Source organism: Eretmochelys imbricata, chromosome 4 (assembly GCF_965152235.1).
Source record: "Eretmochelys imbricata isolate rEreImb1 chromosome 4, rEreImb1.hap1, whole genome shotgun sequence".
In the NCBI taxonomy this organism is placed as follows: Eukaryota; Metazoa; Chordata; order Testudines; family Cheloniidae; genus Eretmochelys; species Eretmochelys imbricata.
In genome coordinates, this window is record NC_135575.1 from 109,750,969 (window position 1) to 109,823,057 (window position 72,089).

The following is a 72,089-nucleotide window of genomic DNA, read 5'->3' on the forward strand; positions in this document are numbered from 1 at the left end:
CCCTAAATCACCCCCAGCCCCATTTTTTAAAAATGGAAATAAATCAGAAATTCTGACCAAAGTGTGTCTTTAGGCTGGGTATGTGGCTAGAAGGAGCTTCTGAACAGGTCAGTAAAGATGGACTAAATAAAAGCACACCAAACCGATAAACATAGAAACTATGGCTTTGCCAGGATGGCGAGATTCTTTTCTTCCACCATGCCCAATGGACAAAACATAACACACACTTTCATTTCCTTTGCAGGAACTTCCAGCTCAGTGGGAATGAGGCACCAGGACTCTTGAGGCACGTTCATCCAACAAAGTGGAAAAAGGAAGAGGCTCACAGATGACATTGGGCGCAGGTCAGACAAACACCTGGAGTGCCCGAGGAAAGGAGGAGCAAAACAGGAAGCAGGAGGGAGAGCATGGCTGCTCGTGTTCCGCCTAAGCATGAGTAAGGGATCAGGACAGAGTGCAGCACAGGGAGCTGTTTGAGCGGCTGCTCACCCTGTTGGCCACCACTTCCCAGCCCGCAGCTCCAACCCCTTAAGCAGTGCCCATGGGCTCTCCTCCATGCTACTACATCCACCTTGCAGTCAGTACAGCCACTTGAGAGCCCTGTGGCTTGGGGTGGGCTATGAACAACTCCGTGAACTGGAATGGGCAGAGGTACCCTATTCCCTCCACCCTGTCCAACCCATTCAGCGGGGGGAAGAAGAAGACATACTCTTTTGACATCCAGTTCCACTGCCAGGGAGACTGCACAGTTTGCACTATAGCTAATGGCACAGTTTTGCACTCTGTTGCACTTTCTTACATCATTATTACCGTTTACATCACTTACCGTTTACATCATTATTTGTGGACAGGCAGCTGGGATGCCTGCAATGGTCATCAGAATACTTTGGGTTATTTTAATACTTTTGTTTATAAATTGGTTTGGCTGTACAATACATTTGTGTCTGAATGCTTGGAAAAGAAGGAAGTTGTAGCCAAAGCTTTTAATAGAGGATCAAACTCTCCGACAATCACATAAAACCAATACCAAATAAACAATAGCAAATCAGGAAAATAACAAATACATTGATAGGCATAAGACAAAAATACATAGCTTTGCATCCCCCACCACAGCATCACATTTCCTTACCAATGTCACCCCAAAGTTAAAGGTACAGGTGCTCAGTGTGTCCCTAGGTTCACTTGCTGACCTGGACCGAGACCCAGAGATGATAGGTGCACTTTCTGGTTGCCTGTACCAGGCCTGCAAAATGACAGTGTCCTGAGTCCACACCAGGCAAAAATGTTTGCCCTTATTCATGCATATGCTGAGCAAAGCACAATAATACATAGGGCACTAGCTGCATTGGCATCCAAACAGTTCTGTATGCAGTGCCAGCCTGCATTCGGCCTGCCAAATGGACACCCAGCACCATCCTGCAATTGCTCGATATGTAACTGACCTTTCTTTTGTCATGTTCCTGAGGTCAGGGTATATTTTGGAGGGAATTAGGTCCCTTCTTGTCCAAATGAGTAAATGTCAGATCTTCTCAGCACCCTGGTTTCAGGCCCCTTTCCAGTACATCCTATGTTTGTGGTCATGAACCTGTCTCTATGGCTGACGAAGGCCTGCAGAATGATCGAGTAGCATCCTTTGAATCTGACATATTCATGTGCTCCTTGTCACAGTTGAACTATGGATATGTGAGTGCCATTGAAGGCTCCAGCACAGGGTGGGAAACCCATTCTCTCAAAGCCAGATATTTTTCCAGACGCATTAACAATGTCCACCACAGTATTAATTGCCTCACAAATCTCAGTCACCACAACCCCAAGAGTTGACTTGCCAACCCAACTCCAAACTGGTTGGATATGGAACTGTAGCAGTCTGGGAGCCAGAATACAGATGGCAATAGCAACCTGCTTCTGGTCCAGTATAAGGGCCTGCCTCAATTGTGTGTCCTGGTGCTGGATGGTTTGGCAAGCTTCTCACACAGCTCCATGAAGGTCTGCTTCCTCTTGTGGAAGTTCTGGAGCCACTGCTGGTCACCCCAAGTTCACATGATGATCTGATCCCACCATGCTGTGTCAGTGGCCCTGCATCAGAAGTGCTGGTCTACATATGGGAAGTTCACAGTGATTGCAATATGCAATGGGTGTCTCCAATCTGCCATGAATGAACTCCCCTCTGAGACCTGCCGCCACCTTCCAAGGGGCAAAACTGCTACTGTAATGTCATCAACCACCTCACAGAACCTCTAGCTGCACCCTGCTCCAATAAAAGTTCAGCCACAAGCAGTTCTGGGTCCACGGCATGGCACTGGCTGGAATAGAGAGAAGCGAGGAGTGTACAGAGCCACAAGTGCCCCAGCTAGATGTGCTGGTGGACTAAGAAGACTTCCACAGAGAGGCCCAGCAGGGACAGACAAATCCTCCACAATACACCGCTAACCAATGGCGAGAGCAGCTCAAGCTAGTGAAGTGCTAAGAGCCCTGGGATACACATACCTGGATCGAACCCATGTAACTGCAGCACTAGTGTGACTGCAGCTACATCTGTGGCTCTGCAGCATGGCTGCTCAGACGCATGCTTGGCAAGCACTGATCTACCTGCACAAGAGCCGAGACCAGGGTACATTCTGCTGTGCTGACATTCCCTCAGAGGGAAATTTTGCCGTTAGTACATCGCAGCTCAGCAAGTGGCCTTAAAAGCTTTGATTTTATGAGGGTTCCTTCTGTCTACTGAACAGAAAGATTATTTTAGTTCATGGTCACATTTACGGTAGTACTCACCACTTTTATTTGTTGATGGCACTAAAATGTGATTATTATGCAATTCACCTTTCACTGGCAATGGAACAAAGGCCACACTGGATCTTTTACAACCATTTAATTGCGATGATTTTTATTCTTCCTAGTAGAGGAATTTGAATTGCAGGCAGTTTATCCACTCATGACTTAATTCAGTCTTCTGATATGCACGTACACCACCTCCCACTGATTTTAATGGGAGCTGCAGTAGCAGAATTGAGAGGAGATTTGGGCTTTTAGAGTTTCACATATGACAATAACTTTTTGAGGAAAGATCTGCTGGGACTTCACCTGGTGTGCATGCCTCTTTTTCCAGTAAGGATGATCTAAATCCTGTGAGGGAACATGCCATAATTTACATACAATAACCTAATGCTGTGCCAATGTCAAAGAAACCCAATGTCAAAGAAACCTTTATAAGCGATATATTTTGTGCGGGTGTGGACTTTCACAGTAGGTCCACTGTGGAAATTCTATCTTGGTTAAAACTATGAATAACAGATGGTTGGATAAAATGACCTATAACAAAGGATGGTGATGCCCAAAGGTACAAGTGGCCCCTGTTAAAAACCCAGCATTCTCTGTTAATCACCACATCAGGGAATCTGAGATACTTGATTATGTGCTATTCTCAGCACGGGGAGATCTTGCTGAGTGATAACTATTGGAAAAATGACTGTTTAAATAGCAATTAATTGTGACAGTTCGCGTAGATGCTTCCATTCATTTTTGCCCCTCATTACCATTTCAGAGGGCAGGCCTCAGACTATGTGGTCACATCTCTAGGATGTTTGGTACAGCACTGCCAACAGTGAACCTGAAAATGGAGTTAGCACCTGCAGTATGTGTGATTTACAGATCTCAACCTTCCTGTAAAACAAGTAAAAACAGCCATGCACTTCATCAAGATAGAGAGCACAATGACTCACCCGCTAACATTCTACATCTGAGATGACACAAAATGTCATCTCCTCACAGCTGCCCCTGAAGAAGACAGGAAGACCGTTCTACATTTAAAGGAGCAATACACAGAAAAGAGAATGACAACATTTTATTTCAGGTACCATAGCTAGATACGCCACACAGACAAGCATTACCCAGAAACTCAGAAGTGCAGTTAGCTTTGGAAAGCAGCATGCCCCTAATAGGTTTTACTGAAGTGAAGAGAGATGGGGTGGGAAAGGAAAAAGGGAGAGGACTCAAATGAAAGGGAGATGATTTACTAATAAGGTAAAGGGAGCTAGGATTTGCTAATTCCACATGGGCTAAGAAATTCTCAAAACACAGTTAAAGTTAATGGGAGGGGATTTTCAAAGGCACAAATTACAGTTAGGCACTTAAGTCCCACTTATCTGAAATAAGAGTTGAGTTCCAGAAACCATTTGTGCCTTTGTAAATCTCCCCCAACCTGTCCCTCTCCATCCCAAACTTTCTAGAGCCTCTGAACTCAAGGAAGCCAAATTAGGCCAAATTTTGTCTTTATTTTTATTTATTACCATACTGGAATCTCAGCGTGCTAGATGCTGTGCAAACAGAATGAAAAGACAGTCCCTGGCCCAAGCTTAAAGTCTAATTCGAACATTTAACTAACTTTTCCTTGTGGTTCCTTTTCATAGCAATCACAGCTGTTTGTGATTGCTTTTTAAAAACATGGCCTTATGTGCAGCTGTTAAATGTCACTGATGAGGGTGTCACTTCTCTTCCAGTTCTGCTTGGTTTAATAAATGATCATCATCGTATGGTGGGGGTTTCATCCATACCATACTGAGGAAAAAAATGTTACTAATATAGATTTTTTTTCATCTTAAAAGTGATTGTAGTATGTATGTAAGGTGACTGTGAAGATATGCATATATTTTTTAAACTGTAGCAGGAAGCCAGGCAGGAGGGAGCTGGGGAAGGTTCTAGGCCAGGGGTCGGCAATCTTTGGCACGCTGCCCATCAGGGTAATCCGCTGGTGTGCCGTGAGACATTTTGTTTACATTGTGTCAAGTATCAGGGGTTAGATTGAGTGAGATGGGTACCCAGAAGTCACCTACTACAGGACAGGCCCAGCAAGGAAAATACCAGAACACCATTGGCCATCATGTACAGCCCCCAGCTAAAACCTCTCCAGCACATTATCAACAATCTACAACCTATCCTGGAAAACGATCCCTCACTCTCACAGACCTTGGGAGACAGGCCAGTCCTCACTTACAGACAGCCCCACAACCTGAAGCAAATACTCATCAGCAACTACACACCACACCACAGAAACACTAACTCAGGAACCAATCCGTGCAGCAAGCCTTGTTGCCTACTCTGTCCCCATATCTACTCTAGCGACACCATCTGAGGACCCAACCACATCAGCCACACCATCAGGGGCTCATTCACTTTCACGTCTACTAATGCCCCTCTGCCATGTACATTGTCCAAATAGGACAGTCCCTATGTAAAAGAATAAATGGACACAAGTCGGACATCAGGAATGGTAATATACAAAAGCCAGTAGGAGAATACTTCAATCTTGCTGGACATTCTATAACAGATTAAAAAGTAGCTATACTTGAACAAAAAAAACTTCAGAAACAGACTTCAAAGAGAAACTGCAGAACTAAAATTCATTTGCAGATTTAACACCATTAATTTGAGCTTGAATAGGGACTGGGAGTGGCTGGCTCACTACAAAAGCAGCTTTGCCTCTCCTGGAATTGACACCTCCTCATCTATTGTTGGGAGTGGACTACATCCACCCTGATCAAATTGGCCCTGTCAACACTGGTTCTCCACTTGTGAGGTGTCTCTTCATGTGTCAGTATATAATGCCTCCATTTGTAATTTTCACTTCATGCATCTGAAGAAGTGTTTATTTTATCCACGAAAGCCTATGCCCAAATAAATCTGTTAGTCTTTAAAGTGCCACCGGACTCCTCTTTGTTTCTGTTTACGTTGACTGTAACGGCCCTCCGCAGCTTCCATTGGCTGGGAACGTTGCTCCTGAGGCAAGGGTGGCCCTGCTGCTGCTCCTAAGAGGAAGAAGATGCCCCATGCTGCCTCTCTGGAAGGGGATCCCCATGCCACCACAATTCCAAGTGCAGGAGGGGCAAGACCAAGGTCCCAGATTGCTTTAATCTGGCCTTGCCTTCCCTACAAACCTCAGTAGCTTTACTGAACAAGCTAGACCTGATTTTTTTTGGACTGCTCCCTCTGTGAGCATGGTGGTTAGTAATGCTTTTATATTGTCTTTTGGTTCATGTTCTATAAATTGTGCTGAGGAACAACCACCGCTGAGGCAAAGGGTGAGGGAGGGAATCGCTTATGATTATATAAATCACCTACTCTTCCATCTGGGATCATACAATATTCCTGTGGCAACTACAGCAACTTCTTCCATGGAAAAGTACTGGGAAAATACTTCATGCATTTTTAGCCTCTTTTCATGCAAAGTAGCAACCAGCAACAAGAAGGAGCCAGCACCAGGGACTAGATACACAAAGGCAGTTAGACGTTACAACACCCCACCAAGGAGTAGAATTCTCAGCTCTGAGTTAAGTTCCCAGGCTCCCTGCACAATGCATGGAGAAAATTAGGCCTGTGAGGAAGGAATCCTTAGAAACCCGCAATCCAACAGGGAAGCCGCCAAAGCTAGCCAGGAATGAAATGCAAAGGAAAGGGGAGTGGCTTATAGCCCAAACTCAAATGGTATTTAGGCTTCTAACTTCCATTGATCAGGGCCTCAAGGTGACTAAATTGACAGGCTGAGGAAGGTGCTTCCCTCTGCTCAAGATAGTTGGGGTTGGTCCTGCTTTGAGCAGGGTCTAGGACTAGATGACCTCCTGAGGTCTCTTCCAACCCTAATCTTCTATGATTCTATGAGATCCTCAGCCATGAACCATCTCCTGGTGTTAAACACATATGCCAGGTCAGCTGCTTAAGTAACCCATGCCCTAGCAACTGAAAATCAGCAAGAGACACCTACTCTGTTATAGCCAGCAGGCCAGTAGTTAGGCCACTCACTCAGGATGTGAGAAACCCGGCTTCAAGCCTGATTTGGAACATGGACTTGACCATGCATCTGAGGTGAGTGCCCTACCGAGCAGGCTATTGGCTATTCTGGGGTAGGTCTCCCAGCTATTCACTGGGGCAGAGACTTGAACCTGGGTCTCTGTGAACAGGTTTCCCCTTCAGCTCCTAGAAACACTGGCTAGTAAGCCCTCTTTGTGAATTAAGCAGCAGATAGAGTCTTGATTATTGTTTATGCGCCAGGCACAGCCCAGCATAGCAGCAGTTATGTAGAACCTCCCTCGCCTGCTCCCAGGCTCTGCCTTTTACACTGCTTGCTTTTTTCTCAGAGCTATCCAGCAAGTGAGCTAATTACTTCATTAGCTCCCCAGGCCCCCTACAGGTGCAAGTGATCCCTTCTGCCTTTCCAGACCCAAGCTACCTAAGTCCCTCATACACTAACTACACCTAGTACCCTGGCTGTTCTAAGTGACCAGGGTGCTTCCAAAGGGCTCAGTTTATAGCTGATAACAGCACCCTGTCACAGTCTCTCACGTACTAGCTGAGTGTTCTAACTACTGGGCTATAAAGCTGTGTCTGGTCATTTGATTATTTATACAAAGCGAAGTAACTTTAACAGGAGAGATTGAGCACCTTTGTGGCGCTAGCCCCTTACGACCAACTAGCTCTCCGTGGACAACAGCTTGAGAACTGATGCTCTGGGTCATAGTCAAATAGTAGAGGACTGAATTCTATCCTCAGTTACATGTGCACAGCTCCTGCTAAAGCCTATAGGAGTTGCACATTGCATAACCAAGGGCAGAATCTGGCCCATAAATTGTCCAGCTTGTAATTTATGCTTCTTGCATAGTGTAAACTAGCAGTAGTTACATGCTACTGTCATCTACTTTCAAAATATTATCTACTGCTGTAATTAAGTTGCTTGTTTATATACAGTGCAGGGCACTAATATATTAACTAGTGTATAGTGATTGGTGCCTGCAAGAAGTGTAAAAGATAATTATGAAAGTTTCACAAGGGCATGAGTAAAATGGAATGGTTTCAATATTGTCCTCCCTTCTGGTGTTCTGCTGTGTTGTAATACTGGGGTCTGAGCTGCATTGTAAATCTACTTAGTCACTGCTCTAGTGAAAATCAGCATAATTACTATCCATGTGAGAAAAACACACCTTAGCTTCCCTGGTTATGGAGCATGTATTCCCCTTCAGAGTAAAGTGATGAAGGGAAGGCTACAATTCACAGAATATTCCCTATAAAAATACATTGCATGAGTTGATATGTACAGTAAAATGCCAGCCAGTCACATGGACAAAAATATTTATAGCAGTTGGCATTTGGTATGTCTAGAAATGCCCGCTGATAGAAACAAATCCCTATCAATGACATATTGAGGATGATATGGAGCACAGCATTGCTGCTTACTTACAGTACCTATATGGAAATGTGGACGGAGATTTTCTTCTGGTCTCCTTATGCTCTTAAATGTTGGCCGGGCCATCTGCAATATTCATATTTAGCACCCTTTGCTTACACACCTACCAAATCATGTGGATTTGTTCTCAGTATTATTCATTAACCATTCATTTTTTGTAGTAAAGTAGAGTCAAATTTTCTGCTTTATAAATTGTCCCAGCTGTATTGACTTCAGTGATCCTATGTATTGTGCACATTTATTTTTACAAATATTCATTTCTTGCATGGTGCTTCACACATTTTTAATGTGAGTGTTTTGGGAGTTTTAAAATCGTATTCTAGCTGCACCTCCTACAGAAAACAATGACCTTGACCTTGGGTCACTTCTTTGGCCTTGCCTTCTCTAATATAACGTTAGAGCTGACTGAAAAACAGAAGTTCCATTTCTCAGGAAATTTCAACTTATCAAAACCTGTTTTGGTTCTGAATTGGCATAAGTCAACATTTCAAAATTTTCTGTGGTACAGAAATTCTGAAAAAAGTCAATTCAGAAATGGCAAAACACACAGTTTCAATAATGGCAAAACAACATAAAATAGTAAATTATACATTTAAATTCATGTTTAATAATAAAAATATAAACTAATCAAACTGAGATGGCTGAAGTGAATCATTTCAACACTTCCCCATCAAAAATGTTGTCAAATGCTAATCCTGCCCATGAATGTTTTGATTTCAACACAACTGCATTTTCCAGAAAACTCTCCAGTCAAAATTTTTTTTGACCAGCTCTAATAAACACATAGAAAGCATGTATATTTAAAAACAAAAAAAGTCTTCCAAAACAAAACACTGCACTGCAAGCACTATTTCCCCCAGGGAAAGGATGAGAAAGAGAATGAATGAGAATGCGACAGATAGTCACGTTGCTTAATGCACTTCTGGAAAGTGCTCTGATACTACTGTGATGAGTGCAGTATAAGAACAGATCTAGATTAGACTAAAAACAGTCATTTAACTATTTCCTTCCATGGTTGCCAATATGGAAATCAAGGAGAGAAATTAAGTAGTGGAGTGTTTAACCCGCAGTAGTGATAGTAGTGCGTTTAATTTCCCCTGGATTTTAAAATGTACTCAGTTTAATGCTCTGTTCTAGATATGAATACATTGTCAGGACACACTGGAAACTGAAGAAAGGGAAGGTAAACCTCCCAAATAATCCTGGTGAGAAGAAGGGTCCACTTGAAAGTGACAGCAAAGGAGCCAAAAGCTTAGAGATGAATGATGAACACTGTGGTCCAGATGCGGAGACAGATGAAAGAGGAGTACAGCAATGTGCAGAGATAAGAGCAGCAATGAGGAGTCCCTTGATGAACTTCATTCTAGGAGTCTTTAGATCCCTCTGCAGCAACTGCCTGAAGTTAAGTGTTTGCTTAAATGCTTTGCCAAAGTGAGGCTTCAGTGAACTTCCAGAATGGATTTGAAAATTGTTCACATAAGGTGGACAGCACAGGGATGGGCTTTACAAACCCCACGCTAAAGCAGAGACAAAGGAAGGGATGGAGCAATACTGGCCCAGGGAGGCCTTTCCCCCTCAGGCACTGTTGAGCATGCTCCAGGGAGAATACCAGGATAAAGAGCGTCAGCAGCCCCAGGTGGGGGGCCATTTCCTGGAGGAGCACTGCCCTGCAGCAACAGGAGAGGAAAGTTCTCCTAGGTGAACCTGACTGTGAATCTCCCCCCACCTCCCCAGCTGCTCTCCAGGAGGGAGGAGGAACCGTGGGCTAGGATTTGAGCAGGCGACAGGCATCAGCCCTAGACTGTGTGGGTTTGGAAATAAAGACTAATGCCACTGTGCCCATGCCCCAGACTGAGATGCAGTGGTAGTAGGAAGTGGCCCAGGGGAAAGCAAGCAAACAGGCTGGCCAAACTTAGGCCAGTGCATGCTGTTTAACTTTCAGGGCCCAGGGCATGGATCTGCTGCAGGGGAGGACTCAGGTCCCCTTTCCCACCCCAGAGCTATGCCTATAGCCTCGAGGACAGGACGAGGGGTTACCATAAAAGGTCATTCCAGCTAACACCTCATCCAATGGCCAGGGATACCTGGAACAGGCAGAAAGGCTTAGGGTTGCCAACTTTCTAAAATTGAACAAAACCGAACACCCTTGCCCCACCCCTCCTCCTCCTCTTCCCCGAGGCCCCGCCCCTACCCCACCCCTTCTGAGGCCCTGTTCCCCACTCACTACATCCCCCCTCCCTCTGTCGCTCATTCTCCCCCACCCTCACTCACTCACTTTCACTGGGCAGGGGCAGGGGATTGGGGTGCAGGAGGGGGTGAGGGCTCCAGCTGGGGTGCAGGCTCTGGGGTGGGGTTGGCGATGAGAGATCTGGGTGCAAGAGGGGGCTCATGGCTGGGGCAGGGATTGGGGTGCGGACTCTGGGGTGGGGTCAGGGATGAGGGGCTTGGGGTGCAGGGGGGGCTCAGGGCTGGGACAAGGGGCTAGGGTGCAGGATGTGGGCTCCAGCCAGGCAGTGCTTACCTCAGGCAGCTCCCAGTCAGCGGCACAATGGGGCTAAGGCAGGCTCCCTGACTGCCCTGGCTCTGTGCACTCATGGAACTGGTGGCATGTCCTCTGGCCCTTTCACCTGGGGGCCACAGGGGCTCTGCACGCTGCCTGCGTCCACAGGCTCCGCCCCCACAGCTCCCATTGGCCGCAGTTCCAGGCCAGTGGGAGCTGCAGCGCTGGCTCACTGGGTGGGGACCGCGCGCAAAGCCCCCTGGCTGCCCCTGCACCTAGAGAGCACAGAGACATGCTGGCCGCTTCTGGGAGCTGTGCAGAGCCAGGGCAGGCAGGGAGCCTTCCCTAGCCATGCTGTGTTGCCTACTGGACTTTTAGCTGCCTAGTCAGCGGTGCTGATCAGAGCTGCCAGGGTCCCTTTTCGACCGGGTGTTCTGGTCGAAAACTTGACACCTGGCAACCCTAGAAAGGCTGGAGTTGGAGGCCCAGACTGCTAGGCCTGCTGACCAAACAAACCACCCCGTTACAGGCACTATCCATGTTTTCACTGATGTGCTTTAATTCATGAGGGACGGGGAGTCAGGCATAAGGCATGACGACAGCAAACTGAATTTCAATATTTCTAGTTTACTAGAGGAAGTTAAAAATTATAAGCCAAGTGTCTAAGCCGTCCGCTGTTTTAATTTCTGAAAGAATGCTGTTCATGTAGTGTTGCTGTCAAGGTTCCTCCCCCACTCTGAACTCTAGGGTAGAGATGTGGGGACCTGCATGAAAAACCTCCTAAGCTTATCTTTACCAGCTTAGGTCAAAACTTCCCCAAGGTACAAAATATTCCACCCTTTGTCCTTGGATTGGCCGCTACCACCACCAAACTAATACTGGTTACTGGGGAAGAGCTGTTTGGACGCGTCTTTCCCCCCAAAATACTTCCCAAAACCTTGCACCCCACTTCCTGGACAAGGTTTGGTAAAAAGCCTCACCAATTTGCCTAGGTGACTACAGACCCAGACCCTTGGATCTTAAGAACAATGAACAATCCTCCCAACACTTGCACCCCCCCTTTCCTGGGAAATGTTGGATAAAAAGCCTCACCAATTTGCATAGGTGACCACAGACCCAAACCCTTGGATCTGAGAACAATGAAAAAGCATTCAGTTTTCTTACAAGAAGACTTTTAATAAAAATAGAAGTAAACAGAAATAAAGAAATCCCCCCTGTAAAATCAGGATGGTAGATATCTTACAGGGTAATTAGATTCAAAAACATAGAGAACCCCTCTAGGCAAAACCTTAAGTTACAAAAAAGATACACAGACAGAAATAGTTATTCTATTCAGCACAGTTCTTTTCTCAGCCATTTAAAGAAATCATAATCTAACACGTACCTAGCTAGATTACTTACTAAAAGTTCTAAGACTCCATTCCTGGTCTATCCCCGGCCAAGACAGAATATAGACAGACACACAGACCCTTTGTTTCTCTCCCTCCTCCCAGCTTTTGAAAGTATCTTGTCTCCTCATTGGTCATTTTGGTCAGGTGCCAGCGAGGTTACCTTTAGCTTCTTAACCCTTTACAGGTGAGAGGAGCTTTCCCCTGGCCAGGAGGGATTTCAAAGGGGTTTACCCTTTCCTTTATATTTATGACAGTTGCACATTTATCCATTTTCAAATAAGGAATGTTTCTGTGCTGGTATTTTAATTTGATAGAACGCTGTAATTTTGTAATTTACCAATTTTTAATTCTTAAATAGGTCTGGGTTCTTTTCACATTTTAAATTCCTTACACCATGTTCAATCTGAAAGAGCAAAACAGATATGCTCTTTAAATGCCCAATTAAAAAGCCCAATCACTTAGGTCCTTAGCTGGGGAAAAAGAGAAGCCAGTGTTTCTTGAATACATTCTGTTCTGCATGTATCCCCCTTCACACAGTGCAGGGGAAAGGACAGCAGAGGCCCAACGCTCCATCAAGCGTGTTATGACAATCTTCCCTTTACTCTTCCATACCTACTTTTCACTATGGCTAGCCCATAGGAACTTGCCAGAAAATCCCCATGCCCACATAATCCAACTGCAAAGTACTTTACTTAGGAAAGAAAAATCAAATGCACGACTACAAACCAGGGAATAACTGGCTAGTGATAGTACTGATGAAAAAGGATCCGGGGCTTACCATAGTAGGATCATAAATTGAATGAGAGTCAACAGTGTTGCAGTTGCAAAAAAAAAAAAAAAAAGGCTAATATAGTTCTGGGATGTATTAACAGGAGTGTCTTATGTAAGACAGAGGAGATAATTGTCCCACTCTACTTGGCACTGGAGAGGCCTCAGTTGGAGTAGTGTGTCCAATTCTGGGCACCAAACTTTAAGAAAGAAGTGGACAAATTGGAGAGAATCCAGAGGAGAGCAACAAAAATGATAAAAGGTTTAGAAAACCTGACCTGTGGGGGAAGGTTAAAAAGAACTGGGCCTATTTAGTCTTGAGAATAGAGGACTGAGAGGGGTACTGGTTAACAGTATTCAAATACATTGAGGCCTGTTATAAAGGGGATGGTGATCAATTGTTCTCCAGGTCCACTGAAAGTAGAACAAGAAGTACTAGGCTCAATCTGTAGCAAGAGAGCTCTAGGTTAGCTATTCAGGAAAACTTTCGAACTGTAAGGGTAGTTAAGCTCTGGAACAGGCTTCCAAGGGAGGTTGTGGAATCCCCACATTAGATGTTTTTAAGAACAGGTTGCACAAACACCTGTCAGGGATATTCTAGATTTAACTTGGCCCTGCCTCAGCACTGAGGGCTGGACTAGATGACCTCTCATGGTCCCTTCCAGCATGCCTCATACGCAGCACATTCACTTCTATCAAAATCTGTGTCAGTGCACATTCCTGCTAAGATTTCCTTTGTTGTACCTATGCTGATGCACAACCCCATATCCTTTACACGTTGCTGTTTCAAAGTAGAGCTCTTTGACTCAGAACTATTTTTCCATTGGCAACCACTGCATATAAGTAAATGTATATATTTTAAACATCTCTTTATTTTTTTATTCAATGCACTGCACTCTACTAGAGCAAGATGAACACTCATGCCCAGGTTACAAAGCCAATGGTACAGAATCCCAAAAGGTTGTATAATTTCCTCTAATTTAAAAAAATGATTTTTAGAAACCTTGTGGCTCAACAGTTACTCTTCACAGAAAATTCATAACTGGTTAGAAAAATAGATTTCAACATCCTTCTGTATTATAGACATAATATGAAGATATTTAGCTACACTGTAATCTTTATTTTAAGAACTCACCTCCTGCATTAGCAGCAAATCACAATGTAACTTAGACAATGGAGCCACTAACATGACTCCACAATATGTAGTATACATAGTTACAAATACAATTTTTAAAAGCTATGTTATAAAATACACAGCGTGTCCTTTTTACATTATAGATAAACATTGCATAGTTTTCAAATATGGCATGTAAACAACTCAATCACATAAAGACATTTACGATATAACTTATGAAAATGCTGTACACCAGAACAATTATAAATTAAGTGTAAATAGCAATTATTAGAGTCTGGGAATGAATATGCTGGGACACGTGCTATCAGTTTTTAAGTAAATGTCTCCACTGAAATCCATGAGTTCTGCTTAAAAATAAAGGCATGTGACACAACGTATATGAAGAGTGAAGAAGGATAAACAAGAACTGAATGTAGGACAGGAGAATAGTTACAACAAAGGAGCCTAGAGCGCTCATATGCCTAAACAGAATTCCTCCAGTTCCTTTGTAGCAACTGCTTTCCCTAACCTACCCCTGGTGTTTTGATAGAGGGCTTGTTTATTTAAAACAAAGAGCCACTCTGTTAACTGACTAAGGAAAAGCAAGAAACTTCTTCTATTTTAAAGTTAGTCAATCAAAAATCTGACAGAATTTCACAAGAACATCTAGATATTATTCTAATGAGTCAAAAAGCTGAGAGTAGGAAATGCACATAAGCCGATAAAGACATGTGAGAGCACATCAGAAATATCAGCGGCAGAATAGAGATCTTGTTCATCTGAGAAGAGTGGTTCAAAGACAACAAAGTTCAACAAACTTTAACATCAAGAAAACAGAAAAAGGAATAGGGGTGGCTGGTCCTAACTCTGAGCTCTCTATTGAGATCCAGAGAAGCAGAGTTAGGCCTACATTGAGTCCTTTTGAAAATCCTATCTGGGCTAATAGATACAAATCGCAACTATGCTTAGCATCTTGTCATTGGCTCACAGTTACAGAAAAAATCAAAAGCTCAGCCTGAATAAAATTTAATATAGTATGAAAAAGCAGACTTTACACAACTTGTAAACATGTTAATTTAAAAATGTGAAGAACTTATTTTCACCCTCAAAATGTACATATTTACATAATAACTGAGTTCTGCCTATTAAATTACATAACATTAAGAAAATAGGAAACTTGTTTCAGAAGTAAATCTATTTTAGCAGCACTGAGTAGCTATGCTACAATGAAAGGGTCTTGTCAGCATTTCCATTATAAGTCTCATTTATAACTCAGCTATAAAAACTAAAAATTAGCATAGAGCCAGGGTTGTAATTTTTCCATCCCTCATAACTGTCAACCTTCACACATTCCAACCCTCACCCACTGCATCTCCCATGATTTGGTCATTTTTAAATTACATAAAGCCAACAAAAGCGTACTGATTTTTGAAGGCTTTGCAGTACTCAGAATGGTTCATTCTGAAATGTTGCAGTTTGTCAGTCCATGATGTGGACTAGTCTTCACAGGCATTTACTAAAACATTAATACCCACAGAGAGTGAGGACAAGGGACTTCCCAGAATGTGCTGTATGATTACTTTACCTATGGATTTTTATTAGAGATTTGGATTCCTAATATGCACATGCATAATACCGATAGTACAAATTCACATCAGGCACTATGTTGATTCCAGCTAAGTTGACACAGGCCATGCTGTAAATGGTTACAGTTAACACACATTTTCTCTACAGTAGATGTTAAAAGATTTCTTTAAGAACGTGCGATCTTAGCATAAACCCCACAGTAGGCATAATGCTGAAGTCCAAATTTCCTTGGACTTTTATTGCTCTAAATCCAATCTTTACCGCTATTTTAAAAGGCTGTTTTATGGTTTAGTAAAGAGGTTCCATCAAGCCCTTCAGTAGGCACCCAATCCTTAACCGATTTATACTTTCAAAAGGCAAGTGCACCAGCAATTTAAAATTGTTACATGTTAGCCTTTAGCTGGAAGTCACAAAATACAGCATCTCAGCTCTCTAACATTACAGGAAATGAATATATGAAAATATTTTCATTCTTCTGATTTTTTGCCTCTTCCAGAAACTTTGTGGGATCATCGGGTGAGTGTGGTTTAATATCCCTGTAATTTGGAGAAAATGTTCTGCACATTCCAGAGTGGTTTTTTTAAGTTCATATCTCTCAACTCATTGGAGCCATTCTGCTAATGGGACTGCATAGCAATGTTTATTTGTTTAGTACTGCTGACCTTGAATTAATGTATCATATAGTAGATCCTCCAGATAAAAATCCAGCCTTAGCTTTTTACCTGATCTTAGACTTTCTGGGAACCCTGTAGAATTTGTTCTACTGCATTCCTTGATGAGTAGTATACCACTGGATACAAGAACCTAACAGAGTTTTCATTCATTCCTCAGTATACTGCCCAAGCTGATTTTCAAGAGATTGATTGTCTTATACTGTATCTTTTCTATTACAGATTGATCCCCTCCTAGAAGGCTGTGTTGTCTGAGTAGGTTTTCTCATCACCAGCTGCTGGTTCTGTCTTTGTAACACAATTTTCTTCATCAGCCAATTCAACTGCATTATCATAAACTGCCATAGCCTTTCCCTGCTTGTCTCTGGCCAGCTCATCTTCCGTCTTGTCTTTGCAGCATTTGCAGCACTTGTTGCAGAAGCAGTATCTCCCACAGAAGGAGAGTGCAGAAGTTATCACATTATCCCATGGCTTCAAGGAGTGTAACCACCTGGGAAGGAAATCCCAGTTTTGGAGCTTTGTAGGCAGTATATTTGGCCGTTTGGACTGCAGAACATTAATCACAATCACCACAATCAAAGCGAGTAGGATGGGACCACAAACACCCAGAAGGACCTGCCAGCCAGCTACCGACAAACCAAACACAGCCAACGGGATCAGGAAGAAGCAGAGGATTAGATAAAAAACAGCAAACCATCTGTACTTGGCTGTTATGTTCCCCAAGCTCTTTGCGAGGCGGATTGGTACCCGGGTGAAAGGTATTGGGTACCACAGAATAATCCCGGAAATATTGAAAAAAAAGTGACACAAAGCAATCTGAAAGCAAGCATATTTTGAACAGTTAGTTAGAGTGCCTTTAAATACTGTGTCCCAAATATCAACAAACCTATGATCTTCCTCAGAGTCTGTGTTCTGTCTTCCCTTGCTCCCCTCTTACTCTATTATCACACTTAGAGTTATGATTAGATTTAGGTTATAAGGTCTTGTCTATGCTCTGGGAAGCACTATGCACACTGTGGGTACTACATAATTAATAATAATGATTAAAAATCAAGATAATGTTTGGAAAATATCCAGACTTCTGTGTGTTTTTGATGAGTCAACAACATAAGACAGCTAAGTTACATCTGACTTGGCCTAAGGGTCTAATTCCTTACTCTCACACTAGCAAAATTCCCAGTGAAATCAGGGCACCTACAACAAGAGTATGGGGTCAGGTCATTACAAGTGTACAATGGACAGTACATCCACATGCACAATGAGACATAGAGCTGGTCAGAGAAGCTCTGAGAGAACCAGATTCTGTTGGAATATGTGGTTCCATCAGCATCAAAATGCTTAATGAAACTGGGTCCATTTTGCCAGAATATCATTGCGGGGAGGGGGAGAAAGGTTTCAACAAATGTCCCATTTTGACATTTTTGGAACAAAACATTTTGATTTTTTGCTTTCAAACCACTTTTCATATCTAATTTTTTTTTACTTTAATAAAAAATGCAAAAAGTTAAAATCAAAAAGAAACATTTCAAATGACCCAATATATTATTTTTCATTTCCCATTGTGGAGAATTTGGAAATTTTGGGTGTTTGCTCCGATTTGGAACAAAGCCAAAACTCAATATCTCGAAATCCTTCACAAAACAGAACTCTCATCCTCCACGCAGCTCTGCTGAGTAGTTCTACCATGCAGCCCTTCACCCCAGTGCTGCATGCTGGGGACAAAGCCAGCCAATTCAAACAACAAGCAATTTCTTTTTCAACTAAAAAAGATACAAGTACAAATCAATGAGAAGGGCACACAAGCCTAATTTTTTAATGTGAAAAATGTGTGGCTTATAAGGAAATAAGGTGCTGCCTTTAGACTCCGGCAGTCTAATAAGTCAATTAAGACAAATGCAGAGTCCTCCACTTAGGAAGGAACAATCAGTTGCACACATACAAAATGGGAAATGACTGCCTCGGAAGGAGTACTGCAGAAAGGGATCTGGGGGTCATCGTGGATCACAAGTTAAATATGAGTCAACAGTGTAACGCTGTTGCAAAAAAAGCAAACATCCTTCTGGGATGTATTAGCAGGAGTATTGTAAGCAAGACCCAAGAAGTAATTATTCCGCTCTACTCCGCGCTGATTAGGCCTCAGCTGGAGTATTGTGTCCAGTTCTGGGCACCACATTTCAGCAAAGATGTGGACAAATTGGAGAAAGTCCCGAGAAGAGCGACAAAAATGATTCAAGGTCTAGAAAACATGACCTACGAGGGAAGATTGAAAAAACTGGGTTTGTTTAGTCTGGAGAAGAGAAGACTGAGAGGGGACATGATAACAGTTTTCAAGTACCTAAAAGGTTGCTATAAGGAGGAGGGAGAAAAATTGTTCCTCTTAACCTCTGAGGGTAAGACAAGAAGCAATGGGCTTAAATTGCAGCAAGGGCGGTTTAAGTTGGACATTAGGAAAAACTTCCTAAAATACAAAGGTTAAAGAAATTCTTGAGTGAACAGTTAGCAGCAGGTTTTGTGGGAGTGTGGCCTGAGAGGAGGCAATTTTGTGGTCTGGAGATGTAGTCTTGATTTTTGAATGTTTTGTTCCAGGCTTGTGGCGTGAGCCAGTGCTCATTCATATCCCTTAACAAAGGGATGGTGATGATCTAGTGGGCAAGGTTTAAAAGTCAGTCACTAGCTAACATTGGTAGAGCCCTGTGCAGATACAAAATTTATATCCCCAGATGTGGATATCCACGGATATAAAGCGGATATCCGCAGAGCTGCAGAGCTCTACCAGGAACTGCAGCGGCAAAAGCAGTAGCATGTCAGGCCGCCGCTCACAGGAGCCAGTGCCCAGCCCCGGCAACTCCTCCAGCATGGCTGTACCACCCCCAACCCTGCCCATTGGGGTGGGCACCAGGCTCCCTAGCAGCTGTTCCTGATCATGCTAGTGTGTGCTAGCGGCTCACACACTTCCAAACAGGAGTCCCTTCCACACAGCAGTCTGCGTCTCTATAGATATCCATCCCCAGACATAAATTTTATATGGAATGGATCAAGGACAATTATGCTCAGCTCAGTAAGACACTTAATGAAGTGGAAACTCAGGTGATCTTCAGTGGAATACTTCCAGTCCCTAGAGAAGGCGAGTGAAGGCATGAAAAATAATGAAGATCAGCGGATGGCTCAAGGATTGGTATTATGAGGAAATTTGGGGATCACTGACCAGTAAGAGGCATTCACAGAAAGAAGACTCTTCTTGACTGATGAAATCCCCTTGAGTCCTGGGATATTAACATTCTGAGATCAAAACTGGCATGACTGATAAGAAGGGTTTTCAACTAGGAGAGAAGGTTGGAAGATACTCATTCAATCTCCACGCCTGGTTTCAATACACAGGACGAGGAAAATCAGCTAAATGAAGATATAGTCAGGGTTAAAGGAACACTAGAAAGTAAGAGTAGGAACAGCGAGGAGAAAGAAAGTACAAATGTTGATTGGAGTAGTAGTCAGGTAGGGGATACAGTTAGTTAAAGGACTATACCTAATCCAGCCAGAAAACTGGGTAAGGTCTGAAGAAAACAACTGAGATGCATCTACACAAATGCAATGAGTCTGGGTAATAAAATGGGAGGAACTGGCACGAGTGGTGCAAGAGGTCAAACTGAATATTATAGGGATTACAAAAACATGGTGGAATAGCACTCATCCCTGGAATACAGATATTGAAAGGTATGTGCTGTTTAGGAGAGAGAGAAATAAAGGTAAATGGAGAGGGGGGTAATGTACATAAATGATGCAGAAAACTGTAAAGGAATAAGTGACAATATGGATAAAACAAACTGGGTCAAAATCACTTGGGGGAAGGATTATAAAAGAGGTTCTATTGGGATAGTTTTATGGGTCTGCAATAGACCCCTTGTTTCAGACTTGGTTATGGACAGCAATATATTGAATAATGTAAGAGATAAATATTACTAGGAATTGTGTCATAAAGGGAGACTTTCAGTTCCCAGGTATAGATTGGAGAATAAATGCTATTAATATTGGTAGGGCCCACTTATTGCTGGATGTGATAGACGACAGTTTTCTTCAATAAATAGTTACTGAAATAACATGAGGTGATGCAATTTTAGACTTGGTTTTGGTAAGCAGTGAGGACATCTTGGTCATAGTGTTGGTCATAGAAAATAACCTTGGATGGAGTGATCATGAGTTGATTCGGTTTAAACTAAAAGAAAGGACAATCAAAACCAGGTAATTAGCTATGGTTTATGATTTCAAAAAGACAGTAAAGTAAGAAAATCCATTTATTCATGTCTGAATATCGGTGACATCATAGCAGAACTTTTAGAAGCCTTCATCATCCACTGCTGTCTTTGCACATTCAGAAACTGACCTTCCAGTGATCTGTCACATACCATGTATTCATCTCCTCACTGGTAGTTCCCTACTACGATGACCCTCCACTATTTCTTCCGCAACAACTTTTTCAAGGTTATTTCCATCTGCACGCCTAATGTGACCAAAGCACATAATTGTGCATCTGCTGATTTCCGACGTCTCCAATAAACATTTCCAACATAGACATTTGTCAAAGGACAGACTTTGGGAAATTAAGGGAATTAGTTAGAGAAGTCAACTGGACTGAAGAGCTCAAGGACTTAAATGTGGAGGAAGTTTTTGTATTCTTTAAATCAAGTAGACAAAAACTATCTGCAATTTGCATCGCAAGCAAGGGTGAAAAAGCAAGGGAAAGGCTCCAGACACAACTGGATAAAAAACCACCTCAAAAAGCTTATAAGGAGTAAGCAGAGAGCCTACAGGGAATGGAAAAAAGGATTTATCAGCAAAGAAAACTATATTTTTGAGGTTAGAAAAATGTACGGTAAAGTGTCAGTTGCTAAAAATCAAGTTGAATTAGCTCATCAAGAAAATTAAAATAAATAGTAAAAGGGTTTTTTAGTTATGAAAATAAAAGGAAGGATGAGGCTGGGCCACTATGCGGTGTGGAGGGGGCGGGGAGATTAAAAATCTAGGCATGGCCCAAAAACTAAATGAATATGTTGCCTCAGTTTTCAATAAGGATAATAATACAGAACAGGGACATGAAGGCAGTACGACTGATGGAAATGAGCATATGGAATGGAGACTGTCACATTGCAGGTGAAAGAAAAACTTTAAGAGTTTAATGATCTAAAATTAGGGAGACAAGATAATTTCTATCCCAGAATACTGAAAAAACTGGCACATGAAATTGCTAGTCCAGTAGCAAAGATTTTAAATAAATCTATCTATTTGGCAGTAGTACCGTATGATTGGAGAATAGCTAGCATTGTTCTGATATTTAAGAAAGGGAAAATAAGTGATCCAGGAAATTACAGAGCTATTAGTCTGACCTATATGGTATGCAAGGTTTTAGAACAAACTGTGAAGGAAAGAATAATTAAATTCATGGAGGTAAATGGAAAAGGGGATGTAATGCAACATGGGTTTACCAAAAATAAAGTGTGCCAGACTAACCTGATTTATTTCTTTGAGAAGAGAACTGATTTTTTAGGTAAGGGAAATGCAACAGATCTAATACACTTGGACATCAGTAAAGCATCTGACATGGTACCACATGGAAAATTATTAGTTAAATTAGAGGTTTCAGAGTAACAGCCGTGTTAGTCTGTCTTTGCAAAAAGAAAAGGAGTACTTGTGGCACCTTAGAGACTAACCAATTTATTTGAACATGAGCTTTCGTGAGCTACAGCTCACTTCATCAGATGCATCCGATGAAGTGAGCTGTAGCTCACGAAAGCTCATGCTCAAATAAATTGGCTAGTCTCTAAGGTGCCACAAGTACTCCTTTTCTTTTAGTTAAATTAGAGAAGATGAAGATTAGTACAAGGAACTGGCTAAAGGGGAGAAGCCAATAGGTTGTGCTGAAAGGTGAAATATCAGACTGCAGAGAGGTTACTAGTGGAGTTCCTCAAGGATTGGTGTTCAGGCCAATATTATTTAATATTTTTATTAATGACTTTGGCACAAAAAGTAGGAGTATGCTAATAAAATTTGCTGTTGATACAAAGGTGGGAGGTATTGGCAATACAGAGGAGGATCTGAATATTATGCAGGAAAACCTTGAAGACTGGAGTGATAGAAGTGGGATGGAATTCAATAGTACAAAGTGCAAAGTAGGGTCCAATAATAAGAATTTCTGTTATAAATTCAGAGCTTATCAGTTAGAAGCAACAGAGACTAAGTGTATTGGTTGATCACAGGATAACTATGAGCCACCACCATGTATGTGGCTGCGAAAAAGGCAGATGCAATCCTAGGATGTATTAGGCAAGACTTTTCCAGTAGAGATAGAGAAGTATTAATGTCATTGTACAAAGTACTGGTAAAAACTCATCTGGAATACTGTGTAAAACTCTGGTCACCCATGTTCAAGAAAAATTAATTCAAACTGGAACAGGTGCAGAGAAGAGCTACTAGGATGACTGGAATATGGAGGGTCTATTTTATGAGAGGAGAATGGAAGAGCTTGTCTTGAGTGGCCTAGCAAAATGAAGTCTGAGAGGACATAAACACCAGGGAGGGTGAAGAGCTATTAAGTTTAAAGGACAGTGCTGGCACAAGAACATACGGGTATAAGCTGGCCATGAACAAATTAAGGCCAGAAATTTAAAGAAGGTTTCTAACTATCAAAGAGGTGAAATTCTGAAACAGCCTCGCAATAGGAGTTATGGAGCAAATAAGTTAATTAGTTTTGAGAGATGGATAAATTTATGAGTAGGATTGTATGATGGGGTTGCTCATGATGGCGGGGGGCCAAACTCAACAGCCCTGGGGGTCCCTTCCAGTTTATGTCTTCCGTCGGTCACCTGAAGGGGTGACCCCGACGTATTCAGGGTTTTGTTTCTCCTTCCTCTGAAGCATCAGAGATGGGACACTGGACAGACGGTGCTTTAAGGTGGCATTGAGCATTCTCTCACTCGGGTGCTTGCTCATGTGCTCAGCCTCTAGCTGATTGCCATACGTGGGGTTGGGAAGGAATTTTCTCCAAGGTTAGAGTGTGACTTTGGGTGGGTTTCCTTTGCAGGATGGAGTGCAGTTAACTTGCTGGGATCATCTCAATATGTTTCACTCAATCAATCCCTACCATAGCAAGGGCTTGCGGCATTGGTACACCTCAGTCTCCCCCCTTCTCTGCCTATGCCAGATAATAATTTAGTTTCTTGTGGGCTACAGAACTTCCATCTAATTTTGATTGTTGGGTTTAGCGTGGGGGTGTTGGGTGATGTTGGTGGCCTGTGATATACAGGAAGTCACACGACGAGGGCCAGGTCTACACTAAAAAGTTAAGTCAACCCAGTTGTGTCATTCAGGAGTGTGAAAAAGCCACACGTAAGTCAGCCTAACCGCCCCCTGTGGACAGTGTTAGGTTGACAGAATAATTCTTCTGTTAACCAAATTAATACCCCTCAGGGAGGTAGATTAACTACAGCAATGGGAGAAACCCTCCCATTGCCACAGCAAGTGTGTATGCTGCAGTGCTACGGCTGCTGTAGCGATTTAAGAGTGACATAGCCTAGATGATCTGGTGGTCCCTTCTGGCCTTAAACCCTACGACCTGCTTTCTAAAGCCTCAAGAAGGGGCTTGGGCAAAATAAGCCCAGTATCTGCTGACCAAATCTGTAGATCCCTGCCCTTATCTTATTTCCCTTCAGTAATTGTTATTTGATTAAAACTAACACTTAAACTAGGGCTGTAGATTAATCACAGTTAACTCATGCAATTAACTAAAAAAATTAATTGTGATTAATCAGTTTTAATTGTACTGTTAAACAATAGAATACCAATTGAAATGTATTAAATATTTTGGATGTTTTTCTACATTTTCATACAGTATTCTCTGTTGTAATTGAAATCAAAGTGTATATTGTTTATTACAAGTATTTGCACTGTAAAAATGATAAACAAAAGAAATAGCATTTTTCAATTCACCTCATACAAGCACTGTAGTGCAATCTCTTTGTCGTGAAAGTGCAACTTACAAATGTAGATTTTTTTTGTTACATAACTTCACTCAAAAACAAAAAAAATGTAAAACTTCAGAGCCTACAAGTCCACTCAGTCCTACTTCTTGTTTGTTTATATTTGCAAAAGATAATGCTGTCCACTTCTTGTTTACTATGTCACCTGAAAGTGAGAACAGGCATTTTCATGGCACTGTTGTAGCCGGTGTCAAAAGATATTTACATGCCAGATATGCTAAACATTCATATGTCCTTTCATGTTTCAGCCACCTTTCCAGAGGACATGCTTCCATGTTGATGACGGTCGTTAAAAAAAAATGCGTTAATTAAATTTGTTGCTGAACTCCGTGGGGGAGAATTGTATGTCCCCTGTTCTATTTTACCTGCATTCTGCCACATATTTCATGTTATAGCAGTCTCCAATGATCACCCAACACATGTTGTTCATTTTAAGAACACTTTCACAGCAGATTTGACAAAACGCAAAGATAGCTACAGCACTCGAGCCAAGGTTTAAGAATCTGAAGTGCCTTCCAAAATCTGAGCGGGACGAAGTGTGGAGCATGCTTTCAGAAGTCTTAAAAGAGCACACTCTGATGCAGAAACTACAGAACCCGAACCACCAAAAAGAAAATCAACCTTCTGCTGGTGGCATCTGATTTAGATAATGAAAATGAACATGCGTCGCTCCACACTGCTTTGGATTGTTATCAAGCAGAAACCGTCATCAGCATGGATACATGTCCCCTGGAATGGTGGTTGAAGCATGAAGGGACATATGAATCTTTAGCACATCTGGCAAGTAAATATCTTGCGAAGCTGGCTACCACAGTGCCATGAGAATGCTTATTCTCACTTTCAGGGGACATTATAAACAAGAAGCGGGCAGCATTATCTTCTGAAAATGTATATAAACTTGTCTGAGCGATTGGCTGAACAAGAAGTAGGACTGAGTGGATTTGCAGGCTCTAAAATTTGACATTGTTTTATTTTTGAATGCAGGTTTTTTATACATAATTCTACATTTGTAAATTCAACTTTCAAGATAAAGAGATTGTGCTACAGTACTTGTATTAGGTGAACTGAAAAATACTATTTCTTTTGGTTTTTTTACAGTGCAAATACTTGTAATTAATAATACATATAAAGTGAGCACTGTACACTTTGTATTCTGTGTGGTAGTTGAAATCAATATATTTGAAAATGTAAGAAACTTCCAAAAATATTTAAATAAATGGTATTCTATTATTGCTTACCAGTGCGATTAATCGTGAGATTAATCACAATTAATTTTTTTAATTGCACCATTAATTGCGATTAATTTTTTAATCTCTTGACAGCCCTAATTCATACACATGGTTTTGTTTTTTAAAGGCTGTCATAAAATGATTAATTAACATGAGATCAACTTAACTGGATTTAGCCCAACTTGAGATTGCCGCTCCTTAATCTTGTGTGGAGGTAATAAAATGACTACTGTGGTTATTTCCCTGTTTTATATGTATGTCAATAACCCAGTCAGTTTATTAATTAGAGTTATTGAAATGCATTGATACTGGTTATAGAGAAGACCTCATTACCATTTTCCCCCTTGATGTAGAAAGGTAAATTCAGACATCACCATATACCTGGAAAATCATTTACCATTTTAAAATATAGGTTTCCAAACCTAGCCTCCTAAAATCAGCGGTGTGCTTTTCACAAGGGCTGAGCCAACAATGAAGTCAATGGGAGCTATGTGGTGTTCTGCATTTTTGAAAATAGGCCATCAGTGTAGATGTCTACATTCTGACTTCGGGAACCTAACTTCAGACTTTCATTTCTGAAAATCTATAAACAGAATCAAGACAATCTCAGGAAAGCCATTATATAACAGAATTCTGTGAACATTTAATGTACCTTTTTGCTCTGGCCTCAGTATGAGAGACTGATGAGTGACCCTTAATAACCTGAAGAGCTCAGGTTTGAAAGGCAATAGTCTGCTACTAGTATGGGATATTTGTACACCAGCATCATTAGAGCTAAATCCTCCTTATGCCTTAATCCTCCTTATTCTGGCAAAATTCTCACTGACTTCAATCTGTAAGTAATAATAAGCATGATTTATACTGACCTGTAATGAATATCTTAATGTACTGCCTGGACTTGCTAAAGCAGCAAGTATAGCCGTCGTGGTCGTACCAATGTTAGACCCCAACGTAAGGGGGTATGCTCGCTCGATGCTTACAACACCAATACCTAGAAGAAGAAAATAGGACTGAATATTTTGGACTGAAAAACATAAAATATGAGGCTTTCGAAATAAAACACCAAAGAACTTACCAACAAGTGGCGTAATAGCAGATGTGAAAACAGAACTGCTTTGAACAATGAACGTCATACCAGCTCCAACAAGCATTGCCAGGTATCCGGTTACCCAAGAAAAAGGATATGGGAAATCTGAAAAATAAAAAAGGGAGGGCACGACTTTTAGAGTCACAAAATATTTGATGCTATATGTAATACAGATGTGAAAATATTATTATTATTATTATTTATTATTTATTAGATGTTAGAGCTATTTGGGGCAAGGACCATTTTTTGTTCTGTTAGTACAGCACCTAGGACAGCAAAGCCGTGGTCTTTGACTAGGGCTCCTAGGTGCTACCACAGTGCATATAATAATAGAAGCATTTCAATGGAGATCAACACAACATATAGGTGCCTTTCAAGTTATAAACTGAAACAACAAGGCCTACGGTTTCCAAATTTCAGTTGCCTCAATTTTGGCAGCTTTTCAAAAAGCACTGAGAACCCATTCTGTGAAAAATCAGGTCTCTTTAATGTGTCTCAAGTTGGGAACCCAAAAATCACTAATAACTTTCGAAAATATAGGCCTAAAGATCCTAATTAGAGAGATGATGCACCATGTTTCCCTGAAGCCTGCAGCTTTGCCAGTCAACTAAGAAATCAGGACTTCATCAGTTGTGAAGAGGTGAAATAAGAAACCCAGGAAACTGACCAGTTCCAAATTAGATGTAAACATGGGAACTGACTAATTTTTTTCCTGAGCTACTGGTGCCTTGTGCCCCAGAGGAAGGAAGGGCCAGCAGCAAGTCCTGTTTGTTTAACCTTCTCCCCATGCAGAGCACCATCTCTTCTTCCTCACTCAGACCTCTTTCAGGGCTGTGTCCCACTGCTAGTGGGGCCCACCCCGCTCCTCAGTCTAGAAAGCAAAAGGGGATGGTGGCAAAAGCTGCACCTGGGCGAATGTCCTAGCGCAAAGTGACTCCGTGCTAGAAATGCAGCTGGCTTTTTAATGAGACAGGTGGTCATAGGGATTGAAGCTGGCTGCTCAGTCAGGAGAGAGAGTGGTTCTTTTGGCTGTCATACCTCACTTAAGAAAAGGCTAGAGGGGTGTAGCAGGGCAAGGGAAAGAATGGTAGGAACTGGGGAGGGAAGGGAAAGCACCAAAAAAATTGTCCCTTTTTTCAACTAGCTCTAGCAGTAACATGAGGTGCAGGCCCCATGCCAGAGCAAGCAGTCAGCACTTCAGTGGTATTTACTGAGGATATATATCTACTAACCCCTAGGATTCTAACAGCTAATGATTATACAGTACATCAAAAACAGAGTCTGGACTTTGGTTTCTACAGCTTAATCAGCCACACTTCACAAGTGAAACATTCACTCACCAATTTATAAAAAGAAACAAAAGAAACACACTGACAAGATGAAATATTATTCTAGAATTTCAGCTTCATATTGCTTTACTCATGCCATCACTTTGGATTGGCCAGTGCAAAGCGTCAGTACAGATGCTTATTGCCACAGTTATTCATAGTTACACAGAAACAACACATAGTTACCGGTATTGAGCGTCTTCTTGATAACTGAGGCCACTTGTCCTTTAAGCACAGAATTCAGTAACTTAACTATCAGCACCAAACAGATGCACAAAATTATCAAAGACCCTGCAAGCAGGATGAGACCGACAGCAAGATCAGCAAGATTTGTTCCTGCAAAGAGATGCTGGCCTAAAAAGGAAAAAGAAAGTCAAAGTCAGACTAGCCAGAATTTTATTTCTGTCACTAGGCCATACAGCTGTTCTTCCATAAATAGGCATGATGGCATCAATGTCAAAGGTAGCAAAGGTTTCCGAGTAACAGCCATGTTAGTCTGTATTCGCAAAAAGAAAAGGAGTACTTGTGGCACCTTAGAGACTAACCAATTTATTTGAGCATAAGCTTTCGTGAGCTACAGTTCACTTCATCGGATGCATGGTAGCAAAAAATCCTTACCTCACTGGCTGCCCAGTATAGGTGTTTTAGGGGTGAGGCGGTGCGGATCTTCTATGGACAGGGCTATAAGATATACAGCATCCCCACACAAAGGGGCAGACACAGACAGAAACATGCCCATGCATGGGTAGAGTATCTCCAGGCAACTTTGCACAAGGGAGCGGTATGCAAAGGCAGGAGCAAATCTTAGTGTGTTCTCCACGGCAGGATGAGTGTGTCACCCCTTCTCTGCCAACTGGTACTCATATGCCAATGAAGATGATCAATCAAAATATCCAAGAAATCAGTCTTATAAAATAACCATAGGACCCTGTCACTGGACTAGTAACGGGTGACATGACCTGGAAGACCTTCCGTGCTGATTTTAGGGCTCCTGGCAAGAGAGCTACATGGGGTCTGAATGATGTGATGCTACCAAAAGTAAATTGGTCAATAACTCCAGAGGAGCTGGTCTGAATGTATGCAGCAGTCAAACTTCATTTTGCTTGTATCCCTTTATAATGATCTGTTGTTCACTTCACACAAAATAATCATAGAATCATAGAATCATAGAATATCAGGGTTGGAAGGGACCTCAGGAGGTCATCTAGTCCAACCCCCTGCTCAAAAGCAGGACCAATCCCCAATTAAATCATCCCAGCCAGGGCTTTGTCAAGCCTGACCTTAAAAACTCCTAAGGAAGGAGATTCCACCACCTCCCTAGGTAACGCATCCAGTGTTTCACCACCCTCCTAGTGAAAAAGTTTTCCCTAATATCCAACCTAAACCTCCCCCACTGCAACTTGAGACCATTACTCCTTGTCCTGTCCTCATCTACCACTGAGAATAGTCTAGAACCATCCTCTCTGGAACCACCTTTCAGGTAGTTGAAAGCAGCTATCAAATCTCCCCTCATTCTTCTCTTCTGCAGACTAAACAATCCCAGTTCCCTCAGCCTCTCCTCATAACTCATGTGTTCCAGACCCCTAATCATTTTTGTTGCCCTTCGCTGGACTCTTTCCAATTTATCCACATCCTTCTTGTAGTGTGGGGCCCAAAACTGGACACAGTACTCCAGATGAGGCCTCACCAATGTCGAATATCGTCCCTCGATCTGCTCGCTATGCCCCTACTTATACATCCCAAAATGCCATTGGCCTTCTTGGCAACAAGGGCACACTGCTGACTCATATCCAGCTTCTCGTCCACTGTCACCCTTAGGTCCTTTTCCGCAGAACTGCTGCCTAGCCATTCGGTCCCTAGTCTGTAGCTGTGCATTGGGTTCTTCCGTCCTAAGTGCAGGACCCTGCACTTATCCTTATTGAACCTCCTCAGATTTCTTTTGGCCCAATCCTCCAATTTGTCTAGGTCCCTCTGTATCCTATCCCTGCCCTCCAGCGTATCTACCACTCCTCCCAGTTTAGTATCATCCGCAAATTTGCTGAGAGTGCAATCTACACCATCCTCCAGATCATTTATGAAGATATTGAACAAAACCGGCCCCAGGACTGACCCCTGGGGCACTCCACTTGACACCGGCTAAGTGTCAAGATAAGTGTATCTGAAACCCATAACTTACAAATAAGTGGTATTTCTACTTACATTTTTTAATATTTTCTGTGTCAGACACATTTTTGATGGTCCATGTCATGTTTCTGTCAGTCCAGCAAAGGTCAGGGGATGTACAGTTTTCTGAGGCCGGAATGGTGACATTCTGCATAGTCTAGATATTGCCATGCAAAACAGACAATTTAATCCTTTGCATTAAAAACTAACGTGCATGGGTTTTCAAGAACTGCAACAAAGCATTCCTATAATAAATTAAGAGCAGTGAACAGGGCTAAGCTCAGTCTGTAAGTAATGGCATCCCACGAAGGAAGAGGCAGACTTGCTTGTATTTTGAAAAAAGGCTGAAACTTTATTCAAGTTAATTAAAGTAATATGGTGGGTGGGAGGGCTGTGGAATTCCTTGATAATCCCTACCCACCTCACTGTTTCCTTGAACCAAAGAAACTTATCTCCGCTGAGGTCCTTAATTGAAATTAGTGGAGGCAGTACTTCCTAGTGGGTAGAGCATTTGACTAGGACCCAGGACACCTGGTTCTACTGCCAGCTCTTCTTGTTGGGTGACCTTGGGCAAGTCACTGCACCTCTCTATGACTCAGCTTCCTCATCTGCAGAATGGAGACAATGCTACTGACGTCCTTTATAAAGCACTTTGAGATCTAGTGACAACAAGTTCTATAGAAGAGCTAATTACTATTAGTGGGGGACCTGTACTGGACCCTTCACCTGTTCACCAACCATAACCACACCCGTGAGGAGGGAAGTGACCAGTCCAGACTCTTGCTGTGCTGGCTGTGATTTGCCAAGCCAGTCATGTTCTGCTCTTTCAAAGCAGTTGTCTCGAGTAGATCAGACTCAGCTCTAGTGGATGCAAACAGGATTCTTCATTCAGGGTGGCAGACACACACAGACCCTGACTCTTCAGTTCACAGAGAAACAGGGTTATATAATACAAGGTCTGGACATCCTAGCCAGATTAAGAACGCATGGAATGGATTGTTTGTTGAACTGTACAGTCCAAGAAAGTGGTTACCAGCCAGTTAGACTTTGAACTCTGACTCTCTGAGCCATTGACATTGTGACTGTCACTAGTCCACGGACAAGTTTTTCCTTTTCTGTTATCTCTCACTTTGTTGCCCTTACAGCCAGTGACAGGTTGTCTGTGCCTACGCTTGTAAGGGGCTTATTAAAACAATTTTCTAATATTGTGTGTTTAAATGCACCAATTTAACAATATTTTTGAATGACAACGCAGTAGGGGTTCTACACATCTCTTCTCCTTTCCTTTCCTTCACATGAATTTTTATTCATCAGAGACACGGGACTAAGCATACAATTTAATAAACACAAGAGAACTGATTGTCTAGGATTCATAGTAGACTCTGAAACCAGGGGTTATTGTAAGTAAATCATGAAATCTTACAATGTTTAATGACTCTCCTGCAAATTCAGCAGCAATTACTGCCCATTTATTGCCAAATGTTACTTACTGTATTATTACAACGTTACCACTCTCATCAGTGCTTCTGAAATAGCCACTAGCAGCAGCAAAGCCAACCAGTTAGTATTAGAGCCAAGCAATATGCTGTTGTTGTAGGACCTGATTCTAATATCCTTACTTTCATTGAGTAGAACCTTATTTCCCAACCCATCCCACTGGTTTCAATGAGATTACTCAAGGAGTAATCAGAATCTAGCCTTTAGAATATACGTTTAAAGAGGTGTGCATGGTCACATTTTTAATGGACCAGAACCTGCTCCTTTTATTCATGCTGACAGTAGCTTACTCTGAAAGTAGCCTTACTGAAATCTAGTAAGGTAGTTTTCAAAGGAAGTAAGGGTGACAGAATCTAGCCCATCATAAACTGATATTGGGCTTCAGAGTAGCAGGCTGTATTCTATTAAATAAATGGGACTTGAGTGCAAAAAATCAAAGGGGAAATATGACCTACGGGTTTTTACGGGGTCATTGCTGTGCAGGAGGGACTACAGAGAATCTAACATGACTCCTATCTTAAGAACTATTTTTCGTGCATTTTGTACTCCTGAAAGATGGTAGATTGATAGTCCTGCTGAGTAACATTTTGTGTTTGTCGACAGAAAAGGTACTATATGGGCAGGGGCAGTGCAAGCTTTCCACACTGCCTGCTAATATACCTCAACCCTGACCTGGAGTTATCAAATTTGTTCCCATAGCTATTCAATATTTGGCCTCTCTGCTGAGACTATTTGTTTAGTTGTTTTTAAATTTAACTATTTCCTTGAGTGGCAGTTCTAGAACAACAAATGTATACATGCACATAAAATTGTATGTATTTGATTATATCCCTCTTCCCACACGCTCCATGTAATCACTTATCTTCTTAGGCTGGGATTTTCAAAGACGTGTTTGAGAGTTGGGTGGCCAAAGCTCATTGAATATTAATGGCAGGTGAGTGACTAACTGCATTAGGCTCATCTGAAAATTCGAGCACTAGATTTTAAATTCTTCAGAGCAGGAATTGTATCTTTTTATGCATTTGGGGCCGCTGACTTGGAGACTCTGAATGTAACTGTAATACATATGAGAAATGATAACATTCTCATTAAGAGCACCAAGGGATCTTTAACAAACCAGTTTTTATTTAGATGAAGCACTGAACAAGATCCAAATCCTGCAGTCTTTAATCTAGCAAAATGTATATTGAAGTTAACTACTGAAAGAAATACCTTTAATTGGGAGTTTTGCCTGAGTTATGAATTCAGTTTAAGCTCCGAGTCAGGTTGGTCACAAAGCAGTTTTCCAAGAATACTAAAATAGGCAACTGCCAAAAGACTGCACTAATGCACATCAGAATAAACTAGTTCTGTTTTGGTTTGTCAGATCAACTCCCTGGAATGCTGCCATACTGCATTGGTCTCCTGCTTGAATATTTGGCTTTGCTGTTTATATCTTCACCTCAGCATTTATAGTCACAGTCAGAGACTGCTGTCAGGGGCACTTTTCTGTTCTGCTGAAATTCATGCTTCATTGCAGATGACTTTCACCTCTTTTTGTTAATTATTTTTATGTAATAGCACCAAAAGTCCCCAGTCATAGGGACCCATGGTGCTTGGCATTCTACAAACACATAGTAAAAGACAGACCATGCCCTGAAGAGCTTACAATATAAATGGACAAGACAGGAAAAGGGTAGGGGGAAGGTGGTATTATTATTGCTGAGTTGCAGATATTTTCCACATGCAGGAAGTCTGCAGCAGCACCAGAAATTTAAAATAATTGTGGATTTAGGAGATTTTTCTTTTTCTTTTTGATTCAAGACAAATGACAAATGACAAATCAAAAGATGTACAGCATTGTTCAGTGTCAGACACAGTAGGCCAAATTCATACTTGGTACAACTCCTTTGACTTCAGTAGAGGTACAAGAGTGTTACACTTTGTTCATTTATTTTATGCAACAAATAAAACTAATCTCAAAATAATCTCACAAACTGTATATATTAGAATACCCTGCCTAACTACTGTAATTAGTAGTAATAGAAAAATATCTTTTTGTGCTGTGGATGTATTTATAATACTGTCAAACTATTTCCTTCTATATGAAGGAATGATAGTTAGGTGGCAATATCTTTCCTTAAGAGCACAAAAGCCAGTTTAACACAATACTCACCACATTTGTTTTAGTTTTGCACCAAGTCTTTACCAGGGATTTGTTTTTTGCTCCTTCCTCATTTGTAGCAATTGCATTTATTACTGATTTATCAAGCTAAAAGAGAAGAAACAAATAGAACACAGTCATTCCGGTCTGTAGTTTGCATCTGCAAATTAAAGCCAAGCCTGCTCATCTAACTCCTCCAAGTAGTCCCACTGAAATCAATAGGTCTGCTAACATGAGTAAAGCAAACATGATCTTGGAAAGTATCAGAGGGGTAGCCGTGTTTGCTGCTTTTACAGATCGAGACTAAAAGTCCTGTGGCACCTTATAGACTAACAGATGTATTGGAGCATAAGCTTTCATATTCACCCACGAAAGCTTATGCTCCAATACGTCTGTTGGTCTATAAGGTGCCACAGGACTCTTTGCTGCTTTTACATGATCTTGGAAGTGGCCTGATCTCCGGCCCAACAAGAAATTTAAACAGGGGTTTAACTCCTGGAAAAATAATCTTCCTTTCTTGTTTTTATATATCTATAAAAAAATGAAACATACATCCTTTTCCCCATGTACTAGACCAAATCAGCCATCACCTATCCCTCATTTAAACAAACACGCATAGTTGATTTCATATAAAATCAACTTCTCCATGTATCAATTTCCCTGTTCACTCTATTTTTCACCAACCGCCTAACTCCCAACCAACCCTCCCACAAGCGCCTGGCTGGAGTGTCAGCATTAAATTGACAATTTTTTTGAAATATTTGAAATATGCATCTAATACATAAGATTTCAGGAAATGTGAAACAATAAAATAAAATAAAATGAAATAAAATGAGCTTTTCTGTCATGAGTACAGTAATACTAACAGGCAGCCCAGCAGCCTGAGAGCAGTTTGATTAACTGAAGATGAATCAAGCAAGTGGCCTCATTAAAGTGAGAGCTTACCTGGATGATAAGCTTTGTAAAAGGATCCGTGATGACTTTTAGCAGCTCAGGCGCATCTTCGCCACTCTCGAGATTAAAGGATTCAACTATAACATTAGTAAGACGATAAAGATAACCAGACACTACTTCAAGGGGCAACAACACAAACACTGAGAGCCAGTTAAAGAAATCATGGACTGTAGCTCCAGCAAAGGCCCTGCAAAAAGAGATTCAAAAAGATGATTTGCTGTTTGAATAACATGTATAACATAGATAAAGGATGTAATCATATGGGTTAGAAAGGAGCCTGCACTGAGGCAGGAATGATTTCATTTTTAGGGCCACAACCTGCCATCCTGTCTCTCAGTGCACAGAATCTTACATGCAATTGGCAAAACGGGCCCTGAGGGATTAAAACGTGAAACAAGAACAGACATATGAAGCAATTCTCCCTGAAAGAGGGGTGTCATGTCTTGCCTTAACTATTTCTAGTGAAAGCCACTGCATAATCTCCATTAGCTTGTTCCATCGCTCAACTGTAGTAATACTGTTCTCCCCTAATACTTAGCCTGACTTTTCCCTGCTGTAGCTAAAACTGTTTTTTCCCTGTCCTTACCGACTAACATGAATTATTTATCCCTATCCTCTTTATAGCAATCCTGTGTATATTTACAAACAATTATTGTAGATCTCCCTTCCAGCTTTCTTTTCTGCAGACTGAACATTCACAGTTGTTTCCTCATAGGTCTTCTTTTCCAAGTCTTTAATCACTTATTAATCTCCTTTTAATTCTCTCCAATTTATCTATATATGTTTTAAAATGTAGTTCCTAAAACTAAAAACCTAATGCTGTGAGCCGAGGAAACACATTTTCTAAATGTTAATCTGTTGGATACCTTAGGTTTGCAATATTGCTTGAGGATAGACTATTAGTGGAAGTTGGAACATTAGAATTGGACAATGGAAATGATGATGCAGTCACATAATCAGTATTATTTTGACTGCTAGCAGGCACTTGTCATTTTTTATTCTTTCTTTGAAATATAATATATTGATGCATTTCAAGCACCACAAGAGCGATGCGAACAGTACAGGTTAACAACAGATAGATATGATTATTAATAATTATATTACAAAGCAACTTTTTCATTTTACTTTAGTAATTAAAGTTTCTCCCTTCTATACATTATTTAGCTCGAACAAATTATTTGGTAGGTTATGTGTATGTCATTGACAAAGACTGGTAAGATTCAGAAGGACAACAAACACACTGAGATATGTTTTGGGTAAATGCATTTCACGCACCTGGTTATGTGCACATACTCTTTATTATTTGTACTGAATGACAAGGTGCCAAAGTCTCACTCCCATCCCATTTTTACTGCTCTCTATCAGTAAGCTAGCAGTGTACCTTTGTAGTGTCAAGTTAGTAATCCATCAACTCGTAATGGAGACAGTCAATTGTTAGAATGTTTCACTTTCCTCATCTTACCATAGCTTACTTACTGTGGAATTGACAGACTTGAAAAAAATCATAAGGAGAGTAAACAATAGGTAGAAAACATTTTATTTAGTGTAACATTAACCTCTCCTGTGCAGACAAAGTTTTTCTTTGCCTTTTATAGAAATATGGTGAAATGTGGGTAGAAAAGCAAGCACTCTTCAAATTCCACTGGTTAGAAAGATTCTACTAGCTCCTGTGACATGCCTTATCTTTAAAAAGGAGGATTTTATTAAGCAAGAGTAGAATCTCTTAGAACTGTGGAACTTTTCAATGGAACCACTATGCCTCTTTTCAGATGTATTTTCAATTATACTACATTAAGTCTAGGTTGTACTGTACTTTATAGTGGCACATAGCTCATGAACAAAGGCAACATGGTACTTACAGTACTACCAAAGCTGACAGCTTTATGAAGCAGAAAGCTACAGAATTGCCATGTAATTATGTATGATGACTTAGCAGGACAGAGCCTATTGAGGTCAATCACAAAATTCCCCTTGATTTAAGTGAGACAGGATTGCATATTTTTTCATGATTGTGGACTAAACATTGACTTATTTTAATTAGTTTATATCCAAGTATATAACTGAAACTGCACAACAAATTCATTAAATGCTTTAGAAAATGGACTTTCACCTTTCCAAATGATAAAACATCCCTTTGGACAATTAAACTGTAAAGTGGCTACTGTGATGATAAGAACACAAAAGAAAGCCTGCTAGAGGAGTTGAAAATAGCTCTTAAGGGCTAAGATTAAAGCACAATACCTTCTAAATTCATTCCTGTCTCCAGCTTGCATGAGCGCCACAATTGTGTTTGTGACGGAGGTACCAATATTTGCCCCCATTATGATAGGAATAGCAGACTTTACACTCAACACTATAAAGTAAAAAAGGAGTATTAGGAGAAAATCAAATCCTTGGCACACATTTTACATTGTACCTAATCATCCTCCCACTGAAATCAATGGGAGTTTTGCCATTGACTTCAGTGGGATCGGGATTTGTCCTGTTAAGTAAGTAACTGTAATCAAGCACTATAATCTAAACAAGTTTATTTTAACAAAGCACCTTGAGAACGTGCTACATGACTAATCTGATTATTTGAAGGTCATGATCTGCATCTGAAGCATACTGGTTTTCTGCCACTGCCACAAGATGTGAAAGTAGTAGAAATTCTGTCTTATACTAAGCATTATCCTGCATGCAACTCTCACAGAACTCAACCACAGAAGCAAATCAGTTACAATAACTTTGTTGGTAGGATGAAGTATGCAAGTGTGGCTGAAGTTAACAAAACTAGTGTCAGTGTACCAAACAGATTTCACACAGTTAGGGGGTGGCTGGTTTTCTATGCTATGTGTCCATTTTTAATTGCTGTTCATTTCTTGTTTTATACCAGGATGAAATAACTGTGAGGTTGTTTTCCTGCAATCCCTTTCCTCATTCTCAGTGTTTCCATACCTGGAGGTAAAAGGTGGTGAATGTGAAGGGTCTGAGGGTGATCTGCACTAGCTTATTGTAAGCAGACTTACATGTAGAAGACACCATGCTGACTATAATGGATGAGGAAGTGCTAGAGCTCTGCACCATGACTGTCACCAGAACTCCAATCACCAGACCAGCAACAGGATTTGACAGCACAGAACCATCTCGAAAAATGTCCCCTGCTGCTTTACCTATGTAAAGGAATTATTTTAGTGAGAAAGTGCCTTGTATAGTCAATAGTAAATAAGACAGCATTTTGTGAAAGATCATAAAAACAACATGCATGTGGCCATGCCTGTCAGTCTGAAGGTGATACAACCAAAGTATCTAAGTTCAGATCCCGAACGTAGTCTCTAGCCTTCTGAGTGATCAGGGAACACCTTACATTTTTCTCTTTCCTTTGGTTGACTGAAAAATCAGCAACGGTGATGGTGTTATTCCAATACAATAAAAACCAGAAGGATCTTATTAAAGGGGAAAAGGCAAAATGACACATTTATTGTGAATACAGAAAGAATCATAGTAAGCAGTTAGTTGTAGATATAACATTCCATTCAATTTCATATTTATTCACACATTCATTCACACACACACACAGGTTCTGCAAGGTGGTTATCATAGTTACCAGCCTTAGAGTTGCTCATGCCAAGCCACTGGCCAGATGGCCTGGACATGAGGAGGGAGCAGGGCCTTGTCAGATGCTCATCTGACGCTCCTGGAAGTTGGTTTGCAGAATCAGACCCCAAAGTTCTCACTTTCTAGAGTCCATTTTTATAGGAATTTCTTCCTATGCCAGTCTATGGGCATTGCTTCATCATGCTGTTGCTGAATCAGTCAGCAGATAGCACATTCCTGATGGCTCTGTGCTGGCAGATGTTATCTTGTTCTTTGGTTCTCCCATCCTTGAGGCTGTTGGGGGATTCCAGTCTGCCCTCCGGGGGTCCTCTGGTTATTTCCACTTGATGCCTTCTTTGGCTGATGGACACTGGATTCTTAGGCTGGCACCTCCCTGATCATTCAGTTATTAGCCACACCAAGCGTCCATCCACATACATCCTCTATCTCTATTTTAATCACAATTGTTAACAAAGCGAGATGAATACAACAAAAAGGCAGGGAGTCTCTAGGTGCTGTTTCTGTTGTTAGAGTATTGCTTTGAGTCTCTCTCTGCGTGAGTAGTTGTTGTTACAAAAAATTGCTTTGAGAACAGACTCTGTCTTAGAATGTACTAACACAATTAGCAGCTTGCAAGTTTCACACATAGAGGGAGAGAAACAGTACCAAAAACCAAGAGACCAAGCTGCTAAGACAGAGTCTATTCTCAAAGCAATTCTTTGTAACAACAACTACTCACACAGAGAGAGACTCAAAGCAATACTCTGTAACAACAGAAACAGCACCCAGAGACTCCCCCCCTTTTGTTGTATTCATCTCGCTTTGTTAACAATTGTGATTAAAATAGAGAAAGAGGATGTATGTGGATGGACTCTTGGTGTGGCTAATAACTGAATGATCAGGGAGGTGCCAGCCTAAGAATCCAGTGTCCATTGGCTGAAGAAGGTGTCAAGTGGAAATAACTAAGGGACCCCTGGAGGGCAGACTGGAATCCACCCAACAGCCTCAAGGATGGGAGAACCAAAGAACAAGATAACATCTGGTAGCACAGAGCCATCAGGAATGTGCTATCTGCTGACTGATTCAGCAACAGCATGATGAAGCAATGCCCATAGACTGGCATAGGAAGAAATTCCTATAAAAATGGACTCTAGAAAGTGAGAACTTTGGGGTCTGATTCTGCAAACCAACTCCCAGGAGTGTCAGATGAGCATCTGACAAGGCCCTGCTCCCTCCTCATGTCCAGGCCATCTGGCCAGTGGCTTGGCATGAGCAACTCTAAGGCTGGTAACTATGATAACCACCTTGCAGAACCTGTGTGTCCGTGTGAATGAATGTGTGAATAAATATGAAATTGAACGGAATCTTATAGCTATAACTAACTGCTTACTATGATTCTTTCTGTATTCACAATAAATGTGTCATTTTGCCTTTTCCCCTTTGATAAGATCCTGCTGGTGTTTATTTTACTGGTATAACAATGGGCTCCAGAGAGAACTGTATCTAACCTACTTTGTCTGAGGGAAGGCCATCAAAATTGGGGAAGGGGTTGAGGTTTGAGGGAGAAACCCCTGAGGGGAAAAAAGATTCATAGATTTATAGACTCTAAGGTCAGAAGGGACCATTATGATTGTTGTACAAAGATGTAGTTAGTCTTAGGGGATCAGCAAAGGAAACAGCTGTCTGAGGTGCAGACATGGGTAGAGCATTGATAGGTCCAAATCCTTCTATATTTTGCCTTACTTTCAGCATGACCCTGTGATCTAATCCCACATGGAGCATTCACTCATTTAAGCATTTTTCTACTGAGTGGTTTTATGCTTGATCAACTAAATGACTGATTCAGACATCAATAAAATGGTGTGAAAGTTGGATATGAATAAAAGCAACCATTTTCCAGCTATTATCCTAGATTTAAATAAGATCATATTGTTAATATTTCTGGTTTACAGTGTGAATAATCATGAATAATTCAGGGTTAAATTTCTACTTTCCGTTACACTGGTGTAAATTCAGAGTAACTCCACAGAAGCCAACAGATTTATCCTGGAGCTACAGCAATTTAACTATGAGCAGAATCTGGCCTTTATGTATTTAGATAACACCTTGCATCCTGAAAGGATCTTAGTTGTATGCTTTTATGGAGAATTTAAGGTAATGTGGTGAGTTAATGTTATTTTGTGTATGGGTTGGAGGGAAGTAAAACCTAGGGTGGACATGAGACAGTGATTTAACATCTGAGGACTCGGTAAAGGCCCATTTGGTTGTTAAGCACCACCTTTCACTCAAAAGACAGCAATTGGGAGAGGACTGGGGTAACGGAGAGTGGAGCCTGGTTGGCTGGAAGTGTTTTTTTCTGGGACCTGGTTGAAGGTGCCAGGAATGGACTCTCATGACACCAGACACTAGTCCATTGGGAACTGTAGGAATCCACACTACCAGGAAGGTGGCACAGAGACCAGGTTAGGAGGACATGAACCTAGCAGCTTCTGAGAAAGTAGCCTGAAAATTGGGATCTGTAATAACATTTTCCTAAGCTTGAGAGGGTAAAGGGCACCTCTAGATGAAGTGGAAATTAGATCATTCATGGGTTTACTTGTAAGTAATAAAGTAAGAGTTTGTTAACCAAGTCTGGAGCTGTGGTGACTGGATTTTCCTGCATTGGCGTTGAGATAGCACCTACTGTTTCTATCAGCAAGAGCCCTGCTCCAGGGGACTAGATCCTAGGAATAAGGGAGCAGAGCAAAGGGTGACATGATATAACATTTCTATCTGCAAGGCTTGGTGTTGGCAGCAGTTACCTGAGCATGGGGCACAGGAAACCTGGGATCATGAGAGCTTTCAATAAGCATCCAGTTTTAAGTCTCTCCACGGTAAAAACATTTTCACATATTGAAGAAAATACAAGTACACCTGTGTATTTAACAGTCACTAAAATAAAGGGGACTTCCAAAATAAACTGGGGTCACTAATCTCTAATGTCAACACTACTCTGGAATTCTGGAAACAAAGGCATCCTGCAAACAAAGGGAGATCAACATTCAATCACAGAGGCCTCCCTCTGTATATTTAAATGAAAGGAGTTCTCAAGGTTAATATTCTTTGATTAGTTAATTTATTTTGAATTGAATTAGATTCAACAGCCCACCCAAAGCCTAACCTGATACTTCATAAGAGTTTTCATACCTCCTACCAACTGGAAGGCAGAGCTCAGTATATCCAAGGAGCACACAAAGAAGTAGAGTAGTCCAAGCAAGACAATAAACTTCGCTATCCCTGTGAGTACACAGATGATTTTTCCTTTGTTATCCAGGTCTGCAAAACATAAGATAAGTTTTTATGTATCACATATTGATGTGTTTGGCATTTCTTTTTGAACAGTTTAGCATTTCTAGCAAGTCTCCCATCCACAGTCCATGGAGTCAAGGACAGTGTTGTGAGCTCTGTGGATGATAAACCCAAAGGAATGCTCTTGTTAATAAAATTTTAACTACAGCATCATTGCACATAAAAGCTTTTCATAAAAACTTTAAAGATTCAGGAAGTTTGAAATTCATTCTTTTTTTTTTTTTTTGAACTGTTCACTTTTAGGTTTTTACCACATATAGTGGGGTTAATGAAAGGTTGAAATTAACATACTGCTTGACAGCTTTCATCCACAGCTCTCACAGTGCTTTAAAATGGTGGGTAAACGTATTGTAATCTCCACACCCACAGGATCTGAGGAAATATTATAGCCCCATTTTACCAATGGGGAAACTGAAGCAGAGTGGTTAATGCCAACATTTTAAAACCTGTGTGCCTAAGAGGAGGATCTTAAGTTCATTTCTACAGAAACTAACATTTGAGAAGAAATGCCTAAGATAAAGAGCGCAGAAGATGAGAAGAAATAAAGACATGTAAATAAGTTGTGTATTGACAGGTTGTACCTGCCCACTTGACCCCAGTGTCCTGAAGCACTGGCATACTCCAAGGGTCTTCTTGCCCTGGCTCATCTATCAAGGAAATGTTGGAATGTGCAGGCTGAAGTCCACCTTTACTTTGAACATTGTCTGTTGAAATAAAAACACAAACAAACCAAATTGATTACTTGCCATCTTTCCCCGTAGCACAAATGTAAGGTTTTTATAGCCATGTAAATTATACGGGAGCAGATAATTTACCTTTGTGATTTTCTCCATCTTTTTCAGACATGGCCTTGTCTTGCTTGGAGGAGTCTTCAGTATAGTTATTGGGTTGAGAATTTTCCAACTCAGGCCAAGGAGCCATGATCTGACATTAAGAAAATACATTGATTAATGTTAGAGTCTGATGAAAACACTCTTCGGTGTATGACAAGAGAAAGGATTACCTCTAAAACCAACAGATCCTTGAACTCTGTTCTTTATTAACCTTATTGAATTAATGCATTTTCTTTGTGAACCCATATTGTAGCTTTACTTGTGAAACTTAGGCCAATACAAGCTATACTGTTATGAGCTGCATAAAAGCTTGTTATGATTTGAATTAAAACCTCATTCAAGCTGATGTGTGAACATGCCCATCATTTAAGAGACTTTTAAGAGACAGTTAAGAAGTCACACCTAAAACAAGGTCTAACAGAGTCTGCCCAGAAACTAACACCATGGGGGCAAGGGGTTCCACTGGGTATTGTGACTGGGGGGAGGTATGGGAGGATGAGGGAAGGGAGAACATACAGAAACTGAGAACACACAACAACGGAGAGAGGCAGAGGCAAAAAGCAAGAAAGCCAAGCAGTAGCCTGTGAGCATGGTGTGACCCTGGGTAAAGCTAGAGATAGAGCTTTTGGATCTGTTGGCTAAAGAGGCTTGGGGCTGTAATCTAAGAAACTGCTCCTTTTGTTCTTGGTTCCTCCTGTATTTGGAGAAATAGGACTTAGTACATTACTTGTAAATAAACAAGATTGGGTAAGAGAGACAATCAGACTCCATCAATTTCTGGAAAATCCCCAGGACCCTAAAATTTGACTAGCCACTTGGCTCAAAAAGGGGCAACACCGGTGTCCGCCTTGGGATCCAGTTTCCAAGGAGAAAGATTGTGAGCTGGTATTTCTGCTGAACCAAGATGGAACAAATAATGAGGATGCTTACAAAAATCAGAAGTAGCCAGAAGAACTTAAAACAAGACCCGAAACAGGAGCTGGAAGCTTCACAAATGGAATTGAAGTAGCACCCGGAGGTTTGCCAGAAAGAAATGAAATCTCTGTGGGAGCAACAACTACAAAGCATCCAGACAGATTGGTCTGGACATGTCCGTGCTGGAATAGTGATGAGGTGACCAGCAATCTGACTGGCGTAGACCAGCATTTCTTCTATGAAATAGTGGAGGCTAAGCAAGCTTTAGCCAAGCTTCAATTTGCCAACCAAGATGAGCTGCAGCAAGGACTTATGGAGCTAAAAATTCACCTCTGGAAGTAAATCAAAGGGTCACAGACCAGTGGAAGGCAGCAACCTGGAGAGAATTGAGCCACCTAGCACACTTGGTTAAGATTGGACATTTACAACAGCTTTCTACCCCATTTGTAACCTACAGAGACCTAGGGGGAGAGGTCAGGCTGTCTCAGCTCAAATAAGGCAAAATCTTTGAGGAAAAAAAACTCCGGGGAAGCTTTTTTGGCCCAGTTCAACCTTGTAGCTGAATGGCTGGGAGGAAGGATAGAAAGGAGGGTTACTAGCAGCAAACTTGAGAGACCCAGCTCTGATTGGTTTCAGAGTAACAGCCGTGTTAGTCTGTATTCGCAAAAAGAAAAGGAGTTCTTGTGGCACCTTAGAGACTAACCAATTTATTTGAGCATGAGCTTTCGTGAGCTACAGCTCACTTCATCGGATGCATACTGTGGAAACTGCAGCAGACTTTATATATACACAGAGAATATGAAACAATACCTCCTCCCACCCCACTGTCCTGCTGGTAATAGCTTATCTAAAGTGATCATCAGGTTAGGCCATTTCCAGCACAAATCCAGGTTTTCTCACCCTCCACCCCCCAACACAAATTCACTCTCCTGCTGGTGATAGCCCATCCAAAGTGACAACTCTTTACACAATGTGCATGATAATCAAGTTGGGCCATTTCCTGCACAAATCCAGGTTCTTTGTGCAGGAAATGGCCCAACTTGATTATCATGCACATTGTGTAAAGAGTTGTCACTTTGGATGGGCTATCACCAGCAGGAGAGTGAATTTGTGTTGGGGGGTGGAGGGTGAGAAAACCTGGATTTGTGCTGGAAATGGCCTAACCTGATGATCACTTTAGATAAGCTATTACCAGCAGGACAGTGGGGTGGGAGGAGGTATTGTTTCATATTCTCTGTGTATATATAAAGTCTGCTGCAGTTTCCACGGTATGCATCCGATGAAGTGAGCTGTAGCTCACGAAAGCTCATGCTCAAATAAATTGGTTAGTCTCTAAGGTGCCACAAGTACTCCTTTTCTTCTTCCAGCTCTGATTGTGCTTTAGAACTTACTGTAACAATGCTGGTTCTAGCAGGACCCAACTGAGAGTGCCAATTCAGGACAAATTGCTTAAAGCAGGGCAGTTACAGCCCAAGGCTGGGGTTTCTATGCACACCAAGGCAAACCAAACCAGCCAAACAGAGAAGACTTTGATTTTACCCCACTGGCTAACCACAAGTCACACAAGCAGTTCCCTTAGACACTCCAGTTTCCCAGTATCACCACCAGTGCCACTCGTTATGCGGACAAATGGTTATGAAAACCAATATCCCAGGAAAAGAAAAAAGGTTCTCTCGAACCCAAAGGACAAAGCCCCAGACCCAGGTCAATATACAATCAGATCTGACCCACAAATCATGCTGTTGCCAATCCTTTAGAATCTAAAATCTAAAGGTTTATTCATAAAAGGAGAAAGATACAGATGAGAGCTAGAATTGGTTAAATGGAATCAATTATATACAGTAATGGCAAAGTTCTTGGTTCAGGCTTGCAGCAGAGATAGAATAAACTGCAGGTTCAAATCAAGTCTCTGGAGTACATCCAGTGCTGGGATGGGTCATCAGTACTTTGTTCAGTGACTTCAGCGTAGCAAAGTTCTCCAGAGGTAAGAAGCAGGATTGAAGTCAAGATGGAGGAGCTGCAGCAGCTTTTTATATTCTCATGCCGTGTGGTCTTTCTTTCTTTGTTCCAAAGACAAGCAGTCCATCAAATGGCCTGGAAAAACCTCAGAGTTCTGTCCATAGGCATGTCCCTGCATACCTTGCTGAGTTACAAGGCATGTCTGCCTTCTCTCAATGGGTCAATTGTATAGCTGATAGTCCTTAATGGGCCATCAATCAGGCTAGGCAGAGCTGACACCAACTTATCTGGGGTGTCACCGAGAAGCATAGCATAACTTTGAAATACAGTCAGTATTCATATCTTTACCTACAAAAATGATACACACATATAGACAGCATAATCATAACCAGCAAACCATAACCTTGTCTTAGACACCTTATTTGACTCCCTTTATACAAGCTTTGGTGCCACTACAGGACTTTGGTTGCAACAATGATCTATACGGTCCCAGCTTATGTCAATAACGTCACAGCCCCAACGCAAAATTGATTCAGAAAGGGATGACACAAACATCACTGACTGCATCCCAAGAGCTTCCTATCCTTGGTTCTGTCTTACTACAGCAAGTATTGGTGTATAACAGAAGTGGTTTATCAAAGTCATGTTCAATAACATGATTGAATCTCTTTACAAATTCAAGGTAAAACTTGGTTAGAACAATAGTGGATTGGATCTGCTTTTGCAGCATGGTTCCTGTCAGTCTCGTGTGATCTTGCCAAGAGCTAAAGAACATAGCTACTTTATTCATACAAAAAGAAAAGGAATACTTGTGGCACCTTAGAGACTAACCAATTTATTTGAGCATAAGCTTTCGTGAGCTACAGCTCACTTCATCGGATGCATGCTGTGGAAACTGCAGAAACATTATATACACAGATATAATTAGATTAGACAGATATAATGTTTCTGCAGTTTCCACAGTATGCATCCGATGAAGTGAGCTGTAGCTCACGAAAGCTTATGCTCAAATAAGTTGGTTAGTCTCTAAGGTGCCACAAGTACTCCTTTTCTTTTTGCGAATACAGACTAACATGGCTGTTACTCTGAAACCTGTCTTTATTCATACAAACTCTGGCAAATGTTTGGAACCCAATTAACATCAAGTCAATGTAGCTATTAATGTTGTCCATAGTACAGGAATCTTGGCATTTAGCCGTGAAAGCAATGTGGTACTGTGCCTCAGTTTCCCCTTTCATACAGCGCATCAGGTTTGGAATGTCATTTCCCCTGTGAAAAGTGTCAATACGGTTTATAGGCATTAACTTTGCATCATCAGTATTACAAGGCCTTTTAACATAAAGTGTGTTCTTATGTATCACTTTTAACATATTCAAGGGTTTTTTCAAAAGATTAGGCACATTGTACATCTTTACAGTTCTTGGTAATAGCAACACATTAGTTACAAAAATTACCATAAGCAATAACAACAAATTCAAGTCCATCTACAGTCATGTTTGACTTGCCACACCTCTGGCTCAATACCATTGGGGTTTGGGCCTTTTAGGGTCAGCATGTGGCTTCCCTTTGCAAAATTAACGTCTCTCTTTCCTCCTTGACCTGAAGGATCAAGCCCTGATTTCCCTTGCTTAACAGAATTCACTGGCTGATTGGGTGCGCTCTCTCTGCTAAGGGCTATTAGCAAGTCTTTATTCTCCCAGTCAGTCAGGTAATTTGCATTCAAACAGACAGGAGCCTGTTCACCAGTGTTCAGATCCTTCACTGCTACCAATTCCAAGGCTGGAGTCTGTCTTAAAGAGAAATCATCCATTTTCACTGACAAGCTAGACTCAACGTTCTGTTGTCCTTCCCTTACCAACCTCTGATTCCACATGGAATTAGATGTTAAGTTCACTGAGAGACGACAAGTCATATCCAAAGTGTCTAGAGATGAGAGTTTACCTGCCATCCCCTGCATTCTCGAGAGATTAACTGCACAGCTGTTCTGCTCTGCAGACTCAGCTACCCAGTCTTCCCTCTGAACCTGAGACACAGACTGTCCACTTACAGAATCAGCATGGAGACATTCCTCTCTCAACAACCTTGTCTCCCCAACAAGCTGGCCAAACACAGCCACTTCCTTATAGGACTGTTCAACTTTCTTAACAGCTTTCACTCCATCTGAGACCTTCTCAAAGCTATCCACACTGGATCTTTCAAAAGGAAAGTCATTCACACATGTGGATCCATTCACAACAGAAAATTTCTGGCTGTTAGGAACTGAAACTTTCTTGATTACATCACTTTCACACCCTTCAGTTGCAGTAAACTGCTTGCACAGACTACCATGAGGATTCCTTTCCCCAGGAGCTTTTCTAAGCAGCAATTCAACCCTCACAGAAATTCTGCCTTTACCCTCTTCACCTAGGGCTTGCTCTAAAGGAACACTTCTCTGAGCAACAACAGACTCTTTCTGGGTCTCACTTACATCCAGAATCAACTCTGGCCCATCAGGCGGATTCCTTCACAATCCCCTTTCAGGCAAACTTCTAGACTTCCTAGATAAAAGGTTAGAGGCATTCTCCTTCCCTTTGCCACACACAAGCTCAGGAATCTTTTCCTTCTTACTACCAGTTTCCACACCATCAGTAGGTAACACAATTAAATCATCTTTCTGATCTCCTTGTGCCCTGGTTAGGGTATTACCCTGATTAGACAGAGTTGCTATACCCTTTCCCAGCCACACATTAGCAACAGGCAAAATACAAGCACCAGAATTGTCTGGTTTCTGGGATTTTGCATAGACACTAACTGGATGCAACCGAGTTGCAGGGCCATTCTCCCGAGCGGACACAAACTTAGGACCGGTTTCAGAGTAACAGCCGTGTTAGTCTGTATTCGCAAAAAGAAAAGGAGTACTTGTGGCACCTTAGCGACTAACCAATTTATTTGAGCATGAGCTTTCGTGAGCTACAGCTCACTTCATCAGATGCATACCGTGGAAACTGCAGCAGACTTTATATATACACAGAGAATATGAAACAATACCTCCTCCCACCCCACTGTCCTGCTGGTAATAGCTTATCTAAAGTAATCTTCAGGTTAGGCCATTTCCAGCACAAATCCAACTTAGGACCATTCCCTTCCTGGGCTTTAGTTGAATCCAGAACTAACTCTGAGACAACTGCAATATTCTCAGCCATCACAGGCTGAAAGGCACCTTCTGTCTGCTCCACAGACAAAGAAGAGGCAGAGACACATTCTCCTTTACCAGACACACAGCCTGGGATCTCATTTCCCTTGTCCCAGCACACAGGGCTGTTCACAGACAACTGCTTGGAGCCTGGCGTAGCTCCCTCCATAAGCAAGTCAATACCCCGACAGACACAGGCACTTTCCCTTCACTGTCACAATTCTCCACACAGGTAACAGGTAAATTATAGGGACACTCATCTTCCACTATCCTTGCCTTCCCAAACTGCTGACTGGACAAAGCCATCAGCTCACAAGGCTGCCTAGGCTCATCCAAACTTTCCTTACCAGGCACATTGCCACTCCCAACAGATAAACTGCTGCTCTTCTCACTACACTCAGCTACTTCCAGCAAATCATAGAATCATAGAAACATAGAATCATAGAATATCAGGGTTGGAAGGGACCTCAGGAGGTCATCTAGTCCAACCCCCTGCTCAAAGCAGGACCAATCCCCAATTAAATCATCCCAGCCAGGGCTTTGTCAAGCCTGACCGTAAAAACTTCTAAGGAAGGAGACTTCCTAGGTAACGCATTCTAGTGTTTCACCACCCTCCTAGTGAAAAAGTTTTTCCTAATATCCAACCTAAATCTCCCCCACTGCAACTTGAGACCATTACTCCTTGTTCTGTCATCTGCTACCACTGAGAACAGTCTAGAGCCATCCTCTTTGGAACCCCCTTTCAGGTAGTTAAAAGCAGCTATCAAATCCCCTCTCATTCTTCTCTTACGTAGACTAAACATCCCCAGTTCCCTCAGCCTCTCCTCATAAGTCATGTGTTCCAGTCCCCTAATCATTTTTGTTGCCCTCCGCTGGACTCTTTCCAATTTTTCCACATCCTTCTTGTAGTGTGGGGCCCAAAACTGGACACAGTACTCCAGATGAGGCCTCACCAGTGTCGAATAGAGGGGAACTATCACGTCCCTCGATCTGCTGGCAATGCCCCTACTTATACATCCCAAAATGCCATTGGCCTTCTTGGCAACAAGGGCACACTGTTGACTCATATCCAGCTTCTCGTCCACAGCTTCTCGACCCCTAGGTCCTTTTCTGCAGAACTACTGCCAAGCCATTCGATCCCTAGTCTGTAGCGGTGCATTGGATTCTTCCATCCTAAGTGCAGGACTCTGCACTTGTCCTTGTTGAACCTCATCAGATTTCTTTTGGCCCAATCCTCCAATTTGTCTAGGGCCCTCTGTATCCTATCCCTATCCTCCAGCGTATCTATCTCTCCTCCCAGTTTAGTGTCATCGGCAAACTTGCTGAGGGTGCAATCCACACCATCCTCCAGATCATTTATGAAGATATTGAACAAAACCGGCCCCAGGACCAACCCTTGGGGCACTCCACTTGATACCGGCTGCCAACTAGACATGGAGCCATTGATCACTACCCATTGAGCCCGACAATCTAGCCAGCTTTCTATCCACCTTATAGTCCAGTTACCCTTTTCAGGTTCACTTTTATAAGCTGTACTAGCCTATAATACATTACCCATCAAAAATCTACCCTTTCCTTCCTCAGTTGGGCTTCCACTTGACCATCCACTTTAATGTGCTCCTGAGAAACACTGTCCTGACCAATGAGTTCTGTGCTTGATCTAATTCCAGATTCACTTCTGAGACATTAGACAGTTATTCAGAAACTTCATTCACAGACAAACTGCTTTTTTCCACAGACAAGCAGCTATTTCCCACCTCTTCCCCCTGGTCAGAGCAATATAACATACAAACATTGTTATAAACTGAAATTTCAAGAGGATACAGTTTCTCGATTGCTTTTTTGACTTCCAACTGAATTTTGGCAGTTTCTTGTCGCAGCTGGTGAACCCTCTCCTCAGCAGCAATCCTTTGCTTTCTCACCCATTGAATTTCTCTAGTTTCTGTTCATGCTCAAGTTGCCATTTGTTTGCTGCCTTTTGCATTCCACTTACTTCTGCAGCTTCTGTAGCATCAGGTAACGGCTGTGCTCCTGCCTCCTGATCACTGGCCATTAACAGATTTCTCAGTTCTTGGTTTGTAGCTTTCTTTCTAAAGCTTATCCCCTTTTCTGAACACAAATTTTCCAGGGCTTTTTTGCCAAGGCCCTCATATGCTGTTTGCTCACCCGTTGCAACTGCTCTTTAACCAACAAAACTCTCAATACCAAAATTCAAATTTGGATAGCTTTGGGTTTTGACCCAAAGCTTAATTGACCTGGTTCTGTGGATCCTAGCACAACTACGTCACTGTAACGATGCTGCTTCTGGCGGGACCCAACTGAGAGTGCCAATTCAGGACAAATTGCTTAAAGCAGGGCAGTTACAGCTCAAGGCTGGGGTTTCTATGCACACCAAGGCAAACCAAACCAGCCAAACAGAGACGACTTTGGTGTTACCCCACTGGCTAACCACAAGTCACACAAGCAATTCCCTTAGACACTCCAGTTTCCCAGTATCACCACCAGTGCCACTCGTTACGGGAACAAATGGTTATGAAAACCAATACCCCAGTAAAAGAAAAAAGGTTCTCTTGATCCCAAAGCACCAAGCCCCAGACCCAGGTCAATATACAATCAGATCTTACCCCACAAATCACGCTGTTGCCAATCCTCTAGAATCTAAAATCTAAAGGTTTATTCATAAAAGGAAAAAGACACAGATGAGAGCTAGAATTAGTTAAATGGAATCAATTATATACAGTAATGGCAAAGTTCTTGGTTCAGGCTTGCAGCAGTGATAGAATAAACTGCAGGTTCAAATCAAATCTCTGGAGTACATCCAGTGCTGGGATGGATCATCAGTACTTTGTTCAGTGACTTCAGCGTAGCAAAGTTCTCCAGAGGTAAGAAGCAGGATTGAAGACAAGATGGAGGAGCTGCAGCAACTTTTTATATTCTCATGCCGTGTGAGAACCTCAGAGTTCTGTCAATAGGCATGTCCCTGCATACCTTGCTGAGTCACAAGCCTTCTCTCAATGGGTCAATTGTATAGCTGATGGTCCTTAATGGGTCATCAATCAGGCTAGGCAGAGCTGACACCAACTTATCCGGGTGTCACCGAGAAGCATAGCATAAATTTGAAATACAGTCAGTATTCATAACTTTAACTACAAAAATGATACACACAGCATAATCATAACCAGCAAACCATAACCTTGTCTTAGACACCTTATTTGACTCCCTTCATACAAGATTTGGTGCCACTACAGGACTTTGGTTGCAACCATGATCTATACAGTCCCAGCTTATGTCAATAATGTCACACTTACCCAAACTTTTGACTTGTTGTTTGGATCTAGCCATCATCTTAGCTGGCCAGGGCACAGCTAGGAGCTGGAAGGAGAGGGAAAGAACCCTTACCTGAACTGGCAGGGTATCTGTGGAGACTTGTGTTCTTGGCATACCAGATATTACAGAGGCCTTCCAGGATACACTGGCATTGGACCAATTTGTAGATGTTCAGCTGGACTTGGACTTGCTGATCTTAAAGGAGACCAAAGACCCTCCAAGAGGCTGTGAAATTTTCCCATTGAACTTGAAGCTTTTCTTTCAATAGTGCACCAGAAGAGAAAGCAGCTGCTAGTGAGGAAGATGGAAACTGATTGTCATTAGCCCTGTAAGTATAGCTCTGAATCCAATCTATATGATGAAAGAGGGAATATAAATCTGGTACATGACAATATTGAATGATTAGAACAAATGACATATGTGGTTTGTAAAAAAGGGGAAATGGCCAATAATCCAAAAATAGGTCAGTTAAATTCTGGTACTGTGACAAAACTGGCCCAAAAAGAAGGATTAATATAAATTTAAGGCAGGTCAAGACAGAGTGTCTAAAGTGTCTAGTGAAAGCCTCTCCCCTGGACTAGGAAACAGGTGACACCAAGTTGAAGGAGCAAAGCTTATGGAGGTACAAAGATCAGACCAGAGTTTTGGCTTCATAGCTCAGATCTAAACAACAGTAAGAGGAGTTTGGCTATCGAGTGCATATTACGATCCGTGATGTGTATAGGGATAGTTAACACAGACTCAGACATAATGGTCGTTAGACCAGAGATGCTAAAAAGGCTACCCAACTCCCCAGACAGTACCTTTCTAGAGATCTGCTCCTATTACAGAAAGTTCATTTGTCGGTTTCCAACTATTGCAAAACCACTGCATAGACTGCGTGAGAAAAGGAAACCATTTCAGTGGTCAGCAGTGTGATGTAGCATTTTCAGAGGTGAAAAGCCTCTTGTGATGGTGCCTTTCTTGGCCTATTCATGTTTCAAAACCCCCTTTCTATTGGACACAGATGCTAGTGCTTATGATTTGAGGAAAATATTGACACAAGAACATAAGGGTCTTGAGCGGGTGGTAACTTATTATAGCAAAAATCTATGTTCCCCAGAGAGAAATTACTGCACCAACCAAAAGGAACTCCAGCAGCAGTTAAATCTACACAATGTTTTCCTCACTATTTGTATGGGAGGAAGATTATGGTCAGGACCAACCAATGCTTCCCTGCAATGGCTCTTTAGATCCAGGAAGTCTTTGGGACAGCTTGTCAGGTGGTTGGAAAAACTGCAGTGTTAAGATTTCACACTCACATGCAGATGTGGCCATAGGCATAGTAATGTTCCTGCCTTGTCCAGATAGCCTTGTTGGGAGACTAATTTGAAAACACTGCCCCAAGTAGGAGAGCAAGGAATTAGTTGCTCAATGGAACAGGTCTGCCTCTCTTCCTCTAATTTGCAGAAGTGCCCAGTGTTCCCAGTTTATCCTCTGGAACAATGGGGATAGGGTTGCAGGAATGGAACCCAGGACAAACTAAAAACTTCCCAAAGAGAGGATTCTGATCTCATGATAGTATGTAATTAGAAAATCAACAGGCAAACACAGCCACCCTGGAATGTGGTCTCCTCCCATATTATTATCACCATTAAAGCTTCCTGGTCACGGGGAAAGCCTGGAATTTAAATACAAAATATTGTCTAGAAGGTGGGAGAAAACAGCAGGTGATGGACACAGCTGTTTGTACCAGATATAACATCAGAACCTTCTTTTTCAGTGTGTCATGATCTTAATACTGCTGGACATTTTGGATTTGCAAAACCTGAGCCAAGCTAAGAGAAAATTTCTATGGGGTAAAATGAAGGCAGGACATAAAAAGTTGGTGCAGGAAAGGTGATGCTTGCTTTACAAAGAAGGGTCCCGCTAAAACTGGGAGAGCCCCTTTGCAGCAGGATCTTGTGGGATGCACCAGTCCAGAGTATTGCGACTGATGCTCTTATGCTGTTGCCTGAGACAGAGGTGGGCAAACAATATTTGCTGGTAGCTAGAGATGATTTCAAAAAATGACCTGAGGTATATCCAATAAGAAATCAAGAGCTTGTGATGGTAGCAGGGGTCTTAGTGAAGGTATTCACTAGATTTGGATCCCGAGTGAGTTACAGAGCAAGGGAGAAACTTGGAATCCAAAGTGTTTCAACAGGTTTGTGAGATTCTAGGCATCCACAAAAGCAAACCCACAATCTGATGGGATGGTGGAGGGATCAATAGGACTTTGGAGGTTCAGCTGGCTACATTTGTAGAGCACCACCAAAGGGACTGGGCCCAACATATTCCATTCCTTTTGATAAAAGAAAAGGAGTACTTGTGGCACCTTAGAGACTAACCAATTTATCTGAGCATAACCTTTCATGAGCTACAGCTCACTTCATCGGATGCATGATGATGTAGCTCACAAAAGCTTATGCTCAAATAAATTGGTTAGTCTCTAAGGTGCCACAAGTACTCCTTTTCTTTTTGTGAATACAGACTAACACGGCTGTTACTCTGATTCCTTTTGATGGCATACAAAATAGCAATGAGAGTACAAAAAGTGTTCCCCATGTTTGGGCATGATCTATGGACCCCGGCAAACCTCTAGTATGGAGTTCCTGAAAAGGAACAAAGGGAATGGAACCCAAAACTGAAAAAACTCACACTTTTGCTGGAGAAAATCTGAGGATAGCCTCTGATAAAATGAAAAGCTTCTGTGGCATCATGGCATATAGAGAATCTTTTAGAAGCAAGGACCTAGTCTGGTTCCACATTCCTAGAAGAAAGGTAGGACCCCTAAACTGGATAAGCCTTGGGATGGACCCTATAGAGTACTGTCCCAAATAAACAAAGTGGAATACAGGATACAGTTGGATCCCAGGACTAAACCCAAAGTTATCCAGAAGGACCATTGAAGGCAATATAAGGGAGATAGGATTTCAGCAAGGTTACTCTCCAAATTGGAGAATGTAACTGTGGATACTGAGGCTGGGAATGTTGTGACAGTAATGAATTCCATACCCAGACAGAATGGGCAGGGACTGTCACTGCCAGCAGTTCCACAGAAACAAATGACACACCTCAGGAGCACACTGAAAGGAAATCCATGGAGAAAAAAGCCCCCTAACAGATTTGGGTGGGAATAAAATTTTATGTTGGTGAAGTGAAACTACTCTGACAGAAAGACACTGGAAATAGTTATGCTTGGATTTAGTCTTGGGACCCAACTGCATACTGTATGCCACTTCATTTATTTGGGACAGGCCTGTCTAGGGTCTATCCCAAGGATTATGTAAATAGCTACGCTTGTATCATTTGTAATAATTTGTGTTAAATTATTTGTTTTCTTCCTATTTGGAATGGGTTATTGGATAGCACCATTTTAGGCCTCATTGGGAGGATGAGTAAAATGGAGCTGAGGGGTGTTATGAGCTGAGTGAATGCTTGTTATGGGCTGAGTTAAAACCTCATTCAAACGGATGTGTGAACAAAGCCTTCATTTAAGAGCATTGTAGAGACATTTAAGGGGCCACAAAGTCTAAAACAAGGCCAATAAAGTCTGCCCAGAAAAGAGTACCATGTGGACCGGGGGATTCCACGGGGTATTGTAACCAGGTGTGTGTGCGCGCAAAATGGTCGGGAGCTGAAGGAAGGCACAACACATACAAACTGAGAACACAAAAGAACAAAAAGAGTAGCAGAGGTAAAAAGCAAGAAAGCCAAGCAATATCCTGTGAGTATGGTGTGACCTGGGAAAAGCTAGAGAGAAAGCCTCAGGTTTGTTGGATAAAGAGGCTTGGAGCAGTACGCTAAGGAACTTCTTTTGTCCTTGGTTCCTCCTGCAATCAGAAAAGGAGGACTTTGTACATTCCTTGTAAATAAATAAGATTGCGCAACGAGAATACCAGACTCCATCGATTTCTACGTCCAACTGGAACAGCCTCAAGACCCCGAAATTTGACTAGCAGCTGGGGTTGAAAAAGAAGCAGACAATATGATTTCCTCTCCCTATTTGTAAATGTATTTAGTTTTGGCTGCTACTGAAGCAAAGAATGTCACACTTTCTAAAGTTTAAGTTTACAGGTTGTTTTAATTCTTCATTCATTTTGCCTTCTGTAGAAAACAACTTAAATTACTGCTGTAACTTTTTTTCTATTTTCTGGTGCTTAACTGTGTAATTGTAGTCCTGAAATAGTATTCCAATGTATGGATCTGAAGAGGGACCTGCTATTTTTAGTGTTGGCTGAATATATGAGACTTACAACCCTGCTTTCTCCATTTCCATTAATCTTTCCAGGATGTTTATTTCAGAAGCCAAATCATAGGGCCCATTTGTGCCATTCAGGCACATTCCTATACTCTGGGTGCTGATCAGGATTGGGTCTTGTCTTCACCTGCAGTTTAACTGTTTTTAGCATTGGTTCAGCCACATCTGTTGCTGACAGCTGTTTTTAACAAAGGCTAAATTACTGCATGTAAATAAAGCTTCAGTGTTATAAACATCTGTACAGACAGTTACCACCACGCTTAATTTGTAATGAAAGAGGTGCCGGGGCCTAAGCAATTAGGTGCAGGGACTCAACAATTTTTTACATTAATAACTGATGGAACAAGCCCAGAGGTGCCAGGGCTATGAACTGCCAAGCCTAGAGGTGCCAGGGCTTGGTCCTGACACAAATTAAGCACTGGGCAGTTACAATTATAGCATGGATATAAGAAAAGAACCATGGTAGAGCCCTTCTAGCAAAAAAATGGCTAAATATTGCTAACGTTTGAGCCTTTCCTTTGACCAGGCCCTTTACAAAGTAAGGATATTCCAGAAAGTTGTTCTCTAAAGGCTATGTATGTAGGAAATATTTGCTAAAAATATCACTTGGCTGCTACCATCAATTCATCTCCAACTGTGGTAACACTAATGAGATTATTAACATGGACAAAGCTGTGGAGGCCACTGGAATTTTAAGTTCTGTATTGTATAGATCTGCTCTGAGCCATTATACAACTCAGGGATAGATCTACAAAGGGATTTAGGTGCCTAAATCCAGAAATCAGATCCTCAAAACCCCTGTGGAGTTGCCCCCTCACCCTGTAAGTGCCTAAATTCTTTAGCTGTCTAAATTTATGCCAGCAAAGTTCTCTGGGTGCCTAAATTTCTGCTGGTGGACATGTGTAAAGCCACCTCTGCCCTGAGACTCAGCGCCAAGCTCACATATAAACCCTGGCTGGAGTCTGAAACTAGATGTTCCCCTGCCTATACTGCCTATAGAGCCAGATCTGGTCCAGATCAGGGCCCACATCAGAGGAGGAGATGGTGGTGCTTCTTCCCCCCTTCTATTCAATATCCCAGTTGTTAGAGCACTCATCAAGGATGCAGGAAAACCATGTTCAAGTCCCCGCTCTGCCTGTTCCCCCAGTTCCCCTGTCTCCCTGGGGAGTGTACTAACCACTGGGCTAAGGGGTAGGTGTCACGCAATTGCTCCTGTTGAAACTATTCCACTTTGTATAAATAATTAAATGGTCATTGGGCCAGAGAGATAATGAGAATGTCTTGATAGCCCAGTAGCTAGGGCACTCATGTGGGAGGGAGGAGAGTCAGTTTCCAATCCCTCCTTCAAGGGCTATTTGTGTTCAACCATGGCTGAGGGAGAAAGTCACAGACAGTCACCGCCTTCTATAGCCAACAGGAGAGTGGGTTTGTGTGTGTGTGCAGGGGGGGAGAGAAAACCTGGATTTGTGCTGGAAATGGCCCACCTTGATTATCATACACATTGTAAGGAGAGTGATCACTTTACATAAGCTATTACCAGCAGCAGAGTGGGGTGAGGGGAGAGAAAACCTTTTGTAGCAATAAACACCCATTTTTTCATGATTTGTGTGTATAAAAACAAACATCTTCTGTATTTTCCACAGTATGCATCCGATGAAGTGAGCTGTAGCTCACGAAAGCTTATGCTCAAATAATTTGGTTAGTCTCTAAGGTGCCACAAGTACTCCTTTTCTTTTTGCGAATACAGTCTAACATGGCTGTTACTCTGAAACCGTTCTATAGCATAGTATCATGACATTCATAAGGAAAACGTTCTCCTCCTCCCACACTGTTCAGGAAAATTATGGTAATATCCTGATAGCAACAACTGTGCCTTTACACATTTGTTATTAGTCAAGTTTTAACAGTAGTGTAGACATAGCAACTCGGAGGGCACACAGAAAATGATCTTTACACAGCTGGAAAAAACACTCTTGCTTGTTTGAACAGTGTGTTTTCATTTGCCTGGAGCCATTCTCATAGTCCCATGCATGTCAGAACAACCCAGTCCTGTTAGACAAGCTGCATTAGTATATGTTAACTTCAGCATTAAAACAGCTTGCAACAAAATTGCTTAGCAATAGCAGCCCTCTAAAAGTTAAATGCAAACATTAAAAAAAGTGTCTAAAATCCAGGTTTAGGGTTGGACTGGCAGCTTGTTTTCACCACCCATCACAGGTCCTATCGCCTACAAAATACATTTAAAACTGTTTTGCTATATCCAAATTCAAGGAGTAACTCAAGGATTCGGCCTCCCCTATTACTGAGGTAACATGAAAATGAGACTGGGGTGATCTCCAGAGGCATGAAGGGTTGAAAACTCCACTTGGTGAACAACCTCTTTCATCCCACTAAACAAGAAATCTTCTAAGATCAAGAATTTGGCAGAACACATTTTCATAATGAGGATGCCTCGTAACACTAAGGTGTCTGGAGTTCCACAGGTACATCATTTATTTTTATTATTGCTTTTTTATGTTATTATTTCATTATCCTGAAGCACATTGAGCAAGTTGGGGTCGGGAGGAGTGAAGGAGGGAGAAGGTGGCAGAGGAGAGGTGCTATATAGCTAAATATATACATAAAAATATTAAATTTGATGTCTGATCAATGTCCAAAATGGAGAATACAACCTGAATACCCTAATTCCTTGAAGTAACTGCCCTCAGCAGCTGTTTCCAGGAAGAATATTACAGTAGCAGCCAACTCTGACTGCCTGATGTTATCAAGGGTCTCTGAAAATAGAATCATGTAGAGGCTGGACTTCTTAAGTGTTACCAAAAGATGTACGCTTCCCCCATCCCTAACCTCTAGCTAAGTGAAACAGAAAGCATCTGAGCAAGTAACTTTCAGCCACCAGGCAGGCTGATTAACAGAATTCTGGCCCACAGCTACCCACAAGTTGATTTAATAAAGGTCTTTTCTCATTCAGATGCAGAATGTAAATACTATCACTGCAATATTCACTTCCGAGTTTACTGTCTTCCCCAAGGGTAAGCACTGAAACTTTGGAAACAATATTTCAAAGAAAAAGTGGACACTGCAAAGAAGCTGAAACCTAGTGTCACAGGACCTCATCGTCCACTTCCTTGGCCCTTATGTTATTTACACCTGTGTAAAGTCAGTGAACACCTCCATCACCACATCAAAATAGTAGCAGTTTATATCTGTTTTGCACAGGTACAAATGCTATAAAAAGGGTAAGGGAATGGAGAATCAATTCCACCGTCCTTAACATAGTAATTTACTTTAGTCATGATTTTCAGTGCTACTTTGAAAGGCTCCCACCTACAATGATGCAAGCCACTGAAATGGAAAAGATTTCTTTTTTAAAGTAATATGTCAAAAAAGATTCTTTGCACAGTGTATGAAAGTAATATTTCCAAGGTATGAAATCTAATGCTGATGCAAGCTGTGATCCAATCTGTCTCAGTGAATCTTGCAATATATCCTCACAAGTCATAAGCATATGATCCTATAGTTGTAACTCTTGCTTCCGGTTGTGCCCACTGTGTGCTAATTGCTTTCCAAATATAAACGAAGGCAAAGTCCCTTCCTTAAAGAGCATAGAGCATTAGGGTGACCAGATAGCAAATGTAAAAAATCAGGACGGAGGTGGGGAGGAATAGGTGCCCATATAAGAAAAAGCTCCCAAAATCGGGACTGTCCCTATAAAATCAGGATATCTGGTCACCCTACAGAGCATCAGAACAAAAAGTGGAATATTTTAAACCAACATTGAAATACGAGTGGCCCATTGGCATATGCCAGCAAAGGGTGAGCCCACAGTTTGCATGGAAACTTACAGTGCCACAATCACAAAAATTCAACTCTCTGATGAATAACTTGAGCAGCACTAGGCACCATGGAATTATCCTGTATTACACTGCCAAGTGTCTCATTAAACCGCTTCCACATTTTCTGTGTGGTAGAGCTAAACTTTCAGTAGTTTTCAATTCTACAGTAAAAGCAGTCACAAGTCTATTTATTTTGCTGGACTTAACACAAGGAGATATAAACTACCAATTGCCATGTGTCTACAAAGCATTGTTTGTACCTTTCCATCCATGACAGAACAGTGAAAGGGCAAGTTGTATTTGAAACAAGTATTGGAAAGCAGTAAGGTTTAGAGAAATCAAAATTACAGGGGAACGGGATAAAGTAAAATTGAGATGAAATGCTGGTGTGGAGGGGGGGGAAAGGGGCTTTCTCTGTAGAGAAAGTACCACTACCTTCATATGCAATTATTAATAAACACAATGAACAGCTAGACTATCATACATGTAAATTCTTTCCAGGTCTTTCATATTGTTTCCAAGGCAAGATATGGAAAATCTGTTTCATGCAGGCTGTTCACGCTTTCTTCTAAGTATCCTCTTTTTTTTACTTTTCTACATATACACAATACTTTATAGTCACTCACCATGCTGTAGAGATTTTTAGTTTTAAAAATGGCATTTTTTACAGCTAGTCTGATATTCAGTGCTAACTATGTGAATCAATACTATTTCATCACCTAAACATCTTAGTAGCAAGTATGCATTAACCCTTGTCAGCATACACTCTGAATAAATATTGAATATTTCTTTAAAATGTATAATCTGAGATAAAAGTTAAGACTTGTAAAGACAGAGGGGGCCAGATTGTCAGACAGTGTAAATCGGTGTAGATCCATTAACTTTATTGAAGCAATACCCATTTATATTAGCTGTGGATCTGGTCCAAGAGTCTGTCACTTTGCTGCCATTCCCATAAGCGTGATAGAACAGGTTATAATTTAAATACATGCCAACAATGACTCAAACTCGCTAGGAACAAGTTTCTTCTTTGCTTTAGCAACAGTTACTTTGGTAGGACTATTGGCATGAATAAAGGGATCAGAATCTAGCCACAATGTAAAACCTCTAAACATCTCTTCATAGATGTGAATGGATGCTAAATAATGATATATTTTTTCAATTATATTGAGCCCTTGGGCCTCTGGTTGCCTCACAAAATAGAATCTAAAGCATGTCAAAACTAAAACATAGATAACATGAAATAATAAATAAAATGAATGTCTAAGCCAGTGCAAAAATAAAGCAAATCCCCAGTAAAATAACCCATCAACTCACGAACAAACAGAGATGCTGCTCTCTAATGGCAATAACCACACCAACTATCGTATAAAAGACTTCAATGAACTACCTGGCAGAAAGATACTTAAATAAAACAAGTTACAATTCTTAAAAATGGCAAAAAAAAAAATCTTAATAATAAACAATGAAAATAAAACAGGCACCTACCAGTACTTAACCTGAAGCACATAGTAAAGAATCTCAAGAAAGGAAAAAGTAATGATATTAAAAGGCTTACTGATCTAATAGAAGAGCCGCTAATAAAAGTTCTTCTGATATCCGTGGACTTCTGTTTCCTGTCACATTAGTTCAGCTAACTATATTAGACTAATGTATTCCTTTTACCTCAGTATATTAAACTGAATTAGCATAAGACAATGTATCCTTGACAAATCGCCTGATACTGCAACAGTGCTGCACATAGACATTACACAATTATTTATACTAACAAAGTGAAATGCAAAGGGATATCTTTAAATAATGCTTTATTTATTACATTCTAGACTTTTTTCCCCACTATTGGATACTACTCTTCACTGTGCTGTATTTTAAAATCTCACCAAATAAAAGGTTCAGACAATACTTTCCACAGGCTATAGATAGCTGAGTTAATTCTTACTCTTTACCACTATTAAAATAACTTTTAGTTCCTTTTTAGGATTTGACAATAAAAAATATAGTGTCTTTCTAAAAATATTTATTGTGCCACAATGTATACATTTCTCCACAATGTATACATTTCTATCATCTGTTTTAAAATATTGTGAGTACAAATTAAAGGACAAAAGCTGAAAAAATTAAGAACTGAATTATACTGCATTGTACAATTCCACTTCCCTTTATGAGCTCTAGTTGCTGCTATCTCATGTGAGCTGCAAAAGAATTCTGTGGTGATTCTGACTTGCAAACTAAGGTAAAGTTTTTTAAAAAGGAGAGTTTGTCTGAGTGGCTTTTACTTACCACTTCTTCCTTCCCAGACAATAGAGTGAAGGGATCAACCAGGTATCCACTGAAACCTACAATATATATAGACGCAGGTATTGAGCAAAGTCTACTGTCATCACCACACACTCACATTCCTACCTTACACTCTGGAGGCACTGCCTACCTGCAATTTAATGATCTCAAATCAGCTCTTTCCAGTAGGGCAGTAACCAACAGTACTAAACTTCAAATTGTTTCAGGCTCATCATATTCTAGGAAAAAGAAAAGGAGTACTAGTGGCACCTTAGAGACTAACCAATTTATTTGAGCATAAGCTTTTGTGAGCTACAGCTCACTTCATGCATCCGATGAAGTGAGCTGCAGCTCACGAAAGCTTATGCTCAAATAAATTGGTTAGTCTCTAAGGTGCCACTAGTACTCCTTTTCTTTTTGTGAATACAGACTAACACGGCTGCTACTCTGAAACCTGTCATATTCTAGGAAATGTCTCATCACCATTAAAACAGAGTTGCTCATATGTTCCTATGAATGCTGTGAAGTGGTTTGTTCCACTCTGACAAATTGCTGGGCATCTTATCATTCAGTAATCTCTCCAATAAGAATTTTCCAAAACTATTTTGTGGTTTCAAAAGTCTAACAAAAGGGTTCTGATTGGGATATGGTACTATTATTTGTCTATTCATCCACCTATTAATCTATCTGTCTGTTTCATCTGCCTATTGATCTGTCTAAGAAGAGAAGTGAAGGAGAATCAGATAAAAAAAAAAAAAACAGTCTCATTGGGAAACCTGTAAGAATCCCTTTCAGAACAAAGGAGTCATTTTCATTCTTATCAGTGCTCAAGTGTTTCCAATTAAAGAGAAATTAGCATTTTGGCCATTGCTGGTGTGGTTCTCGTTCTGACAGAGATTTAAAGATGTTAGACTGTTCCTGGTAATTGTATCCCGAAGTCTAGAAAGTAGGACAGATACGAAGATGCTTAGTACGATATAAAAGATTCATGAACTATACAAACAAATGACTAAAGTTAGACCAAGAGCTACTATACAGGACTGGGTTTGTAGGGAATCTGGGTACTGACCAGGCAACATCAAACATTGTAATTATTTTTTGCTTTACAGACCTACGCACTCTTAAAGAGCACCTTCACTTGGAAAAGTGACTACGTGAAGCAGTGTCTTACCCAAGAGATCTGCTTCGTTTGTGTATGCAGGTCATATCTACTGACAAAAATAGTTTGGTGACAAAACAAGTTATTGTTGCTTTTCACTCTTGTTAGCCTGCAGAGACAATACAGCTGACAAGGTGTGAGCGGGATCTTATTCTTCTTATACATTATCAGTTATTTACTAGAATTATTTACTAAATTCTAAGTTGTTAAATTCATGCCACGCTATGGAGGCACTGGGGTGGCACAGGAGTGAGTAGGACATAATTTGAAGACAAGGGACCTGTATAGGTGTAACCAAAAGCCTAATAACCTTTATTACTGATGATGATGCACTAGGAGCAAAGTATCCGGCTTTAATCTCAGATCCCAGATGGCGCTTGCAAAGTTGACTATTAAAAATACCTTTTTATTTGTAAAAAGAAAAGGAGTACTTGTGGCACCTTAGAGACTAACCAATTTATTTGAGCATGAGCTTTCGTAAGCTACAGCTCACTTCATCGTGAGCTGTAGCTCACGAAAGCTCATGCTCAAATAAATTGGTTAGTCTCTAAGGTGCCACAAGTACTCCTTTTCTTTTTGCGAATACAGACTAACACGGCTGTTACTCTGAAACGTGTCACTTTTTATTTGTGAAAGCTGAAAACACTTGAAATGGAAATAAATAAATGACAAAACCACACCTGGAAATCCATAATGCCATTTTTATAGTCACTTTTCCTACTAGAACTGCACTTTAATTTTACATACAAAATAATTTTAATTGATTCCCCCACTTGTAGAAAAATACATATTAGAACAACTTAAAATAGGAAGACCCATGTGTTCTGTGAACTATGCATATATCCTCCTTTGGTTTTCTAGGTGTAAAACACCGGCTCTGGTATTGTGAAAGTTATTAGATATTCAAGATTCAAACACATGGCCAGTTTTCAACCAGGTAGTTGCCTACCTTTTTAACAGTTGGTTTTTACTCAAGATACTTTGTTCTGGCTGTCAAACACAGAATGATTCTTTTAATAGAGTATACCAACCTTTTTAGATTTTAGGAGGGTGACCCCTCCTGGACCAGTATTTTGCTGTTCCAGAAACAATACCTTAAGCCTTTGAGCCAGGGGTTGAACTAGATGACCTCCTGACATCTCTCTCACCCCTAGTCATCTATGATTCTATCACCCTATTTGAGAGGAGTGGGGAAAAACATCTCTGGCAAGGAAAGAGTTAACTAACAAATTCACTCCATGGATGTGGTTTTCTGTTTTGTTTGACCTGCCACAGGGTCCTGTTAGTTATTCTGCAGAAAGGGTTACTCACAATTCAAGGTACTTGAAACAAACACCATTTGAAGTCCTTTCGTGTTTGTGTAGAAACCCCACCTCAAACAATGGCTCATTTACAGGCTGCCAGTAAGTTATGTGAGTTATGAACTCTGTCAAGACACTGTTATTGTCATCAGGAGCCTATAAAACAGTCGAGAAATATGTCTCACATGCATACATACCACAAAATGCTACAAGCTCTCTTACAACATCCCCAAACAAACTGGCGATACACAGGATTGCAGTGAGAGCAAGAAAAGTATAAATCCATCTGTCCCCAAGGGACAATATTCATTCCTGAGCATGGGCACATATGTTCCAGTAGAAAAATGTGGATCATATACAGTTAAAATAAAATTTTTTAAATCAATCTAAAAGTTGACTAACATAAATCCTAACAAAGACTCCACAGCAGCACAGGGCTTGTTTTTGTCATTAGTAACATTACAGGATCACACTGGTCATATTACTAGATATAGTCCCCATAGAATTATTATGCATCTTCAAGATATCCCTCTCACACCAGGAAGAAAATTACCTCTTATACAATATACCATTTAGTCTAATCTTTTAATGTTCCACAGATCAGAATAATATACTGCCATGCATTTATTACATAAATGAGGTAAGGCTGATGTCACTTTCTTTCACAGATAGCTATGTGGCTACTGTTGAGCATATTGTAAGATTCAGAGTTCCTGGACACAGTGTCCACTGAAACTTGTTCTGCCAAATTCTGGCCACTGATCTGTGTTTGGAAAGTGCATATATTTGGCCTAAAATGTCTTCCTTTCCTCCTCTTTCCCCTAGCCACCCACACTCCCAATCTTAAACAAAACAGTTGGCTATACGAAAAAAGAGCCCCATGCTGATTGCATTTTGGATAATGATATAAAAATTATTTGGTGCAGAGCCAGCCACTGTCAGCCTTGAAACAACCTGAAATAGTGCTCTTTCTTGACATCCATGGTGAAGTTTTCAGGGTAGAATTTAACCCCAAATTATCTGTTTAATTTAAATACAGACTACCTTTTGGATGATATTTAAACAATTTTTTTGTTCAAAAAGGAAAGCACAGTAAATTAAAGTTGATATGTATGAAATTCTGCATTCACATACGCTTCAGTATGAACTGGGAAATAATATTTAGACCAAATTCTGTCCTTGGTAGTATACCTGAGGTTTCCACTTCAGTACATATATGTCTCTGAGACCATTCTTACAGGGCAATATTCTACTTTTAGTTTCCCACATGACTTTACTGTCAGCTGGGTTAGATTGCAAAAATATACTGAGATATTTGGCCCAGTATATTTGGCCCAGTATGTTTCTATTGTATTCAGAAAATAATAAGGGAGACTTCCTGAGGCTAATTTAAGACTATATAAATTATGTAAAGGCAACATAACCTAGTGGACAAAGTATCTGCATCATATTACACAGAGTAGTGTGTTACTAGAATTACCAACAGTCCCTTATTACAAGTGACATCCCTTATTGTTTCATCTCTGTACAACAAGATCAAGAGTTGCTGAGTGCTGCAAAAAAGCAGCAAGAAATACCCCTGGCGAATGTAAGTAAGTACAGCTTATTAATTATTATTAATGATTATTATAATAATATTTGGTAGGATGGGTAGGCTGGGGTGCTAAGAAAACGGTATCTTATTTTTGAAATACAATGTTGGCAATCCTATGTGTTATGCAAAATGTAATTGCATTGTAGTTTAATGTTTTTAATCACATAAATGGTATCCAAAAATTCTTCAGAGTTATTGTAAATAATACACATACAGTACTCAATAATGTCAGAAAGAGAGAGCATTTGACAGGTATAGTCAAGGAGGAAATGGTGAGATATGAAATGAGTGGGAGAGTCAATGAAGTGAAAAACCACAGGAAGGCTTTTCCAGATAATAAGAGGAAAGAAGGCTTTCACACCAAATGGAACAAGATTTTCTGATTGGACAGAAAGGAGGCCAGTGTTAGACAACCAGAGCACTAGGGGGAAATAGAGAGGATCTTTTAGCAACTCCATGATAGCTTTTAATAATGAGAGGACAAGTTTGAACAGAATCCTAAAATAAATGGGGAGTTAGAAATAAAGTTGCTTGAGGATGGAGTTGATGTTGCATTTCTTTGTATATATGAGAAAGTGAATAGATGCAGTCTGCATGTGCTGGTCTCTGGAGAGTCAAATGGGCAGAGACATGCAATAGTCAAGGCAAGAGGAAAGGAAAGCATGGATACTAATTTCAGAAATGGAAGGCCTGGGTCAAGGAGGAAGTTAGAAAAGATAAGGTACATTTGATGATGATCTTCTCGCTCTAGAAAAGGCTCACAAAAAGGCTGAAGGTACTGAAATAGTAATGAGGAATAAGAAAAAAGCATAGCAGGCTGAGAAAATAACCAAAATGGAAGCCACAAAAGAGCTGAACTCCTGGAAAACTTATATCTTACACATTTTTATTAAGATTCCTATCAAAAACAATAATTAGATTATTTCTAACGCTTTTCTGAAGCAAAAACAGTATCCAATGATTCAGAACAATACTCATGAGAAATAAAGCCAATTTAGGAAAAGTTGTAGCCATGTGGATCCCAGGTTGTTAGAGAGACAAGGTGGCTGAGGTAAAATCTTTTATTGGACAACTTCTGTTGGTGAGAGAGACAAGATTTTTATACACAAAGCTCTTCTTCAGATATAAGAAATGTACTGAGAGTGTCACAGCTAATTACTAGGTGGAACAGATTGTTTAGCATAAGTAGTTAACACATATTTCAAGGTACCCTTCAATGTGGCCAGTTATGACTTCTGCAATAATAGGAGAGGGGAAAATGGGGAGGGGGCGGTTATAGATCACTGTAATAAGCCATAAATCCAAGTCTCTGTTAAGTCCATGATTTTCAGTGTCCAGCAAAGTTATAAATTTAAGGTCCCAGCCCAGGCTCATCTTTTGATGGTTTTAGGTAGGTGTCCTTTGAGGTTGAGGACTGAGAGGTCCGATATGGAGTAAATGTTTTATGAAAAGTGTTTGCCTATGGATGATGCAATGTTTCTGTCATATCATTTTTCTATGTGAGTTCATCTGAGAGCATAGTGATTGTCTCATTTCACCGACAGAGTTGTTATTGGGGCATTTACTGCACCAGATGAGGTATACCACATGTTGTGATAGGCATAGGTAGGACCCAGGGGTCTTGAAAGGTGTGCTCTCAGGGTTATTGATCATCAAGGCAATGGAAATATGTGGAGTTTAGGTCATCTGTCCAGAGGATGAAAATATCACCAATGTATCTCAGGTATATCATTGGTTTTGTGGTGCATTTTTTCCTCCTCCTGTCACTGGAGAGGTGTTAACTGGCCACTTTGCCTTGAATGGTCCCTTGAAATGTATGTTAACTACTTATGCTGAACAATCTGTTCCACCTTGTATTTAGTTGTGACACTCTGAGTATATTTCCCAGACCTGAAGAAGAGCTATGTGTAGCTTGAAAGCTTGTCCTTCTCACCAACAGAAATTGGTCCAATAAAAAATATTACCTCATCCAGCTTGTCTCTCTAGTGTAGGAAAAGAACAGTTCTGCCATATGGTATAAAGATGTGATATCTATAAAAACAACTAAATTAGAAAAATGTAAGCCTTTAAAGGTGAGATTTTCAAAAACAGCTAAGTGACTTAGGAACATCCAATCCCAAACTGTCAATTTAAATATGACATAATTAGGGCTACATTAGTTTCATTCTTAATGTTCATAAATCCTTTTACGTGATCTCTAAATGAGGGAGGGGATCAAATGTGTCAAATGTAGTTTTAAATGTGTCTTATTTAATGTAAGCATTTGAAAGGCCAGTGCTTTTCTCTTTTACAAAATTCTTTCATTGGTAATTTAAGAAAAAAACAAAGAAAATACTACACAATGAGTACGATATTTAAATTAATACAATAGCTATTAGAATCAATGAAAGAGTAAAACACTGAGTTCTTTTGCTTTATGCTTTTAGCACTTGTTTTGTTTTTTTTTGTTGGTTTGTTTTGTTTGTTTTTTAATTTTTACACAGGATCAGCCCAGTGCATGACCTCAAGATCCGTTTACACTAGTTTAAAATGGTATCTACAAATGTTGTTTCAGTAATGAGATCATATATGATTCTTGTTATATCATAACTGCACAAATGCATCTATGGGATACCAAATGTATTAGTGTATTTTTTCTGTTTTCAGTGTAAAGTTATTTTCTCCATCAAAGCTGTGTTTGACAATTCTCTCTACCATGCTGAATAAACTCGAGGTGTATTTGATTTTCATTTTGAGTATTAAATATTTTGCAACTAATAGACAAGTCAGTACCCATTTCTTGATGTTCACTGGAACATATAAATTCATTTACTAATTCTAGAATACAGACATTTGGATAGATAAAATCGTAGGGTTAGAAGGGACTGCTAGAGTCATCTAGTCTAACCCCCTGTCAAGATGCAGGATTTGTTGTGTCTAAACCATCCAAGACAGATGGCTATCCAGCCTCCTTTTGAAAACCACCAGTGAAGGAGCTTCCACAAGCCTCATGAGGCAGTCTGTTCCATTGTCCTACTGTTCTTACAGTTAGGAAGTTTTTCCTGAGATTTAATCTAAATCTGCTATGCTACAGTTTGAACCCATTGCCTCTTGTTCTGCCCTCTGTAGCAAAAGAGAACTACTTTTCTCCATCTTTTTAATGGCAGCCTTTCAAGTATCTGAAAACTGCTATGTCACACCTTAATCTCCTCTTTTCCAAACTAACCATCCCCAGTTCCTTCAGCCTTTGCTCATATGGCTTTTATTCCATCCCTTTGATCACTTTGTCACTCACCTCTGGATCTTTTCCAGTTTCTCTATGATATGTGGAAAGAATTTTGTATAAATTCTGTAGTGTGGCTAGGTATCTTCCTACCCTCTAGGAAAGGAAGTGGGGTGTATGTACAGCGTACGTTTAAAACACCAAATCCACTTGCATAAAATAGCTTCATTTTTCACAGCAGCAATGTCAGCAGAAGATTAAAATAACTGGTCTGGCTATATGTTTTAAATAATTTTTAATCATGGCTGCTTTAATTATTTTATATTTTAGCTTAAATGCTTAAGCAGGCTATTTAAGAACTACCAACCAAACTTCTTATATAAAAACTATAAAAGATTACTGCTTTCCATGCCATTCTTTGTGGAGAGGGGTATTTTTAAAGATTAAAATAACCCAACATATTTCCTCTCTTCTTCATCATTCCTCACTCTCTTTCTGCCTCCTTTCCTTTTCATCTCTTCTCCTGGAATTCCAAAAATCTAGGAAAAAAGCAATATTTTATCATTGTTGACATGGAGGACTATAAATTGGACAAAAACTAGCTGTCCTTTTTCTCTCTTTTCCCCAAAGCACCGGGCATGTTGCGGTAACCATGGACAGAGGTGCTGAATTGAGTTCCTAAAGGACAGGGAAATTGCTAGCACATCACAGCCACTGGGGATGATGGAAAAACAAAAATCCACCTGAAGCGCAGGGCTTTGAAAGCACAAACGTGTGTTCACTGTAATTTATTAAGAAATCATTTAAAATATCTTTACATTTATGGTTTTGAGTCTTACACAATTCACTGAAATGCCTGGCTTCATTGTCATAAAATCCACACATTTACTATACTTAAATCCTCACATAAAGTGTGATAAAATGCACATATGAAGCATGATAAAATCCTTGGTAACGTGGTAATGGTAACACCCATTGTTTCATGTTCTCTGTGTATATAAATCTCCCCACTGTATTTTCCACTGAATGCATCCGATAAAGTGAGCTGTAGCTCACGAAAGCTTATGCTCAAATAAATTTGTTAGTCTCTAAGGTGCCACAAGTCCTCTTTTTCTTTTTGCAGATACAGGCTAACACGGCTGCTACTCTGCACATACACATGAAGCTGTGCAATAATCATGATTAAAGCCTTATACAAAAGTAATACATTGTTCACATGCAGCCCCAACACTCAGGTTAGTAGCAAAATGCATTGCTAACTGTGCCCCTGAGTAGTTACAGCAGTCTATAGAGGTCGCCTCTCTGGCAATTCAAAACATTCAGCAAATCTGTCCACTTCCTCCTCCCATCCAGCTGCAAGGCTTTCTCCCTTGCTCTCACAAAAGGTTGTGCAAAACACAGCAAGCAGGTATCATAAAGAGGCAAATATCTCATCAGCCCCCAACCGCAACAACAGGCTCCTTCATCTACATCTTAATCTCCCTAATGCACATTCCAATGTCATTCTACAAATACTCAGGATATAGTTAAACAGCTCTTTTTTCTCATCTAAGTAAAAAGCTCTGCTTCCCTGGGGGAAACAGAGAGTAAGCAGCATCTTCCAGATGACTGGTAGAATGGCAACAATATCAATTTTCAGAGTAGCAGCCGTGTTAGCCTGTATCTGCAAAAAGAAAAAGAGGACTTGTGGCACCTTAGAGACTAACAAATTTATTTGAGCATAAGCTTTCGTGAGCTACAGCTCACTTTATCGGATGCATTCAGTGGAAAATACAGTGGGGAGATTTATATACACAGAGAACATGAAACAATGGGTGTTACCATACACACTGTAACCAGAGTGATCAGGGAAGGTGAGCTATTACCAGCAGGAGAGTGGGGGGAGGGGGCAGAAAAAACCTTTTGTACTGATAATCAAGGTGGGCCATTTCCAGCAGTTGACAAGAAAGTGTGAGGAACAGTAGCGGGGGCGGGGGGGGGGAGGGGGGGAGGAGGGGAGAATAAACATGGGGAAATAGTTTTACTTTGTGTAATGACACATCCACTCCCAGTCTTTATTCAAGCCTAAATTAATTGTATCCAGTTTGCAAATTAATTCGAATTCAGCAGTCTCTCGTTGGAGTCTGGTTTTGAAGTTTTTCTTTTGAAGAATTGCCACTTTTAGGTCTGTAATCAAGTGACCAAAGAGATTGAAGTGTTCTCCGACTGGTTTATGAATGTTATAATTCTTGACGTCTGATTTGTGTCCATTTATTCTTTTACGTAGAGACTGTCCAGTTTGACCAATGTACATGATGGCATATATCACATTGGTAGATGTACAGGTGAACAAGCCTCTGATAGTGTGGCTGATGTGATTAGGCCCTATGATGGTTTTTTCCCTGCCGCTCTCCTGCTGGTAATAGCTCACCTTACCTGATCACTCTCCTGTATTTTCCACTGAATGCATCCGATGAAGTGAGCTGTAGCTCACAAAAGCTTATGCTCAAATAAATTTGTTAGTCTCTAAGGTGCAACAATATCAATGTCTGCAATGACCATCAGAGTAAATGTTTCTATTGTCACTGGAGAAAACAGTTCAAATTTTCTAAAGATCCTGGATCATGGGCCTTTCCACTG

The 72,089-nt window shown here is 40.9% G+C and overlaps 1 protein-coding gene across 1 annotated transcript; it reads right to left on the bottom strand.

Annotated features, from left to right (window-relative positions):
* Window positions 1-16,495: 16,495 nt before the first annotated feature.
* On the bottom strand, window positions 16,496-51,933 carry SLC34A2 (solute carrier family 34 member 2). The gene is made up of 13 exons (XM_077814611.1): window positions 51,892-51,933; window positions 42,429-42,537; window positions 42,195-42,317; window positions 41,452-41,580; window positions 37,698-37,841; window positions 36,931-37,042; window positions 34,681-34,876; window positions 33,748-33,843; window positions 30,132-30,252; window positions 28,119-28,286; window positions 26,593-26,709; window positions 26,384-26,508; window positions 16,496-17,077 (listed from the first exon to the last, which is right to left on the bottom strand). Exons 1-13 carry the CDS (start codon window positions 51,931-51,933, stop codon window positions 16,496-16,498), a joined length of 2,064 nt encoding a protein of 687 aa, XP_077670737.1.
* Window positions 51,934-72,089: the final 20,156 nt, after the last annotated feature.

What these genes read in the sequence shown, in the direction of transcription:
- SLC34A2 (XM_077814611.1), bottom strand. Translation starts at nt 51,933, where the DNA reads ATGCCAAGAACACAAGTCTCCACAGATACCCTGCCAGTTCAG. An exon ending in CAAGAAGACGCTCAATACCG is followed by an intron (nt 26,710 to 28,118) that starts GTAACTATGTGT and finishes TTTATTTTTCAG; the next exon opens with ATTTCCCATATCCTTTTTCT. An exon ending in TGCTATTACGCCACTTGTTG is followed by an intron (nt 26,509 to 26,592) that starts GTAAGTTCTTTG and finishes TTCTTCTTCTAG; the next exon opens with GTATTGGTGTTGTAAGCATC.